At 35.8% G+C, this 72,089-nt stretch overlaps 1 long non-coding RNA gene and 7 other non-coding genes across 8 annotated transcripts; 4 read left to right on the forward strand and 4 right to left on the reverse strand.

Annotated features, from left to right (window-relative positions):
* The first annotated feature begins 14,028 nt into the window (after positions 1-14,028).
* Trnal-aag lies at positions 14,029-14,110 on the forward strand. The gene has a single exon. It is a non-coding gene; the product is annotated as a tRNA-Leu (tRNA).
* Positions 14,111-14,685: 575 nt separating this feature from the next.
* Positions 14,686-14,758, forward strand: Trnav-aac. The gene has a single exon. It is a non-coding gene; the product is annotated as a tRNA-Val (tRNA).
* A 5,400-nt stretch (positions 14,759-20,158) lies between these two features.
* Positions 20,159-20,231, forward strand: Trnav-aac. Its single transcript has one exon. It is a non-coding gene; the product is annotated as a tRNA-Val (tRNA).
* Positions 20,232-20,321: 90 nt separating this feature from the next.
* On the reverse strand, positions 20,322-20,403 carry Trnal-aag. The gene has a single exon. It is a non-coding gene; the product is annotated as a tRNA-Leu (tRNA).
* Positions 20,404-30,892: 10,489 nt separating this feature from the next.
* On the reverse strand, positions 30,893-30,965 carry Trnav-aac. The gene has a single exon. It is a non-coding gene; the product is annotated as a tRNA-Val (tRNA).
* An 8,863-nt stretch (positions 30,966-39,828) lies between these two features.
* Positions 39,829-39,901, forward strand: Trnav-aac. The gene has a single exon. It is a non-coding gene; the product is annotated as a tRNA-Val (tRNA).
* A 1,672-nt stretch (positions 39,902-41,573) lies between these two features.
* Trnap-cgg lies at positions 41,574-41,645 on the reverse strand. Its single transcript has one exon. It is a non-coding gene; the product is annotated as a tRNA-Pro (tRNA).
* A 13,399-nt stretch (positions 41,646-55,044) lies between these two features.
* LOC110678074 lies at positions 55,045-57,020 on the reverse strand. Its single transcript, XR_002501436.1, has 3 exons — positions 56,586-57,020; positions 56,245-56,513; positions 55,045-55,308 (listed from the first exon to the last, which is right to left on the reverse strand). It is a non-coding gene; the product is annotated as an uncharacterized LOC110678074 (long non-coding RNA).
* Between the last annotated feature and the right edge of the window lie 15,069 nt (positions 57,021-72,089).

Raw genomic sequence — 72,089 nt, forward strand, 5'->3', positions numbered from 1 at the left:
TTCCCCGAATGGAGTTCAAGACCTCCTGCCCAAATTCCCCAAATTCGGAACAACTGACCACGATAGGCGGCACTCTTTGCTTCCTCACTTGAATCAAAGAGCCTGGGCTAGAGGCTGCTTCGATATGATACTCGGAAAATTCATTAACCATTTTACCCCTGGAAGAAATTGTGCATATTCCGGAGAAACGTCCTTTCTTCCATTATTGTCACGTGACAGTTTTAAATCCGGCTTTTTTGGACAGAAGCTGTGAATTCAGAGTTTCATCCTTTCTTTTGTTCGTTATTGCAACCATGTTTAGTGAATAAACGGAACAAGACGGTGTCCAAGAAGGACTACCACCGCTAGCTTTCACTAACTTTTCCAACGAAAAATCGAAGGCACGGGTCCTAACGAGGATCGTAAAGGGATCAATCGTAAAAAATAGTACTGAAAAGTACTGTTTTCGTAGCACTGAGAAGCATTGTTCTGTTGTTTTAAGTTGTTTTAAAAACCAGAGAGAACTTGTGTACGCACAGCACGAAGGTACGATGCACACTGAAGTTTCAAGTTAGTGTAATACAATTTTCAAAAGCTTAGTGAGTACAACACCTTTCCATCCATTTCAAACTTTCCGACCAAATGCGTTAGGCATAAATCGAAAACAGAAGCCATTTACCAATTAGCACTAAAAATACAGAACCTCAGGTCAGCAGGCGGCGTAGCTGGCGAGATACCGTCTATGAGTGACACGTTTTTTTGCTCTACGACAGCACCTAGCGCAGCACTCTAAAAAAAGGGGTGTGACAGATGATTGATAATTTGCATAAAAATATTTTCACACCAAACATGTCGAGGTTGAGTTTGTTTACTGATTGACTTGTACCGGTGCCAACAAACCATGAAGAGAAAAACAACAAACCGAGTTATTTCGATGATGTAGCGTTGTCAAATAAATTAGTTTTGGTTTTGGTACTTATCAGTACAAAATCATTTCTGATTAGATTTCCCCCTGAAATGTGGACAGCTGAAGATTGAAACATTCGATTTCCTCCATTATTGAGACGAAAAATGCATACTCCATCTAGGCTCGCACGCGCAAAGCTGTTGACACTTACTCTAGCGTTGATGGGTTTAAAATTACACATTTCACGCCAGTTGAGAATTTCTGCACCGTATGGCATAATCTTCCGCAAATAACCCAATATTTGCCGACATTCTCAAGGGTGAGGAAACCACACAAGACGCCGCGGTTTGGTTCGGACTGGGCTCGTCGGTATTTCATTTCTATCGTTAGCCGGCAATTGAGATGCCGCTCGTGTTTCACCGATGATGACGATCATGATTGGGAATGGCATTATTCAATAAATTACTGAATACGTCCTCAAATAGGTTATTTCTGGTTTGTAATAATGAAATCTTATTTATATTAGGATGCCGGTGTCCATAGTGGATCACCTAATCAAAAAAAAAAATCATAACATGAAAACGGTAAGTCCTAAAAAAGATTGAAAGATTTCAACCTCTACTATAAGCGAAAAATATAAAAAGAGAGATAAAATTAGCATAAAATGGCTTGAGCCACTATTGGTACACGTGTTCCATCGACTAAACTAGATACGATCTATCGATAAAAAAGCGCATGTAATTTTTTGTCGAAAAATATACGTTTTATTCTATAGACAAATCTACTGGTACATTACAACCATTGGAACCGGCACCCTACATTCCACGAAGTTTTGAAATTAGTTTTACTGAACAATTTTGAAGTTAAGTTAATCAAATCATGAATTCTTCCAAATAATATTACTTAAGACATATTTATATTCTAAAAGTAAGTCATCAATTAGTTATTATTAACTTTAAAATACTTGAATTATTGTCATTATTTCTTTCGCTAGAAAATAAAACTTTTAAAAGTTGTTCTTGATATGAAGCTCACATTTCAGCTCCATTAGTTAACTAGCAGCTGTAATACAGCTCTCCAAATTTGAACATTTTGTACGAAAATCGGCCTTTGTGTACTTTATTCTGGCCAGTACAGCAAAAAGTTCCCGCACTCTGAAATGATGACACGCTCCGTCGGCGTGATTCTAGTTGGACAACGCCCAACTACAATTCTCGAAAAATTATTCAAACAGACTCAAGTCAAAAAAGTATACAAACTTACTTTATCGATTCTACGTGTTTTGCAGACGAAATTCTACACATTTTGCTCTAAACCAACTCGATTTTTCAGTTTTAGAACGTTTACTTTCCGGAATTACAAAACGACGAAAGTAAGATTTTCAACTTTCGCTACCTAACCACTACTTTCGCCGCTCCGCTGTATGGAGAGACAAAGTGACTTAACCACGAATCAAAACAAAACACTACTTGAGCCGATTTTACACTGGAACAAAAACGTCGAAAGTAACTGAATAAATCGGCTTATCATTTTGTAATAAATTTTTTGTGGGAAATAACAGGAACTCCCTAGTTTTTGAATGCGAGCTTATTGTATGCAAAATTTAAGCAATGTACACGGCGAAAAAATGTGAAAAAGATGATTCATTTTAAAACAGTTTTAGAACACAGGTTGTGATTCTTCTGAATTAATTTTCTCAAAACTGTATGGAAGTTACTTACGCCGATTTGAAAAAGTAATCGAGAATTGTACAGCCAACGTGGCTGAACAGCTGCTTGTGCGGAACGAGTACAACACATGCACTCACTTAATATTGCCGAGACGAGGTGGAAGCCCGTGGATGGATCGACCAACCGAGATGACAGAAGACGTGTCGCAAAACGTCAACAAAACGTGAATGACCTTGGGAAGATTCGCACGCTGAGTGACAGATGTTGGGCGTCAGAGCTGTCATGTAAAAATACACTTTATTTTCACTTCTCTATTCTTGTGGTGGCGGTAAACAAGATTCCACGGCGGAATAAGTAGAGCGTAACGTGCGCGCGAAATACTTGCACTTTAATTGTAGAATAATTTGCGGAACAAAATTGTCTTTTGTATTACAACGTTCTTGACCAAAATTCCCCAGTTATCCATGAAATAATCCATAATTGGGCCAAATGGATGTTTCGCAAAACAATATTTATAATAATCGCTTGTTAAAACTAATATGTTTCAATAAATTCAAAACACTACAACGATCAACAAAATGAACGTTACAATAAATTAGAATGCAGCACCTGTCATATTTGGCAAAACTTGAAGTTTTGAACTCTTATATCTCATAATAGAAAAAAGTATTATTTTAGTATTAATTTTTAAATTTTATTTTAACATCACTGTGCATTGGGCTATTCATGACAGAGTATGACAGAGTTGGCCCGTAACGCGGGTAGATCACCTTTTCGAGGTGCGTTACGGGGTAAGATCTACCATATTGTACTCTTGTTGTATCTGTTCTTGTGAATACTTATAAGTTAGGGTCGGAAGAGTATAAGAGAGTAACAAGGCACTAAGACCCACCTATTTGTCCTAGATAATGAGGAGGTCGAAGTGAAAAAATGGCTCAATCGGCATCTGAGGTTGGTTTCAACTCATGAGACAATTTCTTTCCGAGTTCAAGAGTTTATCTTTCGATATCTAGGAGGGAAACGATTCCGAATCAGTGGAGTAGCAGACCTCTTAACTTCTAAAATAAGCTATTTGTTTCAAGGAATCTAAATGTTTCATGGGATGAAACCTGTTCACAGTTTCAAAAAACGACTTTGAACCTTATAAGTAGAAGCAATAATTTGATACGCTAGAGTACCGATGCATGGTCAAAATCAGTATCATTCAACCAGCTTAGTGGCCGAACCTGATTAAGGGGCGCGCTTTTGAGAGTTCAATGGTGACAAACTGTTTTCTCCAAAAGGTATAAATAGCGGTATCTTTTTCTAAAGAGGCTCTATGCAAAATGGTATAGAATGATATTTGTATAAAAAACGACTTCTTCATTATTTCTCAATAGTAATGGAGTAGAACGACATGCACTAAACAAAGGACACGGGTATACCACAAAAGATCAAAGAAAACTGGTCGCAGTGGTTCATCCCGAACAGAAACAGAACAGATGTACGTAATACCCGTTTGTAAAATCTCTTTCTCAGTTTACTGCTTGTGTTTTTATGATCGGCTCTCGTCCTTTCTCAGTTTACCAATCCCGACAAACTTGATCAGATATTCTTAGAACGGAAGTTTTGCTTTTTTCATAATATCGGCTTACCTAGTATTCTTCTGGGAGATACCTAGAAACGCAATTTTTCATTTAAGCAAATAAATCTACTTGTCACCCCCACTTCCTCAAATAGGGGCGTGGCGCGAGAATTTCACTTTCTTTGTCATCGTCAAAAATCATCATCATCAAATTATCTCATTTGAATCGTTCCCTCCCGTGTGTCTCGCGGGCCCACAAGCGATCGAAAATTGCTAGGAGAGTGATTTTCCGAAATGTTCTTCTTACCTGATGGATACCAATATCATGCCTCGATGCCAGGAGTAAATTGTCGGCCGAGCACAAAGAAAGTTAAGCCAACTTTGAAATGAGACTCGCAGGAAAAGTTCCCCCTACTAAGGGTATGTGATATTTTGGATGATTCCGTTAAACAATGTTTCACACGAAACTCCGCGGAATACCACGGAATCTAATAAGGTAAATTTTATAACTTAAAATTACGTTCCGTTTAGCAACATTGGAAAAAAATCGGTACCGAATGGAATTTACCCATATATCGTGGACTTTTAACAAGAATTAACCTTCTAATACACTTTGGAATTTTGTGTATTTTTTTCGTAGCTCGGAAATCAAAATGATTTTATTTTTGGCTAAAGCCTCGACTCATAACACGCATATTTTTTTAAGACTTTTGAAACTTTTTTGTATTTTTGAAAATTGTTTGAAAAAATGTATTCTTATATAACCTACAAATGCCCGGGGTTCATTAAACGTGTAATATAAAAAAACGTACTTTTTATATTTTTCTACGATCAACCTATAAATAATTTCAAACTTGTTTTTCCGTTAATTGCACGAAAAATAGTAATATTTCCAGAATTATATTTAAAATTGAATACTCTTAAAAGTACCGTAAAAATTTGAATTTTTATTGCAAAAATTCAGTGACTCGAAGAGGCTTCAAGAAAAAATGAAAAAGGGTAGGATTCGAATATTTAAGAAACATTAACTTGAAGATAAAGTTAAGAAGTTGAAAGTAGTAAAATGGGAAGCATAATAGTGAATCAGATATGCTTGTACCTGTAACATAAAAGGTTAGACCTTAAGAAGGTATATTTGTATATTTAGGACCCGTGTAGTTTAAACCCGCAAACTACGAGTTTTCTCTCGGACAAGTAGCAATTGACTTAGAGACAACCAGAGCGATTTAACCTAAACATAACCTCAAGCGACCGAGTCCGCAGAGCTCTCTGGCCGACGACCCGGTTCTGCAGGACAGCAAAGCCACGTGGACGGAACCCCTAGGACGGGTAGATCCTAGTAGTTGGAACCAACGAACGCCTATTTTCAGCACCCGTGCAGCTTTTCAACGCTGACATCTCCACCGAAAGAGGTCCTCAACAGCAACACCATCCCTCCAGAGATCCCGAGCATACCGGCCAGTTAAATAGACTTAGACTTAACCTTTCGGGTGTCGTGCGAATTTTTGTAACGCGAGTAGTACTTTGTACAACACCCTTTAGTTTTCATGTTCAGCATGAATTACCTTTAATTATCTAGATTAAATATACACTCTTAAAAATAATGAAAATCACTCCGGACGTAATTCACATTATGACTGAATGACACATGATGTAAGTGATCAAATGACGTAAAAATGGGTTCTGAAAGATGTATTGAAAGAAAAATGTTATTTTACATGATAAAGGTCATGAAAACGATACCGCTATGATTGACATATGCCGAATCAGACACCATCGTGTTTAAAATGAGACACAAATTCACGTCATTCGGTTCGCTTCTTTTATGTGCATCCAAAAGACGTAAAATCGCATGATTTTTTCGGAGTGTGTAGAAAAACCAACTTAAACAAAGTTGTTCAGTAGATCAATGGCTGACATGTGGTGGTCATTCAGGTTCGGAATTCCGCCACCAGGCGACGCTAGTGTACATAAAAGTTTCGTTTTGCAACTATCTCAGAGTCCTGACAACTAAGAAAGTTGTCGTCTTCGGCAAAGTTGCTGAGCAGCTCAAGGGCCATCATTATTTTAGCCGGATAATTCAAGATTTTGCGCCCAGGCGGCGCTGGTGAGTGCGGATATCTCAAGATTCTGATCACTTAGAAAGATGCCGTCTTCGGCAAAGTTGACGTCATCTTTGTAAATGAACAGGTCCCTAAGATGTAAGCATAACAAAAGTAAAAGTTTCATGCCCACTACTGACACCTAGTGGTCGAATTCCGAATTAAATGAGGAACCATCAGATAGCACTCCATCTCCACAATGTTACTGAAGACCCCAAGTTTCGAAATTATCTGCATATTGAGATATTCCGATTTCAAATTGTGTTTTACTCGAATCGTTTAAAGTACGAGCATTATTATGCGACTTCTATGTCCATTTTTTTTAATTTAACCGTGTTATAACGGACCATACTACAAACAAAAAATGTCGAGCAACAACTGTTGTACAAAGTTACAACAGCGCGACAGCCCGAAAGTTAATTACACTACACTGCACACCTATCGACACAGCTATGTACAATTTGGGCAATATACAGATTAAATTGTGAATCAATAGAGCTTTTCATTACACCCATACCCGCGGTCTGAGTAGCCTAATAGAGAACTCGAGCCGACCTTGAGACCAGAGAGGTGCTCTAGACCACGCTACCTAAGAAAAGAGGTCCTTGACGTACCCAACCTCACAAGGCAAGCCGTTGCTTAGCCAAGTCTTTGTCCTGACAGCTCACGTGTTGCCCTTTCTAGCAGTAACACAAAGGGCCTACTACAAGTACTTCCGGAATATCCTTGAGCCGATTTCGGGACCTCGGAAAAATACATCAAGCCGATGATTGCAAACTTCATCAGGCTGCACATTTGATTATTGTATGGAAAAACGGATTTGTTTCATAGTATGTGTCCAATGCTGTATATATTTCGTTGACTTCAAATTTTGAATCATTCCGGAACGGTACATTATCCCTTTGAAAACGGTAAAATTTTCTAAGTTATTCATCTCAAAACGTTGATTTTCGAGTTATTTAGTTTAGCATTAAGAGATAAAATATAAAGGAGAGATAATGAGTATTTATGCAACTATTATATTTAGGTATTTCAACGCACTCGTGATCCTGCTATGAAATACATATGGCAGGATCTGCAAAAAGAAATCAAGAAACGTTTTGCAGATTTAAGAAACAAAAATTTCTCAATTGGACCCTGGCTCTAAGCCCTTTTGGAAATTATCGAAAATCTTGAAAAAACCTCAGAAACCAATACCGGCATTGAAAGAAGAAAACAAGTTATTACTAACTAATTGCGAAAAAGCTCAAAAACTTGCTATGCAGTTTGAAAGTGCGCACAATTTTAATTTAGGACTTACTAGTCCAATTGAAAATCAAGTTACTCAGGAGTTCGAAAATATTCTCAATCAAGAGAACGTTTTCGAAAATGCCTGGGAGACTGATTTGGAAGAAGTGAGAACTATTATTAAAAAAATCAAAAATACGAAAGCTCCTGGCGATGATGGAATTTTCTACATCCTCATCAAGAAACTTCCAGAAAGTAGCTTATCATTTTTAGATGACATATTCAACAAATAATTTCAATTAGCATATTTTCCTGACAAATGGAAAATGCTAAGGTTGTTCCAATTTTAAAACCAGGCAAAAATCCTGCAGAAGCTTCTACCTATCGTCCAATCAGTTTACTTTCCTCCATCAGTAAACTTTTTGAAAAGGTTATTCTGAACAGAATGATGGCCCACATCAACGAAAATTCAATTTTTGCCAATGAACAGTTCGGATTCCGCCATGGACATTCGACCACTCATCAACTTTTACGTGTAACAAATTTGATCCGTTCCAACAAATCTGAAGGCTACTCTACTGGTCTTGCTCTTCTAGACATAGAAAAAGCATTCGACAGTGTTTGGCATGAAGGTTTGATCGTAAAATTAAAAAACTTTAATTTTCCAACATACATTGTTAGAATAATTCAAAGTTATCTGTCAAATCGTACACTTCAGGTTAATTATCAGAACTCCAGATCTGAAAGACTTCCTGTAAGAGCTGGTGTTTCTCAAGGCAGCATTTTGGGACCAATATTATACAATATTTTCACATCTGACTTACCTGAGTTACCTCAGGGATGTCAAAAATCTTTGTTTGCGGATGACACAGGCCTCACCGCCAAAGGACGAAGCCTGCGTGTCATCTGTAGTCGATTGCAAAAAAGTTTGGATATTTTTTTCTTCATACTTGCAAAAATGGAAGATTTCTCCTAATGCTTCCAAAACGCAACTAATAATATTCTCACATAAACCAAAAGCTCTTTATTTGAAACCTTTAAGTAGACATGTTGTCACGATGAGAGGGGTTCCAATAAATTGGTCAGATGAAGTTAAGTATCTAAGGCTCATGCTAGATAAGAATTTAACTTTCAAAAATCACATTGAGGGCATTCAAGCCAAATGTAATAAATATGTAAAATGTCTCTATCCCCTTATTAATAGAAAATCAAAACTTTGTCTTAAGAACAAGCTTTTGATATTCAAACAAATTTTCAGGCCAGCCATGTTGTATGCTGTACCAATATGGACTAGCTGTTGTAGTACCAGGAAGAAAGCTCTGCAGAGAATTCAAAATAAAATTTTGAAAATGATTCTGAGGTTTCCTCCCTGGTATAGTACCAATGAGTTACATAGAATATCCAATGTTGAAACATTGGAACAAATGTCAAATAAAATAATTAATAATTTCAGGCAAAAATCGTTGCAATCTTCTATTGCCACGATTAATGCGTTATATGTTTTGGTTAAGTTAGGTTAAGTATATTCAAAACGTTTTTTTTTCTCTTATAAGCAGGTGAAATCAACTCACCTGTAAACATTCTGAACTGCTACGGCAAATGAAATGTAATATGTTGTTAACCAATGTTAATAAAATCTTAGATTTGTTTTACCAAATTATCATGATAGTGTTGTGTAATAACACAGAACACCTAGATTTAAGAAATAATATATGTAATATTTGGAATGATACTAATGAAGAAAGTTAAAAAAAAATATATATTATATTTAGGTATAGATAATCTAAAAAGTAGATTTTGGATACCACTAGCAGTCTTTTGAGAGTTAGCTACAGGGGATAGGCAAAATGATTGAGATAGGCAAAATTTTGCCCAAATTCAAATGCTTATAACTTTATGAAAAATGAATGAAATTGAATGCATCTGAAAGCAGTCGACGGCAAATTTGGTCCAGTTTTAGGAACTTCCTTGGCCATGCATATTGGCCACTAGACACCGGAGATGTTCCGGATTTTCTGAGGTCATGTCCAAATGTAATTTTTTCTGTCGCTTGTATTTTTGTGTCGTGTAAAGATAGATAGATGTTTGCAATTTTCCTAGAAACCAGAACTAATAGGAAGTTAAATGCTACCGGACGCATTAAGATTGGTTGGAAATCTTCAGAAATATGACCATTTCCGTAAAACTGGTTCCGGAAAGCATGGTCAGTCATGTTTGTATTTCCAATCATGTAAATATTATCCGGAGCTATATCCAAGCGGACACCAACCTTAAAAATGATGTTTCCTGTAGCGTATTCAGAACCATTAGATGCACAGACCACTCTATAGAACGTTCCAGGTGCCCTGGGGGAAGTGGTCAATTAGGAACATATCCGGAACCATATCAATATGGGCATCAAACTTCATTATTTTCAAAGGTTATGCTTTCCGAAGCATTTCCAGCATCACCGGCTGCCATAACCACTTTAAAGTAGGTTCCAGGTGCCCCGGGGGATGTGGCCAATTCGGAACATGTCCGTTCATCTGTTTAGAATCACATTCTACCATAAACAGTAAGATCCATGTGACTTGGAAAATGGCGAGCATTTTCAGAACCACAAGATATAATAATCACTCTATAGTATATTCCAGGGGCTCCTAGAGATGTGGCCAACTCGAAACATGACCTCATCCCCCAGGGCCCATGGAACCTACTATACAGTGGTCATATAAATAAGTTGCGCTGTAAATACTTCTATTAGCATCACCTTCAAAAATCTTGATGTTTTTACCCATATTGATGTGTTTTCGGACATGTTTTGAATTGGCCACATCCCCGGGGCACCTGGAATCTACTATAAAGTGGTCATGGCAGCCGGTGGTGCTGGAAATGCTTCGGAAAGCATAACCTTTGAAAATCATGAAGTTTGATGCCCATATTGATTTGGTTCCAGATATGTTCCTAATTGACCACTTCCCCCAGGGCACCTGGAACCTTCTATAGAGTGGTCTGTGCATCTAATGGTTCTGAATACGCTGCAGGAAACATCATTTTTAAGGTTGATGTCCACTTGGATATAGCTCCGGATAATATTTACATGATTGGAAATACAAACATGACTGACCATGCTTTCCGGAACCAGTTTTACGGAAATGGTCATATTTCTGAAGATTTCCAACCAATCTTAATGCGTCCGGTGGCATTCAACTTCCTATTAGTTCTAATTTCTAGGAAAATTGCAAACATCTATCTAACTTTACACCGCACAAAAATACGAGCGACAGAAAAAATGACATTTGGACATGACCTCAGAAAATCCGGAACATCTCCGGTGTCCAGTGGCCAATATGCATGGCCAAGGAAGTTCCTAAAACTGGACCAAATTTGCCATCGACTGCTTCCAGATGCATCCAATTTCATTCATTTTTCATAAAGTTATACGCATTTGAATTTGGGCAAAATTTTGCCTATCTCAATCATTTTGCCTATCCCCTGTACTTGCATCCATCTAGTGGATGAGAGTAACTGACACTAAAGAAAACTGGAAGTGGTATTCGTTTATTTGTTCACTTTCGTATTGCCATTAATAAGTTGCATATCGCATACCCTTACTCCTGGTCGTTACGGAGAATGAAGGGGCGGCGGTTCACGTTATGATGGACGATGTACGCTCGACTTTGTACGGATCAGGATAAGGTAACTGCAGGGTTTTCCACGAAGGCAAGGAGGAAAACTTTCAAAGTTTGAACTGTTATCTGTTGTTGAATGTTTTTTGTACCGAGAATCAAAAGTAGAGCATATTATTTCCACAACAGCCGGCTGGGTGCGTTCAATTTCAAGCTAATAGCTTCTGCGAAGGGCTTTTTGTTCTAGAAAATCGGGTGTTGTGCTTATATTTTTATGAGAGCCTCTCAACTGGAGGCTAAACTACAAGGTAAGTTTCCCCTAACAGGCAATGTATTCTCGAATTCCACACCAATCTAATTCTCATCCGCGTAGCGTTCGTTGATTGAAATTCCAATGGAGCCGACATTGGGCCAATGAATATCCACTTTTGAATTCAATTTTCAAATCCGATACATTCTTCTTTTTTTTTTCTACAGAAGCGTTCAAGCGGGAAAACAGCCATGTAAGTATGACTTGTGAAAAACACCCCGCAATCGCGACCAGAAAACAAATGGTTTATAAGCGTTTGTTTTTGTTTATCTTCTCGAAGCCCCATAAAATCACGAGCACGGCCGATCCAAACCATCATTGTCAACGGCAGGGGCGTGCAAAGCGTTTTGCAATTTAATTGAAGAAAGGGGGACAATAATCATCACCTCTTCATTTTGTCGTAGATTTGAATTCTCATATACTTTCAGTAATTCTTGAAAGAAACCGTGAAAGAATATTTGAAGCATAAATATCGGCAGTCATATTTTGACACAATTTTATTTGAAACTCAACATCACCTAAATCACCCATTCGTAATAAAATTAATGTAAAAAACACTTGACCACCAAGCACGCCACTGATCACCGGTGGAAAACAATTTTTCCTTCGTCAGAACCAGGTCAACACCCAACCAGGGCAATAACAACCCATCAGAGAGCGAAAGCCGGAGTCCACTTTCCCGCTCCTTTGTGCACCTCTGAGTCGTCGTGGTCAGAAACCTTGGATACCGTTGCTCATACATACCTCCTGTTCTACCTTCTGTATGCCGATGCGCCAAGGAAGGGGCAAAAGTTGTTGTCTGTTTTAAATTTTTCACTCGCGTTCTCTCCATCGATGCTCAAATGACGTCAATGCTTTCGGATTGATTGAAATGCTTTCCGCTTTTCGTTTTCCTTTTGCCCAAAGTCTCTCACATCTCTGAAGTTATACCTTAGGTCAGGATTTCCCAACCAGAGAGCCGAGACTATTGATAGATAATTTGATTTGAGGAAGAATTCCTGTTTGATTAGTTGCAGCTAGCACTGAACATTTTCTTAGATATTTTTCTTTATTAATAAATGCGATATGTTGTAATTTTGTTTCAGTAGGAAATTAAATTAAATCACTGTGATTAATTTATACTATTCTTTTCGAAGGGCTCAAAGAGTCCCGATTTTTTCATATTTTGAGAAATTCTCAAGCGACATCCTGGGAGATTTTTCTAGATTATTATTTTTTAATCTGTGATGGTTTTTCTGAAAATTGCCTAAAAAAATTTCTGCATGAATCGCCACAGGATCTTAATGTGATACCTGTAGGTGAATTCCGGCGAACAATTTCTTCGAAGAGAAGAAATTTTCTTCCATTTCGCACCAGCAAGAAATTTTTCTTCTCTTTGAAGAAAATATGCGCCGGAATTCGCCTACTGGAGTAATTCCCGAAAAAATCTGGATAGAGATGCTCAACAATTTCGAAATTTCCTATTCGAAACCTATATCTGGAGAAATTCTTAAGAGAGTATCCAAAAACTGTCTAAGATACATTACTTAATACAACTTAATGATCATCAATTTTAAAAACTTTTATTTTTCAGCAAAATTTTTGTAAAAGTTTGAAGAGGGCCGCTACTTTGAAAAGCTTGTGAACCACTGCCTTAGCTAGAGAAGACGCCCAAACCAAAAAAAAATCCAGATCGGGGACAGCTCTATCGATTCGGGAAAACTCTTGCATCCATTTCCCAGTTGCTGTTTTTTTTTTCCTGTCAGCTTTCTTCGATAATCCCCTAATCGAACCGTTTCCTCCACTCTTTAACGGCTTTGTTTGGCGAAGTTTTGCGCTTTTATGATTGTTTTTAATGGTCACCACCACCTGCACAAACACGCAGATGGAAAACGAACGGGGCAATGTGAGAATAGTCACGCGACTGTGCCGAAATGGATGTGCGGGGTTCGATTTTTCCCCTTTAGAGTTGTTTTCCCTTTCGGGAGCTGCCGGCAAGTGAAGATTTTATTGTTTACATCGCACCCGATCGAAGAGAGACGAATATACGAACGCACAAATATGTGAGAATTTTTATGGCTTTATTATGAGGTTGAGCAGCATTTGTTTGGGGAAAAGATTGATTCAATTATTTTATTGCACGTTGATATGGTGGAGTGAACTATTCTGTCGTTTTAGCTTTACAACTTTTGCAAAAGTTTTGTAGACCAGTAGAAGTTCATTAATATTCCTTGTCATCTTAGTTGAAGGTATATCACAACCTAGCACATGTTGTTTTCGACAATAAATTTCTTTATGTATGTTCATGAATTAAGTAGACTTGTTACAAAAGGATCGTCTTGTTGAAATTTATGCCTAAGAATTGATCCATGTAACACACTCGTAAAACTTGTACAGTACGCGTAGTTTATTATTTGATTATTATTTTTGCAAACACTTTCAAGATTTTTTTTCGATACTCACCATAGACTTGATTTTGTTTGACTTTTATGGAAATGTAACTATTTTTAACAATTTCGAGATTCAAGCACAACTGTAGGACGCCTTGGGCGTTTACGGCTTAAGGACCATTGTATGAAAACTACTTGAAATTACTCAATGAATATCCGTTCTTAATATTATTCAACTTCCAATATCCGCCTATATCCGTTCTTAATATTATTCAACTTCCAAAACTTGTAAGGTAGCGTGGCCGAGCGGTCTAAGGCGCTGGTTTAAGGCACCAGTCACTTCGGTGGCGTGGGTTCGAATCCCACCGCTGCCATCAACTGTTTTTATAGATCTTCTGTATCGACGTTGCAGCAGGTTAACTTTACTAAAGTTAGTTAACTCAGTTTAAATTTTCCCATTATAGAAAAAATATGTTTTTAAAAACTATATACCTATGACGATAGAGCAAATATTAAATTAACATCAATAAACACATACAGCTTAAGGTAGTTGTGAATAAGGATATTCTCTTTTGTAAATAAATCATAACGGTAATAAAAAATAAAAAACCCATCTTTGATTTGTAATAAATTAAAGTGAGTTTTTTACATCTTGATAGATTACAAAAGCGGTGTAATGAGGGAAAATCACTAATTTTTGACCCACAAGAATTCTGTTTCAATTTTCGAATTTTTGAACAAAGTAGGCCAAAACATGGGTTGAATATTAGTTATGGATCGAAAATTGGTACTCTCAAAACGATCTTTTCATAAAACATATGTACATTATTTCAGAAGACCATGCATAACATATTTCTCTGCTTAGTTAATTACTCTACAGGCTTTTGTTTTGCCCTACAACGATTGGATAAGCAATAAAAATGAAAAACTTATTCACTTTATTCATCTCGTTTCCGTAGTGTAGTGGTTATCACATCCGCCTAACACGCGGAAGGCCCCCGGTTCGATCCCGGGCGGAAACAGATTAATTTTTAATAAGTCCTCCGTATTATTTCGAAGAATTAGTTTATAATTGTAAACACACTGTCCAGAGGAGAAGATTTGTGCAGGGTAAAGCAATATAATGTCAACAAAAAAAACCGTTCCTTTGACTTTATTCCAATATTGGATCAATCAAATCTATGGTTAGCTCACCAATTTTGTATTGTTGAATAAACCACACAGAAAATTAAACCATTCAGGTATACGATTGAACTAATTTTGGTACAATACTGAAAATATTTTAATATAATAATATGATTGATCGACCCATAAACAAATATGATTTGCCCACACTGTTTTCATTTTTGCGTGATTAATTTCAGTGTTCAATAACACATCGATAAAGAAGATTTGTCAAAACAATCCCTGGCAGCGGTGGGATTCGAACTCACGCCACCGAAGTGACTGGTGCCTTAAACCAGCGCCTTAGACCACGCTACCTTAAAAGTTTTGGAAGTTGAATGATATTAAGAATGGATAGCGGCGTAAGCTTTCCATTGAGTAATTTCAAGTAATTTTCATACAATGGTCCTTAATCCGTTAACGCCCAAGGCATCCCACAATTGTGCTTAAATCTCGAAATTGTTATAAATAGTTACATTTCTATAAAATACATCCATTGTCAGATAGTATACACAAAGATATTTTGAACAAAAGGGACTTTTTAGTGTTATTTGCTACGGATTTGGGGCACAAATTAAGCAAGCTCGGTGAAATACGATCTACATTGAGTGCTCTATCGAATGAATCATATACTATCACCTTGGCCTGGGTTCCTTCGCATTGCTCGATTCCGGGCAATGAGAAAGTGGACTCACAAATCGCCTTCAATGATTTTTTTTCAATGGCTCGTCAACATGCATTGGTCAGCTGGCAACAAAAGTGGGATGCCGGAGAGTTGGGCAGGTGGTTACATTCCATTCTCCCGCGGGTATCGAAGAAGCCGTGGTTCAAGGGGTTGGGCCAGGATATCGAGACTTTATTAAGGTAATGTGTCGTCTTATGTCCAATCACTACTCTCTAGGCTCTCACTTCTATCGAATAGGGCTCAAAGATAGCAATCACTGCAGCTGCGGTGCAGGTTACCAGGATATCAACCACGTAGCTTGGGAATGCCCCGAATACGGTTTTGCCAGATCTGATTTTTGTGCATCCCTCAGGGCCCAAGGGAAACCAATAAAGGAAGACATTAGGGATGTGTTGGGTAAACTTGATTTTGTGTACATGAAGCTTATGTACAATTTTTTGAAACAAGCTAACATCATTGTTTAACTCCCCTTTCTTGTCGGTCCACTTGTTCACCTTGTGTCCCCTCGAAACCCGTCTTTTTGTATCGTTACAGGTTGTCATTGTCCACTCAACGTTCGACCAGCAGCAAAGCAAACACGTCACAACTTAAAGCTGCTGAATGTCAACAGAACGATCCCATTGTCCTTTCCCTTCCTTGAAATTATTGTTACCCCTAACCTCGACCAAACCGCGAGTTTTTCGGTTCCCCAAAACTAACATAGAAAATTAAGAAACCTCCATGAATTTGTAAATAAAATCAAAAGAAATCGGCTCCGTAATGCCTAATGGCGCATGAGCCAAATAAATGAATGATTAAGTAAAAAAATAGTAATAATTGTCATACTGGTCAGTGAGTCATACATCAATGGAATCTTTTTTTTTTCTGTTGATGTCATCCAATTCAACGAAAACTTGTATTTTTTTACATCAATCGGCTTATAGAAGTTCATTGAAAACTTATTGTTTGAAATAGAAAGTTTATATTATACTTAAATATGTTTTACTATAATAACGAAAAAAGTGAAACTAGTGAATTCATTCGTTTCTGTACAGACATCTTATGCAAACAAGCTTAGGTCGAAAAAAATAACATGTCATCGTTTTGAGTTTGGAAAATAAGTCAAATAATAGGATGTTTCCTATTTTGGTAAGTACAATAAATTTAGAGTGTTATCGAAAATTAAACTCTTGCTCAAATATGATATCTTAAAGCAAATTATTGTCATTGCATTTTGATTAACAGACTAACAGGTAAGAACCTTGAGATTTATTTATGCTCTCTCTTCTAGAATGAAATTTTTTTATAGAAAAAAAAAATAATGTCATCGCATCAAGTTTGGATTTACTAGCAAATAATTGAAAACAATGAAGATTTCCTCAATTTTTAAGCAAAATGTATTTTGAGTGTAATCTGAAATTTAATTTTACTTACGTTAGCCAAACTTCTATAAGCAAATAAATACAAAAAAATATACGTCATCGCTTTGAATTTCATCGCATAGACTAATAAGTTTAAAACTTGTGTTTCTTGAAGTTTTTTATGCAAAAGAAATTTTGTGTGTTATCAGAATTTGCTCTTTCTACACAAATATAATCACAGTCTTTGTACAACCAAATTACCAAATTTATTACTAAGAACGTCATTGCTTTACGACTCGATATATGGACGTACAGTCATACAAAATATGTTTTTCCATGTTTTTTTTTTTGTAAAATAAATTTAGGGTGTTATACATCAAACTATTCAAAGGTTTGAATCTCGTTTTTATTTTAAAACACGAATAAGCGCTTATGTCAACACTTTAAGTTTCGAACCATCCCTAGTTTGTTCAACAAATACAGAAAAATACAAGCATGAAACAAGCTCACCAGTTGCACGAAAGGCAATCTGGTGGCCTATAATCGAAAAAATGACTTGTTCTGAAAAGTTTTTCTTGTGCATCTTTCATAGTAAACACTTCTATTAAGATATTCCAAAAGCAAGATCGAAGTTAGAGTTTTAAAGAAAAAATAAATAATTCAGTACAAACACAAGGTATTCATTTAATAGAATATAAAGCATAATCTTAATATTGTATACAGATCTTTACACACTGTCCGAAAGCTTATTCAAAAAGCTATCTTAGAAATGTAAAATGGAATAAAAATTCTTACTTAAGGTCGGATGAATGCGAGGAGTACACTGCCCACACTATTATGGGTCACCTTGTCACGACTATTAGTCACTCATTCATTAGTTCATATGGAAATGACCCATAATAGTGGGTGACCCATCATAATATGACCACTGTACACCGAAAAAAATATATATGATTTTTTATCGAAACTTTACACATCTCCTACTTTTTTGTCCCAATTTCTCCCTGGCTAAAATTTATTTCCAAGGGTACTTTGAGATGTAAACTAATGGATCGTGAATAATTTAACAGCACAAATTAGCTCTTTTTTAATAGAGGGCTTTTTGATTTTCTCAAATATTTTTAATTCATTGAAAAAAACTGCTAAAAAGTAATTCTGCGAATAATTGAATATCGCTTTATCATTTATACCATTATTTCAATGTAAGTTCTGATATTTATAATGGTTTGCACAATGCTCACCGCATAAATGGCTTATATGCATCATTAGTAACAAAACTCATTATTTCGCCTTAGGCCCTATTCAAAAATTAGTCTCAAAAACTTGTTTTCGAAAATAAAACATCAAATTTGTATCACAAAACTCATAAATACGACATGAGATGGAAAACATATTTTTGGCCGTCAATCTGTATGGATACTGTCCATAGTGAGTTGGTAATCCATCCTCGACTGAACAGTCGCAATCTCAGCGTCAACACGCTTAAGTAGGGAGAGAAAATCACTCCGATGGCGCGCGAATGAAGTGCTAACTAAATCAAAAATGGCTCCGAGTGCACGAAATATGATTCGGAAAGCTTGGGCCATCGAAAAGCACTACCCAAGTGAACAAAGCCACCGATAAAAAACCTAATCGCTATGCATTTTGATTCAAATGCAAACAAATCTAAAGTGTCTCGTAGTTTTTTGAGTAAAACAAATTTTGAGTGTAATCAATAATTTATATTTCTACCCAATGATGTTCACTGGACTACTTCAGTCAAATTGATGCCTATGAAACTACATGACATCGCTTTGAGTTTTGTTTTATTAGCAAACAATTTTAAATGAGCGGTTCCACAGAAAATGACGACTTTTTTCCCAAATTTTGTTTTTATATTTTTTGATTTGGATGAAATTTTGCACATGCTTTCTTTATGCCCAAAAATGCCTTTTTGCATCATAGGCTCGCCATTTTGACTCTAGCCTTACTTTTGAGAAGGGCCTAAGAAAAAAATCCCTAATAATTTTCAAAAAATTACAACTTAGAAACGGTGTGTCCGATCAGTTTGGTGTCTTCCGCAATTTTTTAGGTTATTGTTGGGACTATCTGGAAAAAATATACACTGTAAAAAAATGTTGTAATTCGTATTTTTGATTTTTGATTTTTTTTATTTTTTTATATGTTAAAGTAGACCAAAAATGAAAACTTTTGCACAGTGGGTCAAGATGGAGAAATCATGGACAAAAAGTTATGTTTTTTTGAAAAAAGGTGAATTTTTGAAAATGGTCTTAATAAACTTTTTAAATATTTTTAAACTCGATTGTATGTAAGTACGCAAAATTTACAACAAAAAAGGTACACGGAAAAATCAGGCTAACTTTTACCGTTTTAAATATACAGCGATTTTAATACAAAATTATGATATAATTTTCAATTTTCGGTCATTATAATATAACTTAGAAACGGTTTGTCCGATCAGTTTGGAGTCTTCCGCAAAGTTTAAGGTTATTGTTGGGACTATCTGGAAAAAAACATACACTGTAAAAAAATATGTTGTAATTTTTTATATATCGAAAATAAAGCTTGAAAATCAATTTTCTCAAAAATCGTATTTTTGATTTTTTTTTTTTTTTTTATATGTTAAAGTAGACAAAAAATGAAGTCTTTTGCACAGTGGGTCAAGATGGAGAAATCATGGACAAAAAAGTTATGATTTTTTAAAAAAAGGTTGATTTTTCAATATGGTCTAAATAAACATTTTCTAAAACGACTTTTTCAGGAAGTTGGAAGTGCAGGTTTAAGGTAAATTTGATCATGCTGTAGCGCCACCTGGTGAGTGAATTCCGAAATATAATGTCAACTGAGAAGAAGATATCAAGTCTGTGACTAAGTTCTCCAAACATGATATCATTATATTTTGTATCGTTTTCAAGTGTTTTGCGCAAATCACTGTCCTCAATTCAGGACGCTTGGCGTTCGGCGCAAGCGATACAGCTATAATATTGCTTAAAACTCAAGAGAAGCCTAAACCATTGCTTCTTGTTCATGAAATTAGTTCAAGCACGACTATTTACTATTCCACAGTATGATTTGAATAATTCGCTAGCTTTATTTTATCCATAAATCATAAGTCAAGCACATCAGAGATCAATTTGACCTATATTATACCTTGGTGACTGACTTGATACTGAACAACCAGGCATAGATGATCAATTTAATCGCATTGTCAATTATACCTTGCGATTTATAGCGTTTCCGTGGTGTAGTGGTTATCACATCCGCCTAACACGCGGAAGGCCCCCGGTTCGATCCCGGGCGGAAACAGATTTATTAAATTTATTATGCTTTAGCTCAGCAACACCAACCCGACAATGTCGTTCAATCGATAAAGAAGGAACTATTTAAAAATATCTCTGGCAGCGGTGGGATTCGAACCCACGCCACCGAAGTGACTGGTGCCTTAAACCAGCGCCTTAGACCGCTCGGCCACGCTACCTCTGATGAAAGTTGATTTCGCGCTTTCCCAAACAAACCCTACACTGTTCACACTACGTCTATGCCACACAACCGCAGCGAGCTAGTCGTTCCCCAACCCAGCAAAGGCATCGCACGAGCAATTGAAAGCGAAAGTGACAAACTGATAACCAACCGGTCATATGTGTGTTGTGGTTAGCTCGATTGGGGCTACTCGCGCCGATGGTTGGTAATGTTATACAATTGTTCACTTTATCAAGCATCTTCCAATATAGAGTGCGGCGCACTGTTTGCCTACAAAATGAATAGGGAAAAAATCGCCAGACTGAGTGTACACAACAGAATAGTAGCAGTGTTTCCCAACTGGTGGTTGTCGGACTCGTATAGAGCGTAACGACCTCTCAGGGAGGCCAGAAAGATAGTCATTACAACACAAAGTAATAATTATTGGTGGAAACTAAACTAGGGAGTAGAAGTTATTAGTATAAAGAAGAATAATAAATTTACAAGTAACACTCGGAATTATTCTGTTAATCTAATAATTTAATACACGGAAAACAAAATGTAGCGTTTTTAATAATTATTTCGGTTAAAACAACAATATTAATAGTTTTTTTTAAATAAAAATGACTTTATAATCTATATTATGCTATATTATATTTAAGAAATATTCCTCTTAATTGTTAATTGAATTAACAAACGTCAAGGGTCAACTATATTTCATGTGACTCAAAACAATTTTTATTGCAATATCCTAAAATGGTTGGAAACCACAGGAATAGAACATTGTCGGATTGATAGCGTAGAGAAACGGGAGAAGCTAGGAAGCGAGGACGCGATCAAAAGGGATGGTTTACATGGCGTAAGCGATGCTTCTAGCACAGATCAGTGGATGTAGTAATTGATCTAATTGGAATCGTACACGTTTTTGGCGTTGGATTTCAATGTTTTAGGAATACTAGATGGTGTTTTGATGATCATATATCGAATGGGATGACAAATTCGTGACGTAAATTTGTTAACCCCCTGAAGACGGCGCTAGTTCTTGAAGCCTACCACCATCTGTGTGGCGCTAGTGCTGGAGTAAATAAATCTCGTATGAAAAAACATTATACTATTGATAATCGTTTATCCTTGTGCCTAATAAAATGTGGCTAAATTATCTAGCAATTACACTACTAATTACAAACTGGATAAGGTAATACGCACTCAACACCAGATTGATATATGTACAATATGAATGTCGCATTCGAAAACGAGTGTGTCTCGTGCCTCAAACGGTGTTTTTGGACGAGCTGTCAAATCAGCACCTTCTCCAGCACCAAATATTTGGCTTCACTTCAGTTGTTCGTGGATGACAGCCGTTTCAGTGCTGTGAAATTTGTGGGGTCTATTTGTCAGTGCTTTTTGGATAGTGAAGTATGTAGCGCTAGGGTGTCCCATAAAAAAATATCCTAGAAAATATACTTATTGAAAATAAGTTTCTTTCGAACTTTGAAACTTTCTAAACAATGTTTAGGAGGTTCCATTAGATCCATTTATGAAATATTAATAATTTTCATTAAAATCGTCATATTTTGAGCATTTTTAGCATTTGAGCGGTTTAGTCGTTGAAAATGTTTAATAATATTGTGTACAGATCTTCGGAAAAAAAAAAAAAAACGATATCAAATTGATCTCCTACTTAATGTTTAGATAAATATTCGATCTAAAATGCATGTGCGACAAACAAACAACTTTGAAGACAAACTAATAGAATGTTTTCAAAAATAGAAGAAAATATTTAAAACAAAAAGCTCGAAAATAATCATTATTTCAAAGCTGCTTTTGTTTTCCTTAAAACTTTAGATTTTTTTTTGTCTACAAAGTTGTTTATTTGTTGCACATGTATTTTAGAATGAATATTTATCTAAACACTACACGCTGTGAACTAGACTAAAAATGCATACATTGTGCCTCATGAAAAGTATACGAACGCATTATGCATCGTTTTAGCATCAATATACATACACACGGGCGTAACGATCGCAAGGTGCTTGGTTCAATTCCAGGTTGCCGCGAAAACATTTTTTGTTTTCAAATTTTGGTTCCATAAGGCGAAGCTATGAATTTCAACCAGATTTATTGTGGCGAATTTTCATAAGTGGTTCCTATGTATTTCGATAGTTCATTTGCCTGAGTGTAGTGGTCCCAGCAAACTTCGTTTTGCCATCAAGTGGGCTGTTCCAAAACGTCTTGTAAATAATACATTTCCCGATTTCCCGTTTAATCCGGAGTCTTCCTCAATTTTTTTCCTCGCAATATCACGTCGCATCCCTTGATCAGTGCAACTAACATCAATCCGTTCATCCGCTCTCAAGCCATTTCGTGACATACAAACACCACTCCATTTTTATTTCTATAGATTATTTAACTGATACCGTTCAAATGCTCATCAAAAATCATAGAAAACTTATGAAACATTACAAAAAGGGAAGGGTTAGAAAACATTTGCGTCATAATTTCCATAAAAAATTACTGGAATTCATAAGCCGATCTGTTGGAACCTCTAAGCATTTTTTTTATAAAAATGCTTCGTTCTACTAAAATGTCAGAAACAAGCATATATTTCATTCTAGGCTCACCTTCATGCCATTGATTTTAGTTTCTGGAACACCCTCATGCGGCGCACTACTCGTCGAGACAGAGAAGCCCTGCGAGAGACCGAGCGAGTCGTGCTATGTTTATCAATAAACAGTGTACTTCAATTATCAAGACCATTCGCGACCGCGCTTGTTGAAATAAACCAGCTGGGGTTGGCCGAATGGCTTGAATCAATATAATTGGCTATCATCTTTCTGCTAGAGGACCGTTGTAAAAAAAAAAACATACGAGAAGCACAAATCGACAAACACGACAAAGGCAAGGCCCGTTGTTGATCAGTTTGTTCTACAATGGAACTCCATACGGGTCACAGAGACATTATATTGTCCCAGCCCCACAGTACGAGCTCGCTTATCGCTCTTCCGTAATTATATTCTGATAAACTCGCTTCACGTAATCCAAACAAAAATACAGACAACGTGTACACATCGTTTCACTAAATTTAGCGTATCGCACAAATGTATGTTCCCTATTAGATAAACTGATTGCATAATTAAGTGATGTCAACAGTTCACAGCGAATTGAAATTGGTTCAGGATGGGCGTGTTTAATTTGGGATTTAAAAATTTGCAAAATTGATTTGAACATGATTGTTTTAACTGGAAACACGCATTGATGATTTCAATCAATGATGGCCATTAGACGTCATTGCATTCAAAGGAGAAATACTCCAGTACTGCAATGGAAAAATATAAGAAAAACAATCAATATTGAGAACAAAATATATTGTTTGTAATATTTTTTCCGGTTAAATTAACTATATTTTCAGGTTGCATTGGAGAAAACTATTGTTGATTTGACATTATATTATTCAAAATAACTATACACCTGATTCGGTTTTTACAAAGGGGAATGCGTACCGTGCAAAAAAGTTTTCAGTTCAAAATTTCAAAAACCGTTCAATAAAGGTAGCACCATTTCTCGACGTTTCATGCAAACATAAGGTTTTGGCGGAAAAATGTATGAATCTTGTTTTGCACGGCCGTGTAAAAAAACCCGAGCAAAAATAAATAAGGTGTACCTCATTGTTGCCAACAACTATAATATTGATTAAATTTACAATCGTCAATCGTCAAAATTCAATTATATTTAGTCGATTCAAAGTGAAATTAATCAAGTGCAAAATATTTTGCAATCTTTATTCAGTATTTTGACCTGCTTTATCAACATATTTGAAAGGACTCGTTGTTGCTGTATCGACTCCTACGTGAGTGCCGTTACCTACGTTATTCTTCGTCAGTTAGAAGTAAGTAGATTTTTGAAGTCTAAAGATGTGAATGTTTCGGATGTACGTAACTAGGCGCCATATGTGCTATTATGTTGTGCATCAGCAAATAATGCGAACTTATAGTAATTCGAAAAAAAAATCATCGGGAAAACATTTTCTGACAACTTTTTCCGCGGGGAAGCATGCTATTAGCAATATTCAGCCCTGGACGCCATCCACAAATTACGTAACGCTCTAGGGTGATGAGGGAAGTAGACTCAAGCGTAGCGGGTCATACAAAAACTTTATTTTTTCATACAAAAAAAACGTTACGATAGAGGATATGGACCGTGGGACAAACATTCGTAAAACTGCAGTATAATACAAGCGTGTGCTAGAACTAGGGCGAATATAACATGATCGATCCTCTCTTCAGTGAATAAGGGCAACAAGATGCAAGTTTGTTCGAACTTTTGGTGATCGCATTGGAGACTTTCTTTGAAGACATCCCAAGTAACCACTAGCCCGCTAATACACCTTTTTGGATTTATAGGCCTATTATATTATGTTCTTTTTTGGGCTTATAGGCCTATTATAGGACATATCAGTCGTATAACAGCACTATATTAGCACTCAGGGTGGTTATTTGGTTGTTTGGGATCGGTGAAGGCTTCTGTAGAGACTTACATAGTTACTTTAAATCAAAATTATATAGACACCGTAATCCGGGGCAAATTGATCAGGTCGGTACCAAATAACATTTCATTACAAGGATGCTGGATGCTTCGACATCATCACAGATATTCCAGATGTATTATGATGATTTTGAACTATTTGCTTTCTAATAAGGTCAAATTTGCATGGAAATATTCACACGTTTAAAAGGTGTAACCACTGTTGAAAATGACGATGCTGAACAATCCGCTGGTGGTCAGCCTACATGTTAACTATACGTGTTTAGAATGTTGTGTAAGCTTAAGTATGAACTACTGAGCACATTTTTGCATAGTTTCGGCTCATAAAACCGTTTATTCTCGAATAACGTGCTTATTGCAAGGGAGTTTGCCTACATTTAGGTGTATTATGATCAAATTTACGAGTTATAAGAATATTGACAACGTTTTTAATTTTGGAGACCCAAACTTAGTAGATAAGGAATTTACTTATAATATTGTAACGTGAATTATAAATTAAAATATTTCGTAATTTTCCACCACATAAAATTATTTCTGTCACATAAAATATTGTTCGGATTACATAAATTTTCAGTCACTTGGACGCAATTTAACAAGAATCATTACGCATATTTGAGTGCAAATAACATCACATTTACGTCGTTTCATTTTATACATAGAGTGGTTTGCTAAACATGAAATTTATGCAATGTATATTAGAGGTTTTTTGCAAGTGTGTAGATAATTTTTCAAGAATTGCTTCAGTGCTCTTAATGGTGTTCTTCCAATTTAATTGTCATTTGTTATGGCAAGAACATTGAATAGAACTTCCAGAAACTTTTTTGTATTTTTTTTTGTTTTCAAAAACCATCCCCTTTGATTTTTAAGCTACAGTTTTGCTCAGACATTTATTGCAAAAAAGTACTCTTTAATAAGCTGTAGAAAACCATCCATGATTCTCTCAAGATTTTCATCCAGTTGTTTCTGTTCAAAATATGTTTTAATTCAATACCTTAAGATTTTAAAAAAGAAAGATATCATTACATTCCTCATAACGAGTTTTTTTTATTATAAGAAAAATCTACTTGAGCTCTTGAACAAAATCAATAAACACCACCAATAAACCTTTTTTTTATCTGCTATATTCGCGAGTTATAATTTGATGAATAGTGCAGAAAATTGATAGCTAACACTTGAACTTGCCTAAATCGTGTGGCAGGTACGATTTCTCAAGGTAGTAGATCTTCCTTCAAATCAATAACACAAAAGGTTTTTAAAGTTCGGTAATCCAGGATAATATTGATCTTTTTTTATATTTCTTTCAAATTTCATTAAAAATGATGCCATTGTTTTAAGGTTTATGTTTTTAAAACAAGTACCGTGCACCCCCGCTAATTTGAACGGTACCTCATGCAAACCATCAGGGTTCATTTTTAATTTGAACTTCTAGTCACCCTGGAACCATGTTTCTGATTACCTATTTCGCTGTTTTATTTTGATTATGCATTTCGTTTGGCGACGTTCCATTTTACTTTACTCCGTTCCATGCGCTAAATGACGTTTGAACCATTTTTAATCTGAACGATGTGCAAATTAGTGGATTTTCTCGAAACTATGTATTGTGTTGCGTCTTCAGAAAGTTTTATGCTTACCGTCGGACGGGGCTACTTTTGATTCCAGGGGCTACTTTGGACACTCACCTTTTGTATTTATTAGTAGCGTAAATATTAATCTGAGCAATTTTGTGTCTTCAGCACTTTTATTAACCAATATATGCTCTACCACTAGGCATGATTTTTTCTTGGAACAACATCAACAATAACAGGATAAACAAGAAAACATTTCAAAAAAGCCCGAACAAAAATTCACAAGGTATAAAACATTGGCTATACAAACATTGTTTGAATTTTACCCATGTCATGGAAACTTATTGGGAGCATCATAAAACTATCGAATCGTCATGTTTCATGAAAATCATGTGATTTGTTTTGCTTAAAATTGTTGTTTTATTAAAATAATTGATCAAAGGTCTTATTTTTGCGACCATTATTTTATTATAATGTTTTGGTTTGTGTATTTTAAAACATAAAAAAAAAATAAAATAAATGTTTGTAAGAGTGAATAGACATAAAACACATATATTTCAATACGAACCAATGCCAAATTCACAACATAATCTCTAAAAAACTATTTTTTGTCATATTTTACATGAGTTTGTAGTACAGAACAGTTGCATCCTTCAAATGCCTAAATTAAACTACTCTTAATCCAGCTCTAAACTGCTAAGAAGCTAAAAGCATATTACAAATCAAACTTACTTCTTTACGATCTTGTTAATCTTTACTTCATTGATTGCGTTTTTAATGAAAATTACTTACTGGTATTTAATTAGTTACCGATATTAATGTGATCCTTCAACATATCGTTCATATAACAGTAAGAATAGAAAAAAATCACACATTTATCATCGCAGTACCTAGTAGTTACGTCGTTCATTTATGTCAACTTGAAAATCGAGCATTCGTAACTGATAGTTCCATTTAAGAGGATGTTGAAAATTTAAGTTTGATACTGCAAACTGAGAATAGTGAATGGCATGTTTCGTTGAAATTTGTTATATATGTGTAATTGATTCTAGCTTTGCCATTTCCTACATTAAGTTTATCAATGAAAAACGTTCCATAACATCACAGTGGACGACAATCTATTGAATCAGTTTGAAAGTTATAAGGAAAAATCATTTTATTAGCAAACTGTGAAAATGTCCAAAGTAGCCCCTTTTTTGTATTGAAGGACACTTTTTTTCACTATTCAAGCATTTTTGTTATTTCTTGATGGATTTGCCTCATATTTTGCACATTTGTTACGTACATACACAACTTAAATATAGGCAAAAATTATCAACATCTATCCATAATTCTAAGAGTTACAATTCCTCAAAGTTAAAGAATGTGAAAATAATGTCAAAAGAAGCCCCGTTTGACGGTATTTAAACAAATGTTTTTTTTTTTTTTTGATATTGCTTCACTAACTAATTCAATGATGTTTGAAGCCGAATATGCAAGCCAAACTTTTTTTGAAATCATTTCTTACGTTCAGTATCATGAGGACGTATCTGCAGTGATGGATCTTTGTTGATTTTCTCCCCTTAAAATTTACTGGACCAAGCGAAAAAAAGTTCAAAAATTGTTTTTCCCGTTTTTTAAATTTTGTCACCCCTTTTGATTTAAACTCAAATATTTTTTATTTTATGTAAAAACTATACGCCATTGTGACGTCCATCTTTAGATTCCGAAATATTGAACCTCAATAGATCTACTTTTCGTTTGAATTTGCTTGATTGCGTTGTTTTTCTCCGAATGTCGTAACTCTGAATGTCGTACCTCGAAATCAAAACCAGTGTGATAAACTTGAAAGAACAATAAGTAATAACAAGAAGAAGATATTTGGTCATTTCCAACCATTTTGCCAAAAATGCCGAGATCGTTGGAACTCGAAAGAACCGCCAACCAAATAAAGAAGGGTGAATATCAGGTGACCCATTCTAGAAAAAGGGATATACGGGGGATTTGCATTCGGATTGACGTTTGCGGAAACGATGTTCGGTGAATTGCCACTTGACTAAAAGTAGCACAACCAATCGTATTAAAAATTCTTATAATTGCTTATTTATTAACATTTGGACTTGGAGACGAGCCAGCCTCCGGCTGAAAGTCTAGATAATAACATTTGGACACTTGGACAACCGACGGTCGAACGTTAAAGGTAGAGTTATATAGTTGTAGCCAAATTTAGCCAGTTCAGCCAAGACAAGCTGCAAAGATAATTTGAAAGAACAGCTTGTTTTTAAAAGAAGGGTGTATCATCTATGAAATGCAATTATATGAAGATAGTGCATATTTACATGAACATGAATATTGAAGTATGAAGATATCGAAGAGGAGCGATGCTTATGTATTTTGAAGGAAGAACCTCCTCTGTTCATTATCGTTGGTGGTCATTTTAAATATTTTATAGTAAACATACTGACCTGAATGACCGTAAAACGGTTAAAAGGACGTTAATGGAAAAAAAACGAGAAATGAAGAAATAATTTTCCGGTAAATGGTTCTTTCGCGGTAATGGTTTTCCGGGTAATGTCGGAGAACACACGAGTTATGCAAATGATATAAGCAAATTAAACCAATGTTTATTGAAAATGGCATCACCGAAACCAATTCCGTTGTCAACATTCAGCAAAATGAACGAATGATGATTGTAGAATTCCCCTAGGAAATTGCCCACACTTCGGCGTATTTCGCAGTTAGAGGTGTTTATAATTTTCAAATAGCTCAAAAAGTAAAAACTTGTAAGAATTTGTCTTTTATATTCGGTTTCCGTGGCCATGATTTTAGTAAGTAGGGACATTCAATACTACCGATCATAGTTTACCTGGTTGATCAAACAATATGATCCCATATCAGCCTAATAAAAAAAATCGCGTATAAGATGTTTTTGAACATGCTTAAAACTGTCATAAATCAATATACAGCATGAGGTCACGAGCATACTTGTTTTAAAAATAAAATCTAATGAAAAGTTCAATAAATTTAAACAAAACTGATCAATGCGACCCGGATTACGGTACTCGTTTTTTTGTAATTTTGCTTTCAGTAAAACAATATTCTTCTTATATTGCGGAATTTATGTGAAGCATGAATCTGTTTTAAGGTTATTTTTAATCAGGCAAATCTCGCGGTCAATGTCATACAGGTGTATCTGCAGTGATCGATTTTCTCTTCATCGACTTTCCCTTTGGATTGGTATGAAATTCAATTGGAAAGGACGAGGAGTACTGTCTACGCAATCAAAAAATCTGTAACTACCAGAAAATAAAGTCGATGAAGATAAGATATCCACTGCAGTTACGTCCTTATAACATTGAACGCAAGAAATCGTTAATTGGAAAAGTTGAAAAATCAACGCATAAACTAACTTAATTCAAACAAAACTGTTAGTTTTCATAAGCCCAAAAATAATCGACGAAGAAACCTCATTCATGCATTGATATTGTTTCAACGGAGAATGTTCATTTGAACCTTTCACGAGAAGTTTTGACTCTTTTTAATTTAAAACTTCGGCACCATTCGACTATTATTGGCAATTAAAATAAAAAAAAAACACCAAATTCACAGTATTTTTCTATCCGAACACACCAAAATGTAAACATTCAGATGAGTATTTGTTCTGTCACATTCCCGCTGACGAGATATCTGAGAATGAATAAACAATTTCTGCAGAGATGTCATCAGTTCAAATGAACACGCTTCAAAACACAGCTGATTTGAAGTTGCTGAAAAGATTAAATCTGCCTGTAAGTCTTATGGAAAAGCTGCCAAAGAAAATGAGACTGTCGCTAATAGTTGTAAAAACACTGTAAGAACGTTTACAGAAAGCTTTTATCAAGTCTCTCGGTGTGAATCGATAAAGGATTGAGCAGCGCACAAATGTAAACAGACAAACACCAAATGTTTCTGTTTATCTCCGATAAAATTTCCAAAGAAGCGCAGCATCTACTTAGACTGCCTAGAATACGTGAATTCCCCGATTGAAATGAATATTTGATATGCAATCCAACATCTGAAAATTAAAATTATAATAGTGCTATAATAGCACTTATCGTAAACGTTCATAGTTATCAATCCTCTTTGAGTATTCTAGTGTAAATAATCGTTGCTAAATAATCACTGAGCACAGAGCGCTCCACACCGGCGATATAGTGCAATTGCAGGGCAAATAAATCGATTTATAGTTCTAGATTAGCACTTTATCCCAGATTTGGCTAAATATAGGGTTCCGCATGCTTCTTGGTTGTATGGGTATAAACGTCTGTTCTTTTTAGAGCGAAAGCAAATAAAATAAACAATGTTTTAGAATAAAGGAAAATGATACAGTTAAGAGTAAGGAAAACAGTACGTTTCAAACAATTGATACATAAAATATTTACTTGTTTCCGCCCGGGATCGAACCGGGGGCCTTCCGCGTGTTAGGCGGATGTGATAACCACTACACCACGGAAACCGATGATGGTAATACAGAGTGAAAAGGATAAAAAATAAACTACCGTATCAATCGTCGCACATTGTATCGAAATGTATAACATTCCTCACCTGTTACACATCGATTCGAAACCGACCACTCCGTCGAATTAGTAATGCAGACAGCTGAATAAATTTTGTTATTTACTCAGCGCTATAAATTTGTTACTCGACCTTAAAACTCGAACACAAGCGCACCTTTACGCTTTTACGTATTTATCAGGGCTTCATCAAATTCGAGTTGATTTATGTGGCGAAAACGAAAACAGACATTTTATGACTGCTTTAAAACACGAGCGCCAAGCTGTCTTGGCACCATTTACACGGCTTGTAACAAGATCATGATGATGAAGCTCGGTAAAATTGCTTGATGTAGTGCTCCCCCGGGGGGAAAAGATCTGTGGAAGGATGCAGTTGATACCGAAAGGAAGGAAAAACTAACGAATCACGACTCTTGCTCTCTGCACACCAGAACCCCTGCAAACGCGCAGCAAAGTCTTCATCCTGAAGTGGTTTAGGGTAGGTGTACCAATTATGGATGCAATATGTCAACAGTATGGATAAAAATCAGATTTAAGCCGTGTTTCTGTATGTTGGACTTGTTGATGTTGATCACTAATTTGCAGCCTTATGAAACAGTTTAAGCATTTATTGGACTTAAAACTTCTAAAAATTGATTTTAAAATTCGTTTTCTTTGTACCAGTTATGACAAAAGCCACAAAAGTGTACCATGTATAGACTATCGAGTGAATCTCTTTTTATTCCAACTATTGCCATAATTGGTACATCTACCCTAGTGCACTCAGTTTGCTAACTGTTAGCTAGTTAGTCGAAGCGGGAATTAGTCGAGGGAAATAAAACTTGATTAGGCGCCTTCATCGTTCCGGCAGCGCTTTCTGCTACAGAAATCTAACCGAAAAGCGTCCCAAGTAGCGCAAGAAGAAGACGACCTCGAAAGCTTATGTAAATTTAATCAGATTTAGAGAAACCACGCTAAAGTATCGGATTTGAATATTTTATAGCACCACTACCACCGGCTTTATCAGGCAGGCAACGCAGGACTCCTCTCTGTATATTACAGGAAGGCCCATCAGCCGCACTATTGCTTTTGCAGTTGCTTATGTTTTGCCCCATCCCGAGCTACCCTCTGGAGTTGGAAAAGCGTGTAATCTGGCATTCGATGGGGCTTCCAGTCCTGTCCCGGTGGGGAAGTGTTGCGTTCAGTTCCGAAAGCCACCGTCCGCAGCGCAGTCAATGCGATGGCCTTGGGCGTAGTTAGGATTTCGGTCAGGGTGGAAGAAGGGGTGGTGGGTGAACTAAATTAAAGTTAGAGTGAACATTCGTTATTTGCAATGCTTATCATCAATGCAAGTTAATAGAAGCAAATAATTGTCAATTCATTGTAATCCACAACTGTCAAATAAACTTTGATGCAACTTAATGTAACTTTGCATATGCATTGTAATTAAAAAAATTAAAATACTTTAAGAATTGTACATGGAAGCAACGCAACATTTGAGTGCTAAAACTATACAACTTTGACATTTTTGAATAAATGTCATGTTTCTTTCATTTTCCAGTAATATACATTTTTTTATTATAAGGTTGAATTTGAATGTGTGGTATGTTTCTTTTATTTACGCCAAAGGATACAGGTGTCCATTGCAAGGGTCTGGCTTCACTATACCAACCAACACGATATTGCCGTAGCCAGCATTAGAAGGCTCAAGCCAAAGGCCCAAGCTGACAGCCAGACTCAATGCCCAGTGTTGCACAGTTTTGATGCTGGCTACGACATTCGGTATTCGGCGAGATGCTGCTGGTCCCTTTCTTGTCACAACATACTGATGCGATGCATGTCTGCGTCACTGACGTTGATTTGAAGATACAGACTTTTATTGTACGGAAGTTCAGCAGAATTATGTAGAGGTTGTTTGAACAACAGGACCCACCATGAGGAGGTCGTTGAGCAACACACCGTTTGATGATTTTGCTGACGTATTGAACACCACCCGTAATTTGGTCGTGGTACTATGTTCCTTTAAGACTCCGTGGTGGGGCAAGTAGATGATGTGTTCTGGTGGACTTGCTGGTTCTGCTTTGGATACACACTCCCAAAAAATCATGTGATTTTACGTCCTTTGGATGCACATAAAAGAAGCCAACCAAATGACGAAAATTTGTGTTGAACTTCAAATTCGTTAGTGTCTGATTCTGCGAATGTCGATCACAGTGCGATTGTTTTCGTGTCCGTTATCATGTAAAATTACATTTTTTGTTCAATACATATTCAAGAATACGTTTTTGTGTCGTTCCATCACTTACATCATGCGTCATTCAGTCATAACGAGAATTACGTCCACAGTAGTTTTCATTATTTTTAAGAGTGTATGTATCCAGCCTCGATGAACTCGCTGATGTAGTCGTGATACAGTTCGCTTAGCCTTGGATTTCTGGTCAGCTTACGTAACACTGCATTGAATTGATATACTTAACCCTCTAATACCCAGCCCCGCCTTTAGACGGTGTACATTTTGGAATTTTGTGTATTTTTTCGTACTTCGGAAAACAAAATAATTTTATTTTTGGCTTAAACCTTGACTCATGACACGCATATAAGAAAAGTTTTTTATGGCTTTTGAAACTTTTTTGTATTTTTGAAAATTGCTTGAAAATTTATATTCTTATATAACCTACAAATGCATGGGGTTAATTTACGTGTAATACAAAATATTTTTCTACTATCAACCTATCACAGAAGAACAGCTTGGTGGTATTAAAAAAAAATCAAACCTGTTTTTCCGTTATTTACACGGAAAATTGAAATATTTCCAGAAAAATATTAAAAATTTAATATTTTTAAAAATATCGTAAAAACTTGAATTTCTATTATTGTCAAAAATCAGTAACTAGAAGAGGCGTCAAGAAAAAATGAAAAAGAATAGGGATGTTCAAAAATAAAAATTATAAAAATCAGAAACCAAAATTCATAGATTTGCGAATAAAAATCAATCATTGCCCAAAACGTGTTTAGAACAATTTTAGATAACTAAAAATGATGACCCTCGGGTCCTTACTTGACAACGTATTTTCCCGATGAATCCCGAACGGTGGTTTATGTGAAGTGTTCTTCGCAGAGACGTTCTTCTTCGGTGAGGTGCTTTGTTGGTTGTTGATCTTCCAACTACCAGAATCGCGTCTCCAAATTGTTCAATTTATTTGACTCTTCTTGGTGTAACGCAGTGCTGCTGGTTGCATTTCTTACATATGATGGACGTATAAGAGTTCCTTCCATGTCCCACTCGGAGGCAGTTAAGGCACAAGCCGTGTTGATACGCCATCTGTAGCATCTCCGATGGTCAGCTGATGCATCTGTGGTGGAACTTCCACCGTGGAAGTCTCGTTTGCCCAGAGTTGACGTGTTTCTGGGTCCAACTTGGCTAGCAGTAGATGGATGAGTCAACAGCCTTCCTCTTTTCCAGACACTTTGAGAACTTGTCATCGGCGTCACTGTACGCTCATCGGAGATTGCGGATCGATGCAACATTGGTAGTAGGTATGTCGAGAGAAAGCTGAATCTTGTGACTCACGATTTGATCCTTCCTGTCGAAACGTTTCCTCAATGCCTCTTACGGCCCTTGGTAAGGTCGGTCTTCAACATTGACATGACGAAGCAACGCTGCTGCTGCATCTGAGGTAAACGTTTTGAGGTACAGTAGTCGTGCATCAGATAATCGTGGATTGTTGTGGATCGAGCTGGTGAACAGATTGTAGGATGACGTTAAGGTGAAGATGAATCGAAGCCAAACTTCAAATTTTCAAAAGCACGGATCTGGAGAACCGAACACCTGTTTGAGCTGAAAACTTAATCGATTTGTCATCACCAGCTAGTTATCAATCGATTAAGTTTTCAGCCTGAACGGATGTTCGGTTCTCCAGATTCGTGCTCTTGAAAAATTGAGGTTTGGCTTCGATTCATCTTCACCTTAATTCGTAATCTCGCGAGAACTTTGGGAGGATCCCTTTCAGAAGGTTCAACTTGGGTAGGCCGACCGTTATAGCGTTTGGTTTAGGTGTTTGACTCACAGTACAGGTCCAGGCAGCGACGATCGGGTGTTCTCGGTGTTGGACCACTTACTGAATCTGTGTGATCATGGCTTTTATCGAATTACGCTCTTTGTCTGCCTTATTCCCGCTCCTAACGATGTCCTTCAGCAAGCACTCCATGTCAGCACATAGGTCATCACTTTATGCCGTAGCGGGATCCATATCACTCTCTCGGGACCGAATACCGGCGAGACGGCCCATCAAGGTGGTACATTTTCTCATTAGGCTATCCATCACTACTTTACTTTCACTCACTAGCCTGTCTACAGCGCAACTGATCTGACCTATGGCAACCGAGTGATATTTATACTCAACTGCACAATAATCGTGAGGAATTTTCCATTTGCACAATACTTTTTTGTTGCCCTACCTATTATTAGCGGAACGAAAATTTTAACAGAACCTGAACCTTCGACAATTCTAGCGTACTGTCAATTCAAGCAAACAAATACAAGAGTTCTGGTATGTTATAGTGGCAAAAAGGTGAATATTAATTTATAGTTTCAATTGTTTTTCTTGGCTGTGTTACTTTTCCCCGAATGTCGTTTCCTCGAACGACAGTTCCCCGAATATCCCATTTCTCCGAATAGCCCATTTCCCCGAAAAGTTTATGACACTGATAGTTGTCACAACTTCGTACATTTCAGAGTGGTGAATAAACCGGTCATCTGATATGCACCCTTCTTTATTTCATTGGCGGTTCTTTCGAGTTTCACCGTCCTGGAAATCTTTGCCAGTAAGCGTTCACTCGAGAATCACCAAATACCTCCTTCTCTCAACTGCTAATTGTTATTTCTAGTTCATCACCCTTTTACTGGAGACTATTCCTGCACCTTTTTTAACTGCATCATTTTTTCGAGGATTCAAAACAATAAACAAAAATTATAGCATATTCTTATACCTAGATTTCATTTCATTTTCATTTTTCTGTGATAAACCATATATTTCCTCAATCTTCGATAGCTATTGAAAAATTGGTGTGAAAACTGTTGATGTAAAAGGTGCAGATGGCAGTGTTGCGGTGGATCTTCTTCGTGAACAATGATCGACGCATCTTCGCGATCCAACATTCGCCAAAATTCATTTTTCATTTTTGCGTCACGAAGAGCATCGCAAAAAGCGAACGGATGCAACGCCGAAGAAGCAAAATGAACACACCGATAAGTGGTTCGCGAAGCCTTTCCACTCGTAGGATTCATTTATCCACGCGCTGTTCATTCTGGTGATTCATTGCAAGGTTGCTTCTTCTCGTAAAGTCAAGCAAACACTCCACGCTAAGCCAGCTCCACGCAGCGCATGTATTAAAACTGCACAGAATGAGGCAACCAATGCAGAACTGGCTGACTGAGTGAAAATTTTGTGTAGGTCGCACTCATTCTGTGAGTTGTCGACGTATTGGCCTTCGGCTGTGCGGGGATCGATGGAAACGGAACTGTCAATGATCTCCCGCGCGGCAGCAAACAGTTGGGGAGTTCTCTGAGATGTTTTCTAGCGAAAAGCCGGAAGATGAAAAGAAGATGAAGATGAAAAAATCTCTGAAAAACTTTAAAATTGGAAGTGAATTCCGCATTCCAATCGTTCCTCCTCTGTGCTCATTTCACTCATTCAGTTTTGTTTACCACCGTTTGCACAAAACTGTGTACAGCCCCTATGCACAGAATCTGTGCTGCACGAAAAAAAGGCCAACTTTGTGCGCTCGGCACTCATTTTTGAGCGGTGCAAGTTTAGCGTGATTGTTGCGAGCCCGTATGAAGATGATCGAAATGAATATTTTCCTGCTCTTCGCGAAGAACAGGCAGCGTGGATCGTACCGTTCACATTACCGAGTGATGGAAAATCACCCGATGATAGCGTCGGGAGAAACAGCGATCCAAAAATGAAACACGAACGAATGAAGCGCCCGAACGGTTGTTTGTGATTATTCGCAGATTCTGTTTTGATGCCTACGAAAATTAATCGTGCCTCGCGTTTCCGATCGTTGTTCAGCAACATTGGCAGATGGGATGAATGTTGACAACAAACGCAGTTAAACATAAAGAGGTATAGCAAAAATTCAATTTTCTAATTTGGTTGAATTTGAATTTGTGTTATGTTTCTTTTTTTAAGCTTTATTGTTAGAAATCAGCCTATTAAGTCGTAGACCTGGAATCAAATCCCTTTTGAAAGGAATTTTCAAGTACATGCTTTTGAATTAGCTTCAAAATATATTTTTTATATTTATATATATTTCTTATATTAATTTAATATATATTAACTTATATTTCTTGTATTAATAGCTTGATCATTTATCTGAATTTAATCCCAGTTACAAAATTTCATTTAAAACTTGAAGGAGCATAAGAAAGCATCTTGTTAAAATTTCTTCAAGGGATTATTTAGGATCTCCAGAAGAGATATCTGAAAGAGTATACCGAAATGCAAGTGCTCCATTGATTTTATGAAACTTATCGTTATCATTATCGTTGCCATATTTGATCGTATTCAAAAAAAAACTTGAAAATAAGTCTTCATGAATTTGTCATTTTCTAACCAATTTTGAAACTTTTAGTATCACACTCTTTCAAATTATACTTATGAAAAGTTTTTGGTACTGCAAACTAATCTAAAATCAAAATAGTTTTCTCCAGATTTTTCCTTTTTATACTAAAAAAAAAAACATCTATATTTTACCATAACTTCATGAATACTCAACCGATTAAAGCTTATTTAGTTGTATTCAAACTGTGAATATAAAACAACGAATGAAAATAGTTTTGACTTGCTCATTTTACAAAAAAAGCCCAAAACATGAATTTCTAACGATAAGTAAAAAAAAATCAAAATGTTGCAAGTTAAACGTTAAAACTTATGCTGAAACTGGTTTTCATCATTTGTTAAAAGTTTGAAAATGTATTTGAGGAAATTTTTATAAATTAATCAAAAATTATAACAAGATGCTTTATACACTTCAGATTGAAGGCTGTTTTGCTACTGACAAAAAAAAGAAAACGTCTATCTCGAGAAGAAATGTAACATCGCCCCTTTGATGTAGGCAATTTCGATACCCATTTAGTTAAATTTTTACTTTTTTGAAGCGAAACAGCACACTTAGCTAAATAGTAAACATGTAATGTCTCGTTTAAAACGCTTTATCTAGGAAAAGTACTCAAAATGTATCTATATTTTCCCTTAGAATTTTTTTAAAGATTTTCATTGCTAGGAAACCAATTGGCATTTCATCAGAATTATACCAAAGACATTCACTCGTAAATCCTCACAAGAATTCCTGAAAATCCTTATTTTGTTTTCTCTACAATTTCATATTTTTTTTTACTTATAGGTAGACATCACGAAATTCTTCTCGAGATTTAATTAGAAGCTTTTTCGATAAATTCACCAGGAAGTTTCTATTGATTGTCTGAATACTTCATTAAGGTGAAACAGTTGGGAATCAACTTCTAAGATTGCACTAAAACTTCAAGGGCACAAATCTTGCGAAGAAAGCATCCAACAGCAGTGCCCTTTTTATTTTGGCTTTGTGCACAAGCAGAAAGCTTAAAATAAGAAGGTCAGAAACGTTTGCCATTTATTTCTCCAGTTTTGTGCTTTTGAAAACGTGAGTAGGGGCACAAGTCGGCCATTGTGCCGGCCATCTTTGGATTCCGAGATGTTTCTCCTTAAAGGAATCCATTATTGATACCTTGATTTGTTCTTGATGTTTTTCAAATTTCTTCATAGATTGCGTATAATGTTCCTCCAAAAATTGCATTGACTATTTATCACTAATGTTTCACGCTAAAATGTTTTCAAGAAATCTCAAACAAAACGTCACCACAGAAGAAAATAACTTGAAGGAAATCCTCTAGAAAATTTCTACAAGAAAATATGGAGAAAACCGGCACATCTGTTCGCACCAACAATCTTCACAAAACTCAAAAAGTATTGTTGTGGCGAACAGATGTGCCGGTTTGAATCCAGTGTTTAGTTTTTAAATTGTTCGGCCGCCGTTGGAATCGGCCAAAAGCAAATTCATAATTATCGGATACTACAAAGAGTTCTCAATGAAAATTATTGAAAGATTTTTGACAGAAGCCTGGAGTTTTGGAGGACACCAAGAATTATCGATACTCCCTCCCCTCCTTCCCCACTCTGGCTACGTCCATGGCGGCGGCACCGTATCTAGTTGGAACAGTATTAAATTTAAAACTCAAGCGCCCTGACACGTGCTCGGGTTCAGGAATTATAAATATGTGTCGTTCCGAGCCGAACCCTCCCCCTTTAGCAAGTTCTCGGTTGTTATTGTTGGTGTTGCTAGCATCCCCCTTTTCGCGCGTTTGCTGTCAAAAACAAACCGACAACTATCGCGCGAGGAAGACTTACACTTTGTTGTTAGATTTTACATACCTAACGACACCGACCCGTTGGAGTATTTATTTCCTAACACGAGGTAATATCTACATAGTTAGAGCTGCTAGCTTGCCATCAGAACAACAGTCCCATATCATCGACAGAGGGAGATTAACAAACAACTCAGGTCACCGTCTACTCGGTAGGAATAGAACGAAACTGATGATGAGGTTGGCGATATGTGCTGTGCAAACAAGTATGATGCAATATCGTGCTGAAATTGAGTCACTTTGTGCTTGCGTTTTTTTACTTTTTGTTATAAGTATTTCCTTCATTATTATTATCATTCTATGCGAAATCATAGATTAAAGGTTAAAATTGTGAATTCTCTCAATCCATAGTACACCACGGTGTTTCCGTGGTGTAGTGGTTATCACATCCGCCTAACACGCGGAAGGCCCCCGGTTCGATCCCGGGCGGAAACAATAATATTTTGAGAATATTCGATGATATGCTAAATTCAAAGTCATTTATATTCAAAACAATGAAAATCTACACTGTAGTAACAATAGGGCCTAACTAACATGAGCAGGTTAGGATGAGCGATTTCTCTTCATCGAATCCTTTGTTTCGCTAATAACTTCGCTAAATTCTCGCATACTCTGAGATAACGCCCTAAAAGCCATTGGTAGCCACGAGTGTAGCTCGTTGTTTCTGAGCAAAAGAAAGAATAAGCATCCAAACCAACAACATCACGGGCAGGTAGATAATGATCCTTACTTTCCCATAGCGTTGTTAAATAACATGAAAATCCATTCAAATGCTAAGAAACAACGAGCTACTACACACATGGTTACCAATGGCTTTTAGGGCGAGATCAGAAGTTATGCGAGAATTGTAATAATTCTTATCAACGTGGCAAGATATAGTGATTCTTCATCTTACATCACGAAATAAATTACGAAACGAGAATCAGTTTTCAGCAATAACGCAAAGATGAAGAGAAGTCGATGTATGCGGATAAGCCCTTATGAAAAAACAATACTGAAATATTTCTACCGCATTTCATCCCTAGAAGAATGCATGCTGACGTCACGAAAAATTCTCCTTTTCTGTCCCTCTTTCGTCACGCTCATTTGACAGTCCTTCTCTTTGACATTCACTGCTGGAATTGTTCACATTTTTTATATGGACTTTCGAGGTTATGTCCAGTGTTGATAGACTCACACTCAAATCTCAATCAATACGCACCCGTGAGAGCAAACTCATTAGAGATCTGCTTCGCAAATCTCACGCTTGAGATTTTGTCGCAAAATCACTCAATCAACTCAAACCGTAAAAAAAGATTCAGTCACAAAACCCGTCAATAACTCGTGGAACCCGAATGTTGTTGTTTACGTTAGAAAGGATTACTATAATTCTACCAAACTAACAAGAAATTATTACCGTGTGTGAGTAGACTGTGGAAATACGAGACAATGAGTCAAAAAGGAGTGTCAACTCAACCATGATTTTTTGACTGTTGAGTTGCGTGATTGACAACTCACACATGAAAAATCTCAAGCGTAAGTTATGCGAAATTGAGTTTTTCACAACACTGATTATGTCAAATGTTTAACGATGTATTATCAAAATACACACGATTCTGTTTATGCACGGATTTTTTTACACGGCCGTGCAAAAAAAAGTTTCCATACATTTTTTTTTTATCAAAACCTTATTTTTGCATTAAGCGTCGAGAAATGCTGTTACTTTTTTTGCACGGTTTTTGAAATTTTGAACTGAAAACTTGTTTTACATGGTACGCATCTCCCGTGCAAAAACAGAATCGGGTGTATAAGGATAGGAGTGGTATGATTATCATCATCACACACAAAAACGATTATCATACGACTCACGCTCAAGTAACCTTGTCGGAAAATTTGCTATGAGGAGCATAGTAGTGTTACGTCTGTTTGTTCTGTTGCAATGTTACACGGATTAATACTGTGGAACACCACCAAATCATAATTACTTTCAATCAATTAATTCTAGTATACCGAGTTACATCGAACTACCAGCTTTTAGGTTTTCCTCCTATGATTCTAAGTTTTTTTTATTGCTTTGATGTCTCTGCTTGGTTCTGCATACCCATTATATCTGCAAAAAGTAATCCTCGGGCTCGTCCGGGAATTGAACCCGGGACCTCTCGCACCCGAAGCGAGAATCATACCCCTAGACCAACGAGCCGGTCATATCCGCACGAAATCACTCCAGTGAAGAAAATAACAGCTTTTGTCAGCGACAAACGAACGTTAAATATCATGACACCGCATCAATTTTTCGCTGGCTGTTGTAAACACCCGAATAAATTTGCCTTCCACAACCATCGCATCTCGTCTTACAAGCAGTCTTACGCGATTATTCCTCCGACTATCGTCATATGGCACGCTGTTTGGTGATTTGGTAGATTGGTGGTTGGGTGCTGAACGTGTGAAACAAAACGAAGCAAATTACTCTCGTCTGCTATGGATGTGCTAAAGAGCCTTCCCCTATTCGCCACTCTAACCTATAATCCATCGTTTCGCATCGTGTCGAAAACGTTCCGATTTTCTTAAGCTCATCCTTCGGTCGTTCCTTTGGTCCTTCCTTGCCCGATGAATTATGATGGCACGGAGGATGTAACAGCTCATGGGAGTGAGGGTGGGCAAAGCCTTACTTTCGGTTTTTTTTTTATTCCATGCCATGAGACATGGCGGCAGCTACGATCATTTCGACTAATGAAAATGAAAGCCCAAATCACGACTCGGCGGAGAGCAGTTGGTTTGTCATCTTTTTCTTTCGAATGCTCGTCGTCGTTGTCTCGTCTTCGTCGTTAGGGCTCGTTGAATAATTATGTAAACATTTAGTTGGGGGGTGTACCCAAAAATTGTATATATACCATACACCATATATATTCCAGGGAGAGAGTGGGGCTTTGGCAAAATGTTAGAAAGGATTTTTTAATGCACTTTGGAAATTGTTAGCCATGACTGCAATTATTATTATTATCCTTATTAAGAAGATTTACAGCCCTATGGCTGGTTAATCTCCGTATGACTAACATTATAATTCACGGTGTCTTCCGCAAAACAATTTTATTACATACAACAGCAAACAAAACCACATAGCAAATATACCCATTCTATCCGTTGGTTTGAGATATTTTCTTCAACAATTTTTTTTATTATGCTTAGAAAAAAGTTGTTAATGAGTTTGTAACTTCCATTATAGTAATAACATGTTCAGTACAATTATGCCAATTGCTATACTGCAATTTATATAGCAAACAAATCTAAATCGTCCTTTAGACATCTCTGAATCGTCACCAAAACTGCAGAAAATATAGAAAATCGTGAAAATTGTTAAGAAGATATGGGAGATTTGGTTTTTGAACATACATCATGAATAATTCTCGCGAAACATTACTAAAGGACCTATGTACAGATGAGAGATTCTCTCCTCTCTCGTTCTCTTTCCATTATAACAGTTGAATACTAAAGATTTTGGGAAGTTTTTCACTATATATCGAAAGTCAATTTCCTTGACTAGCGTTTCATACAAAAAACGCAATAGAAGAGGTTAATGTGACTGAGTTATTAATGAAAGAGAAAGTAAACAAAGAGAGCCTCTCAATGTTAGATAGGTCCTTTAGTAATGTTCCGCGAGAATTTATTATTATTTTTTATAATGATCATTATCCAAAGCTCAGATCGTGTCTATAAATAGTTTGTGCAATTCAAATTTGGGCATTTGGGTTTGCTATCTTCCACCATTACTTTTCATATTGAAATATGAAAAGTAATGGTGGAAACATGTAAAATAAATGAAAATAAAAGCTATTTGTCCGACTCAAAATATATCCTACAGGGCAGACCGTATCGGAAAATCTCCTTTCATTTGGCATTTTAAAGTTATGTAAAACCATCTCGACAAAGGAAAATTCCATTCATGAAAAGGAACACTAACAGGTTGAAACGACGTTTCCAATTTCCTCCAGACTGATAAGATCCCAAAGATCAAATCTGTGACGAGCCTTATATTTCGAAGCCTATTGAAAAAAGTTATGTGAAAACTACCCAAGTGTACACTAGCCCTCAAAATCCCCTTATAGGGCTATTATACGGCTAATATAGGGCATGTCAGCTGCATAATAGCACTGTATTAGAACGAAGGGCGCATCAAAGAGCTATGTGGTTACTTGGGTATTGTTGCAAAAGCTACGGATGGGCTGAATTTTGCCAAAAACTAAACACTGAAAATGTATGTAAAACGGGATTGATTTCTGTTTCTATAATACTGTACCTAAACGAAAATGAATATGCCTCAAAACATACATACATACAAAACACATACAAACATTTATATAAACCGATAATTCATTATTAACATACTGATACAATGTTATATAAGGACTGTTCATTAAAGAAAGTGGACACCTGATTGTTAACATTTTGGTGTGAAAATTCCAAGGAAAAAATTCAAATTTTGTTTCAGTGTGTACTCAAGTATTTATTTTGACAGCAGAAGAAAGTTGACATCAAACAGTTGTAAATTCCAAGCGATAGGTCGGTTTAACATGGCGACACGCAGATTTATTCTGCACAAATGGTGTTCAGAAAAGCTGTCGTTCCGAGGTTTGACTTAAATCGCGAAGTGTCCAAATTCCAATTTTTCAACACTGTTTCGAAAACAGATGCTTATGACGACGTGCAATACATCCGAACAGAAAAATTTGGGAAAAAAGTTTTTTTATGGCAAGCAATTTGCTCCTGCGGTATGAAAAGTATCACATTTTTCACAACGGGTTCAATCAACGGCGAAAATTACAGAACTGAATGCATTTAAAAACGTCTTCTGCCCATCTACCGAAATTATAACAAGCCTCCATTGTTTTGGCCAGGCCTGGCATCGACTCACTATGCTTCAGCTACTTTAGAGATGATCAAGAAGGAAAAAGTCGAATTTGTTAAAACATGGCAGATTCTACCGAATTGCCCATAACTATGCCCCATTTTGAAATATTGGGCAATAATCAAACAACATCTTAAGAAGGATGGAAGATAAGCAAGTTCCATGATTTTTTTCAAGAAAATGTGGTAAGCCACACAAAGAAAAGTTACGAAGAAAGTTGTGCAGAATTCGATGGGAGGCATCAAGAGAAAAGTCAGAGCATTATCCAGGAACGCTCAATAAATGTTCAAACTTATGTGAATTTGGTCGAGATTACTTTGATTTCCATGTATTTCAAGAGAACTCATGAATTTGTTCGAAAATAAACAGTTTGCTTTAAAAAATACGTGTCCACTTTCTTTAATGAACAGTCCTTATGGGACTTGCCTTCTAAAAAAATATTCTTGTCCCCACAGTAAATTTGATCCACTTTACTAGCAAATAAAAGAAGATAGTCTTAATAAGCTTATGGTGAAATTCCAGACTAACTTATTTTTTGATTTAAAGTGGGGTTAGAAAGACTCCACGATTAAACTAATGAGATAATCAATACTCAACATAAGTTGGTCCAGAGCTGGTAGCTGGTCACTTTTTATAGACTTCAAGCGCAAGTCTCGTTTTAAATAGAACGTTATTAAAGTCTATTTTTCCACCAACAATGCACTCTACCCACTCTATGTGAAATAATTCTAGTGCAAAACTCTAGTAGCTCCAGAGATATCTTCATAACACAGGTTCTCAAGAGCTTCCCCATAGATTACTCGAGAAACAGCTTCAGAAATTAATTTAGTACTTTCTCCAACAGTTCCTTCCGAAACATGTTTGGAAACGCTTCCAGAGATTCCTCCACAAATACTGCTAGAGACTAATCTACGAATTCTTCCAAAAATTAATCTAGAAATTCCTCCAGCGATTTCTCAAGGCTTGTTGAGAAAAAATATCCAGAATTTGGTGCAGGAAATTCTTTAGCATTCCAATGCTATACTCCATTATTTCCACAGGAATCATTCTAAACATTTTCTCAGGTATTCCTTCTGTGTTTCCCAGTTATTCTTCCACTAGTTTCTCCAGCTCGTATTCTTGCAGATTTTCCCATGTTTCCTACAGAAATTTTTTCAAGAATATTAACAAAGGTTTTACATATTTTTTCAAAGAAATTTGTTTAGGGATTTTCGAAGAACCCCAAAAAGAATTCCTCCAAGACTTTGTATATCGGAGTTTTCGATTACTCTTGCATTCCTTCAAGAACTTATTAACAGGTTCTGCCGTGAATCCCTTCAAAAACTTCTAAAGCGATTATTCCAGGAATAACTAAATATATTAGTCTGGGGATTACTCATGAAGTACTCTCAGACATTTCTCTACGGAATAATCCAGCATTCCATGCAGAAACTACTCCTGTGCAGTTCTACCAATCATTGATTCTTTAGATGTTCGTTTGAGGTTTCACATCAGAAATTATTTTTATTGTTCCCTTGATCATCCCTACACTAATTTCTTCAAGGATTTCCTATCATGATTCTCAAAGAATTTCATCAGAGAATCATGTAGGATGTTTTCTAAGAGTTCGACTAGTCCCTTTCAATACTTTTCAAAGCAATTTCCAGAATTCTTCGAAAGGATTTTTTGGTTGATTATTGTAGGAAATCCTAAAGAATTTCTTAACCAGTTTTATTTAAAATTACTCTAAAATTTGCTTTAAAAGTACTTTACTTTGCTTTATATGGCCCTACACCCTTCAGGACATGAACTGCGCCACAATGCCACACTTCCAAAATCCCGCTCCACCTGGTACCGGCAGATGAACACCAGTTTTGTGGGATTGTTGTCCAGCATTCTCACAACGTGTCTCGCCTATCGTACCCTTACAGCTTTGGCGACTTTCTGGATACTGGGTTAACCGTGGAGTTGCGCAAGCTTGTGGTTCATTCTTCTTTTCCATACGCCGTTCTAACTTACTCCGCCAAAGATCGTTAAAAAACTCCTATCGCTTGGAGGTCCTTTTCGAGCATCGTCTACGTCTTATGCCCGTAGAGAATTACCGATCTTATCAGACTACAAGGTCTTGTGGAGTCCGTAGTAAGCACGGCTTCCGGCAATGAAACATCTTCGAATTTCTCTTCTGCACTTGTTATTCGACGTTACCAATGATCCGAAGTAGACAAATTCATCCACCATCTCGAACTCATCTCCGTCGATCATCACAACGTCTGCCAATGTGAGCTCTATCACACTAAGTTCCTCCAGCCAGCAGATATTTCGTCTTCGACGTATTTACCTTCAATCCAAACCATTACGCTTCACGTTTCAGCCTGGTATATTGCTCAGTAACTAGCTGGAACGTTCTCCCAACAATGTCCAGAGGGCTCCAGGAGCTGTTCTGTATCCCAGATACAATCGGTGAAGACAAGTAGCCAACTTGCCCGGGCCCATTTTAGTAAGTTCTGCTCCAATACCATTCTTTCCAGCTGCTATGTTACTTTTGACCTGTTTGATAGCATCCTTAACCTCACCTATTGTGGGGGTTGGAACGTCTTCTTCATCCGCCGTACTGATGAAGCCATTACTCCTGCAGTCGTTGTATTCTGCCTTTGCGCCATTCAGGTGTTCATCGTAGTGATGCTTCCACCTTTCAATCATCTCATGTTCATCCGTCAAAATACTTCCATCCTCAACCCAGCATATTTCGACTCGCGGCATAAAGTCTTTGTGGGATGCATTTTTTGCATTCTTGTAGAACTTACGCGTTTCTAGAGAACAATACAGCTGTTCCATATATTCGCAATCCAACTCTTCCAGGCGGCGCCTTTCATCCCGGAACAAATGAGTTTGCTGTCTTCCACATTTTGACGGGTATTTTGCTGCAGCATTCTTCTCATCCAAGACCATCAACTCCTCGTCTAACCCAGTGGTACCTTCCGATGCGTTGATAATGGCTACTTTAACACTACTCCAGCAGCCCTCAAGAGGTGCTTCGGTGAGCTCTCCCTCATCCGGCAACGCTGGTTCAAGTAATCAATTTGCGACTTCGGGTAGCTTGAGTCATTCCAGATTGTACCGTGGTGGGCGTTGGTACCGAATGTTATTCACTTTACCCATCACAAGGTAGTGGTTCGAATCGATGTTTGCGCCACGACAGGTTCTGATGTCGATAATGTCCGGAATGTGTCTTCCATCAATCAAAACGTGGTCGATTTGCGATTCATTCTGTTGGGGTGATCTCCATATATACCAAAACTGGAGACTGCGGAAATAGGTACTACGTTTGGCCATGTTCTTGGAGGCGGTGAAATTAATCAGTTCAAGGCCGTATTTGTTCGTAAGCTGGTGAGCGCTGAGCTTCCCTATAATCGGTCTAAATTTCTCCGATAACGATTTTAACGTCATGGCATGCACAGCTGTCGTATTAATGTTCTAACTGCTTGTAGAAAGCGTCCTTATAGTCATAATCGCTTGTCAGGTTGTGCTCGTTGAATATGCTGATATTGAAGAAACGGCCTTAATTTGCACATTGGCCACCACCCAATCACGCGTCTCTGCATTTCACCCATCACTATATAAGTTTGTCCAACTCGTGTCTGCAGCTCTGATAGATAGTATAACAATCTCTATACGTACATACCGTCGATTTTTTTTCCAGAAAAACCTCCCTCAGCGCTACGATGTTGAACTTGCGGAACCTCGGTTAGTCGAAAAGAATGCGGGTACTGCCCAAGAAATTGAGATACAGTTCCATTATCAAAGTTTCCAATCGTCAGACCGTTTTCGATGCATGGGTGTATTCCGATTGTTCCGGTACGAATTTACATTGTATGCCCAGGTAACAATTTGAAGCTGCTCAAGCGCTTTCATAACTAAGTCAAATCAGCCTTTGTTTGAACAAAAGCTGTTCATAGCCTCCTCACACTTTTATTCAGCTTTTAAACATCTAATTCTGGCGATTTTATTCAGCCTTAAGCTGAATTGAAGCTATATGGAAGGCTGAATAAAGGTCTAGCATGCTCTTATTCAAGTTTATTTCAACAACGATAGTTCTATTTTTAGAACAGATGGCAACCTTCAAAAGCTTAACAATCGCTTATTCATCCATTATTCAACAGTAAATCAAAAAAAGTTAAAATATATACAGGTGCATGTATTAAGATTTTGTCAATGCCGCTAACCATTTGAAACACATAGTAGAGATGTGAGCTGGAATTTAAAGACGAAGATTATTAATAATGATCAATTGAGAATTGAACTCAGATTCACTGATTTATAGCCACTTACCTTGACAACTGCTCCACATGAGACTGTGTGGACATCATTCAGAACAAGAGTATAACTTGCCGACATGTCTGAATAATGGCTATGTAAAAGGTTGCATTGAGGCTGGAGAAGCGATATCAGTGCATCGCAACATTTCAATTAGCTGTCAAAAGTGTGTTGCAATTTTTGTTCTAAAATAGAATCCTCGATAATCTTTAATCTGTTTGATTGTTGTCAACTTATTTGATGGTGGTTATTTTGAAAAATTTTTCTGCCGCTTCGTTCAGGTAATGAAAAATATCTCCGTGATAGAGTGTAGTATTTCATGTTGTTGTTACCCAAGCTCATAGATGCCCTAAGTAACCATGGAACATTATATAATTGCATATATAATGCAGCTGCATTGCCGTAAGCCTACCATTAATGTAGTTTAAAAGTGGAAAAGGGCACTTTTACAGTTAAATTAATGCAAAAAGGACGATAAAGCAACGAAGCAACTTATAAAGTAATATTAATGCAGCAGTACAATTTATAAAGTGATGTTAGTGCATTGATACATTTGTAATGTAGGGTTAATGCTTTATTGCTTGACAGCTCTTGAAATTTGTTGAATAAAAGCAATGTTGCATCAATGGTGTTGAAATGCAGTAGAATACGTGCAATGTTATAATGCTTGTAGTTACTTGGGGCCGAATCCAGGTGTTTTTATCGAGAAAAGAAATGCCTGTGTGCGTTTGAAGTATGTCCGCTTCGTGATGGGGAGATTTGTTATTCAAAAAGTTAAAAAAGCGGTTTTCAAATAAGCAGGACGTACATACGTGAACGACCCAAACTTTGGTTGGTGTATTTTTGTTCCCGTTTGATATGACAATTTTTCCGACAGTGGATTTTAATTTGATTTAAGCTTTAAATAACCTTTAATCAGTGTCATCAATGCTTGCTGAACAATAGTAAAAACTGTAGATGGGAAAAAGCTTGTTCAGCTTGATATTCAGCTTGGAGTGTACTGCTGTGAATAAGAGTGTTTAATAAGAAAATTTAGTAAAATCGATGGAAAAATCAGTAAATGAATTTCTAGAAGACTAAGGTCTTCTTGAGAAGATTTTGAGAAAATCGTTGTTATTTAATTTACTATGTAATAATCTCTGGGTTATCCTCGGATTTTTGTTCTGTATGGTATTCAGTTGGAGCTGCCTGATTGCTTTACTTGTCACTGCTGAACCCTCGGTCTGGGTTTTGCCAATTTTCACCTCTACCAGGACTAATACTCAGACGTACTAGGCAATAGAGCTCGCATGAACACTGTGTTTTTATTAGTGTATTGTGACGTGTTAGTTTTTGAAAAATACGCATTCTCCCTTGCTTCTCAGAAAAGGAAGCATTGTGAAAATCAGCAACTTCATTATAATTTATTTGAATTGTGATGTCATTACTATACTGTCTAGTTGAAATAATTTAAAATAATTTGGAATTTAAGTGTCCTATTTAGTCATGTTATTGTGATTTCTGTTGTCTTTTACGTAAGCCTTAAATGTTGATTATCGTCAAGTCTTAACAAAATTAGGTTGCTTAGTCTTACTTTTAGTTCATTTCATTATTCTGATTGTTGAAAGTATTTATTGGTCATTGCGTTCATCTTTAACGTCCTCGCTGGGACAGAGCCTACTTCTCAGCTTAGCGTTCTTATGAGCACTTCCACAGTTATTAACTGAGAGCTTTGTTTGCCATTTTAGCATTCGTATATCGTGTGGCAGGTACGACTATACTCTATGCCCAGGGAAGTCAAGGAAATTTCCATTACGAAAAGATCCTGGACCGACCGGGAATCGAACCCAGACACCTTCAGCATGGCTTTGCTTTGTAGCCGCGGACCCTAACCACTCGGCTAAGGAAGGCCCCATTGCGTTCATATGTCCTTGAAGAAATGAGGCACTTTTCTTGTATGTTCAACAATTTTTCGAAAACAGTATGTGTACCCTAATGATCAATCTCAGCGTCTTACTTTCCATGATCATTAATATAGTTATCTTAGGTTTTAACAAATATTACCGTCTCCTACAAGGTTCACTTTTCGGTGGCAAATGCAATGCTTCACAACGCCTACTTTCTACTTATAAATTTTGCAAAAATGAATTGATTGTTCATACCATTGTTACAAAAGAGGTATCCCATATTATGGCAACATATTAAAAACAGGCATTACAATCTCATCTGATCAAAGAGATCATCTCTGTATGGTTCAGCGATTTTATCCCTAATCCAAGAGCGCATTGAAATGATTTCATCTTTCCATCTTGATTATCTTGACAGTTTTTGGTGATATGATTACATTTCCATTTCAAAATGGGTAATTCAGTAACGTAATTTGAAGTTAGTAATTCTGAACTTATAATCTTTTTCAGTAATTTGGTGTTCAGTAACGTTTTTGAGGTTAATAACTGATAACTTTCTTGGAAATTTTAACGTTTTGATTCCGGGAAAGGCTATTGTTTAGAACGTGCTGTTTACTGACTGAAAAGCTATGAGCGTTTCGACGAATTTGAAGGTCGTGAAAGGTTAAAAAGAACTGTTATGGGTTTGGTTAATTGCAGTGGACTGTTGAACTTTTCAGAGATTTAAGAGATGATAACAATTGAAAGTTTTGTTTAACTAACCTATTACAGGCACTAGACCGTCATCCATCAGAAGACACTTGAAACACCCAAAAAGACCAGCGGAGAGTTTTGCATTACAGAAGCGAACGTTCCACACTCACATGCACCTAAATTATTGACACGCTAAAATCGATTTTTCACTAAATTCATGCATTAGACAAGGTGAAGTTGTAAAGTAGATCCAGTATGCTAAATAGTACACAACGTCCGAAATAAATGGAGAGAAATAGATTTATAAAAATTGTGTTCCAATAGTTTTATTTATTTGTTTTCAATTATACTAATTATTAATCAGTAGCAATTTGCCGGAACCTTCTTCTTTTGTATAGCTTATTTGATTGAAAGCGGGTTCCAGCTAATATCAACTTGGGATTTATCACAAAAACCATATTGTCGTTTGAAACATTCCGGCGACTATCGTCCTCTAGCGATTGATTTCTATGTTTGGGGAAAAAGCGGTATTTAGGATCCTCAATAGGTATGTATGTAATATGCGGTTGGACTCGCTGGTTAGTTTAGTTCAAAATTTAGTATGTACCGTGCAGTAAATGAATATCGAATCCACATCAGTGAATTGCTGCAGAATCTAAAAGTTGATTCAAATGAAAATTAGGTTTGTTCCAAATGTGTTAGTTCACTTACTTTCGTTGAGTGTGCGTATTGTTTTACACTTCTTCCAAACGCTGCAGCGCTTTCACTGTATAAGCCACGTGGATTGCTGAGTGGAAAAGATTTTATCGAGCATCAAAAGAGCCATAGATTTCCACAATAACGATGATCAATGAGCCCTAGATGATATCTTTGTATTTGACCTTATCTTGCTCAGATGATCGAAAGATGAGATAAAATGCAATGCCTGATTAAAAAACATATTATAGGGGAATTCGAAGTAAAACCGACACCCTAAGCTTATTGATAAAAATTTGTGTACTTTCGCTTGTTAAATGAACTTAAAATTGTTGTAGAATCACATATTGGTTATTAATCTATCAATCCTTTCGATCGCTGGATGATATATTAAGGTTATTTAGTGATTTAAATCGAATTGATATTTCATCATTTTTAGGTAAGACAATTGAAAGTGGGGGTAAGATCGACACCCTGTTGGGGTAAAACCGACACATCCACTTTGAGTAAAATTTATACGTTGTGAACATCACCATCACATTGCATATATAAAAGAATGCTTTAAACATGACTTTTGACATTTATGATCTCTTCCTTCAAAGGATTATTAACATACAACGTAAATTATTGAGGAGAGGCCAACGATGCACTAAATATATGTGAAAATTTCAAGTGTCCCATGCTAAAATTATAAAGTTGGAGTGAATACACATGGATATTATTAATTTGTGTTCATGGAATGTTTATGAAGATGAAGTTCTAGCGAATGATTGGTTGAGAAAATAAATACTGTTTTATTTTAACAAAACATAAAAGTGTAATTATTTTTAGATAATAAAAACTGCCGAACCTCATGGTTTGTAAATAAACAATAAGATTAATTTATGTGAAAATATTTAAAATACTATTAATTCTGCAATTTTAAATGAGAACAATTCAAGCTTCATCAAATAAGTTAAAACGTGATAACATAGAAATTTTTTCTTTAATACTTAATGATAGCTTGTGGCAAGTCAAACAGTGACATATTTTACATGTTTACAAGTTTGCCATCCGTGAAGTCCACTGGAATTTGAAAATAAAGACTCACATAAACTACAGAGATAGTCTTCCGATAAGAAAGATTCCCTGAAGTTAGAGTATGAAGCAAAGAAAGGTGTCGATTTTACCCCAAATGAAAGTGTCGATCTTACCCCGAGTGGTTATTTATTTTTCAATGGCGTTTTCAGCTGTCGAAAAACCAAAAATTAATTTCATCTTCATGTTGTATCAACGTAATAATAGTAAATAAAAAATAACAGCAAAATATTACAACTGCTGTGGCTTCTATGTTATCCAATATGATTTTGTTGTTTATTTTGGCAGTTTATTGGTAGTGTCAGTTGCAATGTCAATCGAAACACAACATTTCACAAGTTAAGATAGAGCGTGATGGAAACTGCATGAAAATCTGCTCAAAACATGAAAAATCCAAGGGTGTCGAACTTACCCACAGTGTCGGTTTTATCCTGATTTCCCCTAATAGATTGTCGCCACTTATTTCTACTCAGTGAATCTGCTAGACATTTTCATCAGAGTAATATTCCCTACGTCGTATATGATAACGATGTTTCTAGGTCGCCAATAGTATTAATGTCCACTCCGAAAAGATTCATTATTTGAAATGAGCATCAATGCTATCAACGACGAAGAATGTCCATTGGATCACATCCGAGAGATTATTGCGTCTATGGCATATAACTTATGACGCGGCATTAAGCAAAAATGCCAAAATGTGGTACCACCACTGCAGGTTAAGCCTTTGGTTTCCATCTAATGGGCTAAGAGATTGTGCCCTCCCAACTCGGCAAGGCGAAAAAAAAGTCTTGCTTGGATTCTTAAGGGAATAAGAACACCAAATGAACTAATGATGAAATCTTTGCAATAATATATATAAGATACTTTTTGCAAATACTTGAGTCAATTTCTGTAAAATTCCGGGATAAAATCATGAAAAACTACAGCAATACAAACGACAAGGGTCATCGTAACTTCATAAGTAATTCTCATAAAAGCATATGGAAATATCCTTTGTCTGGTCAAATTTCACAGTGGCAAAAAAATAACATTTTCGCGTGTCTCAAAGATATAATTATATGTCTCCTGTAAATTTAGGTTTGCTGGACCCGTTGCCATTCGCAGAAGTGTCAGAACGTCACAATTTTGTACTACAGATTAGCAGGGAGAAAATAATGGTTTTATTGACGTTTTACATAAACCTAAACTATGATTATATAATTTGTTTGGTATTTCAATGCAAAATTTCCTGATCTAATATTGATTTAAGCGAATTTTTAAATTCGTTGTATTGCCAAATACTATACTTTTCTAAGTAATAAAAAAATACGTTTTCAGTTACGATAAAAACTTCATCGTTTCATAGTCGTTAGCACCTAAACGCATAATGTACATAAATCAGCACACATGCTGATAAACTTGCATGCAATTTGACTGAAATCGATAAGTAATGCATTTATAACACTCAATTTCTCAAAAACCAGACATGCTATGACATTTTTGAATACGGCAATAAATTTGTTGATCTTAAATCAAGCAAATAGAGATTTTGTGGTGCTTGAGACAAATATTTATTCTGCTGTTTTATCAGATTTGTTTGTTTGCTTGTCTGATCTCATTTTCAGAACACTTCTATTTTTAAAACACTTAGTCGCTACCAGCCCTGTCGAATAAGTTATATGAAATTAAGTTGGAAAAAAGTGAAAAAAAAATGAAAAAGTTAGATCATAGTATGCAGAAGGGAGGGTATAATAAATTCTTACTTTTTCTTACAATAGGGACAGGGAGGTCCTAAATCTGTAAAAAATGAGCCTACATAGTTTTTGAACGATCCCTAGTTGAGCCACCAAATTAGATGCTCTGTACCATGAATCAAAGAGAACTCTAAAAAAGGACAAATTCACGCAGCTTGGCTACCATCGACCGACAGCATGAATTCACGAAGTGGGACGGTGGCAGAAGCATAAGCACGTGTCACAAACGCAAAAGCGATACAAAAAAAAAAAAAAAGTGCCGAGGGTATGATGGTTAGGGGGAAAAGAAATTCGGATGAGAAATTTTTCATCAAACGGTACATTCTCAAGTTTTCTTCTTTTTTTCTTCATTCGCCTCCCTCAATTGGGACGCGGAAAATGAACGCATAAATTGTATTTTTATTTATTTTTAAAATATCGTTTCGTCGAACGCAGTCATATTTTATTTGGTTAATTCTGCTCGTGACAACGCGAGAGATGGATGATATGCAGCTTGCCAAGAGTGGTTGTCGTCGTTTTCGTCGGTGCCGCACGCGCCTATATTAGCCTCAGGCTGCAAATCGCAAAGTGGTGGCTTTGGCTCTGCAAAAAAAAAAGGAAGAAACAAAACGTCCCTACGTAAGATGTTGAATAATGTATTTAAAGTGCTTTGAGGCTTGTTCTGCGGTGCCCCACTCGGAACATCGAAATTGATTTGAATAATTTAAGAAGTCGTGAAATAAAGGTAATTTTGCATTTTTTTTTTTGCTTCCTCAAGAAATAAGCTGCAAGAGTTAGAGAGTACACACTGTGTACTCCATATAAATTATTTCTTCTTCGGTACGTCCGCAACTGCTAGGTGATGGCGGAAATTTCCCTTTATTTTTGTAAAGCATTAGGCAGACTTGATATACGAGACATGAAAATCACGCGTTTCTGGTAGCATAGCACAGACTGACTGTATTCGTCAATAGTTGCTACTCCGTGATTGATCGGAACTGGTAAGAATTGCACTTCGATCCAAATATATAAGCGATGGGACTTTCCGCTCATTTTAGGAGGGCACATTTTGGCACATCTCATATTATGGATCAATAACGGCGCCGGCCAAATCCTTACAGGCAGTTGAGATGGGAAAGGACTGTTAGGGCGTAATGATTGGTGCTTCATGAAACCGAGAATACCTCTGCATCTCCATAATCACCACGGGAAGGGTGTGTTTTGATGAGTGATGTGTGAAAACAAAAATTTAGAACACAATTCAATCTTTTTAATTAATTTTGAAATTTTCAGGACTATTTCACTAACTTACATCATAGTTAGTGAAATAGTCCTGGCAATTTTTTTAAAAGAATCCGTATAAGGTATCTCTAAGAAAACAAAACCCTGTAGCATGTCGACATTCATGATATCAAACTATTCAAAAGCTATTTTCTTGATGTTAGAAAAAGAACAAGAAGAAGTGCCAATTGTATTATCTAATTTGTAATTGTATCAGATATCAGTTACGAAATATGGGAAAATATCAACATAGTTTACCTGCTTGTAATCAACACCATCTACGAAAAAAATACGCTGGAATACAGTAGTGTTTCATCTGAAAAATAATTTATCTTTCTATCTATCGATGCACATATTACATAACATTCATTCCCGTTCTCCTATTATTTGCATTCGTTCTCAACACAATATCGAGTATTTCGATCCATCATATTTAACGTCATTCGATCGAATTCCTCCAACAAAATCATAACTGACTGCATACCAAGCCAAAATGGAATTGATTTCCACCATTCATCAAAATGTTCCTAAAGAAAAATAAAAAAATTCAACCATTATTGTGCACGAAACCAATGTTAATTATTCAATCCGATTTAAACCTGTCATTCCAGTTTTCAATTTGCCATTCGTTATTGCGTCAACATCTCCTCCTGTGCATATATACCAGCCTTTTTTTGTCCGGAGGTAAGGATAAAACTCCCACCAACTACGCCAGCGCGCTGGAACAGAGAGAATCCATCGTTCTTCGTCAGACGCTTGCTGATGGCAGAAGGAAAATTTCCTCATAGAGCATCCCGAACGATGGCAGAAGCAGCACATGAGTTGGGAAACATTCTTCGAGAAGGAACTAAACCAGGGGAAGACGGGGTAATATGCGCACCCTAAGGAAAAACTAAATTTGAAGTGGGTGTTTCATCGAAAACTTCATTACAGGAAAGTCACTTAAAAATCTCAAAACTACTTAAAAAAAAGTCACTGGATTGAGACAATTATATCTCAGAAATATAATTTAAAAATATATAATCATGGTCAACTATTAAAAAAAGGTAAATAACGCACCTGTCTATTCTAAGCGAGGTGTTTTCTGGAAAATTCCAGTTATTTACCAAATTCTACACAGTACTATGTCTCACTTATATTAGAAATTTTGCTGCATATTTTGAATTTCACCTATGATTTCTGAGCAACCATTAAGTATGGTACATTTACACCTAGTCCCCCTACTCAGGGACAATGTGGGCTCGTCTCGACGACACGAGTCCATCGATGTCGAAGTCGCTCAGCTGTTTTTCCACTTTGCTCACGTTTTTTCTTCACTTTTGCTTTCGGTTTTCCGCTTCCGCTTGCACCTCTCCCCAACAGAGCCACATCCTCGCTGCACTCAGTAAACTCTCACCGAGGTCGTCGTCGTCTTCGTTGGTCGAGTGCCAGCGCAGTGTCAGCTGTTTTTCGGATGCTAAATAAAGAGAATTTTTCAATGGTGAGAGGGGAGGCTAATGATGGGGAGAGGATATTCATAGGTGCATGCTGTCTCTTTTGCTCTTATGAATGGGAATCGTGGAAAACCGATGGAAAGTGAATTCGGAAAATAGGGTGAACGGACTGTGCCGGTATGCGAATTTTCTCGAGTCAGAGAGGATGGTACCAATACATAGGCAGTTTGTCTATACGAGGGATGCCGGGTAAGATTGTGTGCAATGGCAGTATGGATTGTGCGCAGTATGCAAAACATCGCCTTGAATGAAAACATCGCATTTAAGTGGCCTTTGTGGGATTCGTTGAGAAAATAAAAATTGGCAGTGTAGCCAGAACGATTGAAAAGGCATTTAGATGACATTTTAAGAAATGTTTAATAAGAATCTATCAAATAAGATCTTAAACTTTAGGACAAAATAGAAGCAGCAATTCTGATACAACTTTTAACAAATCCATCCAATCACATCAAAATCCTCAATCATGTTTTTATGAAATCTACCATAAGTTCTGTAATGTGAAAATGAATGTAAACGGCACATGCAAAAGTACCAATTACTATACGGCCCATAACTGCATATTTGTAACATTCGACAAAAGTAGGCATTTGGTAAATGGAATACCAAGTTTGCATTTTATGCCAGTATAGGAGGAAATAAAAATTTCTAAAAATTACCAAGAGCTCAAAAGTGCTTATTTGAGGCTGAAATTTTGACCGACTCATATCACACACAGGGTGAATATTTAGAAAATAATTCTGATGGAAATTATAATCTCAATGGGACTGTTATGCGGTTACAATTTCCAATGTGACAAAACAACTTGGTATTTTTTTCGAATTTTCTAGAACAATTTCACGGATTTCAGTAAGTTGATCGAAAGTATTTATCATTTGATGACCCTTCCCGGTATTAACTCGAAAATGTCAAAAATGTCGAATGTGCCAAATATGCAGTTATGGGCAGTATAGAGATCTAAAAATTTCAACGATTGTTCGTCACTGTTCATTAGCGTTAAAAATAAGTCACACATTAGCATCAGATATGCATTTAGGTATTATAATAGAACTACAAATGCAGCGATACCACTTAGAACACCTATTATTGCATCATTACGCTTTTAATTTTGATGCATATGCACTATGGCTCTATTCGCATATATAGTATCTTTCAATGTTATACAGTGTTTTGACAGATATACCACGTGCTTAGTGGTTGAATGCAGTGTCAAGAAGGAGCAAAACATAACACACTGTGGTAAGAAGCACCAGTTTTGACCAGCCTAAGACACCAAAATACCACTATTTACTTAATTAAGGGTTGCTGAATCCATTGCCGTTATCATAAGTATCATAGCACGTCTAGTTTTTGTATGTTGAATTTATCGATTTCATCAAACTTGTAAGCAATTTTGCCGGCTTGTATGGCAATTTATCAGCTGAATTTGCCAAAGAATTAAAACTTAATGTGAATAACAATAACAAAGTTCATAATACTATTATGGCAATACATTACATTTTTTGTTCAGTGAAATAAAATAAGTAAAGCTATTTTACGGGTGACTTCCATGATAAGACGATTCCGTAAGGCATTATCTTCTTAAGTCCGCAAGCGACAGCTGCTGATTTCGTGGTAAAGAAGGCTGTTTCAGCGATACTCGGTTTTTGAATTTTCGCCCTTTTTTCACAAATCGCGAATCGAGAAGGCTGTTTTGTATCATATTTTGAATTTTCACAATATTTCGACTTCTTGTTGAAAATTTATGTTCTCCCATCAACGCATTGCAAAAATTGGCATTATATCAATTTAACATAACATTTCTATGGAAATGTTATAAGCAACCACTTAATTGCGCATTTGCATTGTATTATCAATCGCACTGGATGACATTTGAGTTCATTTTGTGCGAATAATCGATACATAGTCCATAATTGGTACAATTTTAAGGTGTACCAATTATGTTAACAGTATGGATTCAAATCAGATTATAGCGGCGCTTCTAAAACTTACGCTTGATTTTAATTGGTGCTTGATATTAATTACTAGTTTGAAACCTTGCGAATCATACTATATGAACAGTTTAAGTAATAAATTGATTTAACATTTCTAAATATTGTTTTTTAAAATCTTTGTCTTCGTACCAATTACGGCAATAGTTCTCCTGCCATTCGCCATAAAAGTGTATTAATTATGTGCTATCGATTATTTGCACGAAATGAACTCGAATGCCATCCAGTGCAATCGATAATACAACGCTAATACGAAATGGAATGAATAGAAGTGAAATAGATTTTAAATAATTATATCGCAATGGATTCGTGTGTTGTGAAAAACTCATTTTTTTATGGGTGAGTTGTCAATCACGCAACTCAGCAGTCAAAACATCATGGATGAGTTGTCTCACTTTTTTGACTCATTGTCTCGTATTTCCACAGTTTACTCACACACGGCAATGCAAGGTGCACTTTGTGAAAAAGGACCACGTGATTATTGAGCTGAAATCGAATTCATGTTAACTTCTGCGTCCATGAGTCCTCTCATGGCTTAAGCGTAACGCGCCCTAACTATAGATCAGGGAGTCGTGAATTCGATTCTCTCTGAGAAGACGTGTAAGTTTTTCGCAAATCTTCACATCAATTTGTCCACTTAATTCAATTGCAAAGTACATGTAATGTTTAGCTTTCCGGTGGTTGTTAAACTTCCACTCGACTGGTTAGCCGTAAACTACGATTCATAATTAAAAACAAGTAATAATTTCTTGTTAGTCTGGTAAAATTATAGTAATCTTTTCTAACGTAAATCAATCCTAGTAATTGGGTACAAAACATGAAGATAATGCCTTACCAAACCGGAAGTCACCCGTAAAATCGCTTTTTTTTATTTTACTGAACAAAATATGTAAACAAACCGTTTCCAAAGTACCGCCATAATTAGGCTCTCATACACTAGACTGGCCCACCTTAGTATGGAGAAAAATAAAGTTGTATAATTCCACGGGGCACCCTTCAGGATTATTCTTTGGGATTAGAGGAAGACTTCCTGAAAGTTTCAGCTCATTTGGTAGTTCCATGAGCTGGCGCAATTGAATTGAAGTTAATATGGGATTTTCAGCTCCAACATATAGGAAACAGCACATCATCTCCTGTTTGAGTCAGGAAAATTGTTGATCGCGTTCAATTGAACCCAGAATGTCAAAAACACTACTTGATACTATAGCAAACAATATTGTAGAAGGTTGTATGATGATTAAAATTGATAAAGTTGGTGTTTTAACTATCTGAAGTAGATTTGCAATATTGCTTAGTATTCCTTAAACTTAGCTGGGTGGTAGCCACTAAGCGCATCACAGCCACCTATGACGCTGGGCGAGCTGCGGCACAAGGTGCATGCACATATGTGATTGTACGGGAGTGCTGATCTAAGCCTAACTTTCAACAACTGAAAGCTTAATGAAAATGAGCTTAAATCCAGATACAACCTTCGGCAACTATGTTCATTAGCGTATCAACTAGTGAATTTGTCATTCTGGGCTCAATTGAACGCGATTAACTAGTGTACGAGACGAAACAGTGACATAGGGTCAACTTTCAATATATTTGAGACGAATATTCCATACAAACTTTGAATTGAATGCGCCAGCTGGGGGAGCAACCAAATGAGTTGAAATTTTGAGAGAGCTTTTTTCTTACCCTAAGGCACATATCTAGGGGGTGCCCCGTTGAATTTTATAACTTTTTTGTTTAAGGGCCAGTCTACTCATACACTCTTTGGACCAGTTATCACCATTTTTTTTGTTGGGGGATTGAAACTACTGCGTCCATCATTTAGAACTATTGTAGTATGTCACAGTTTACTGTACATGTCACGCTAGCCGAACACCATTGATTAGACGATCAGCTGCTTACCATGACACGTTCCCAATTAGGTATGATATGGTTTATGGTTTACCATAGTTTATATAACACGATTTCCAGCTTAATGGGTAGTATCCTGCAGTAATTAAACTCAAAACTACACTCTGCGATAATTGGACATCTGTTTCTGAACGGAATGCGATCAGTTTGCTTCGATCTTTTGTGGTATACCCGTGCCCTTTGTTTAGTGCCTGAGAGAGACTCGCGAAGGGGAAAAATATCAACGTCATATGCAGCCCAGATTCCGCTGTCACGAAACGTCAAATGCAGCCCGTCGTTTTTATGGCTAAAAAAGTGAAAAGTATTGTATTCGAAAAAACCGTTATTAATAATCTCAGTCAGCGCACCGCTTTTGCTCCAGTTTTCCCAAAGATGCTGATAAACCTAAACACAAGGCTGATTATTTATAATGTCGGCTAGGTTTGCTGGCATGAAATTTCACTCAAAAGCATATGTATGCTTCGGTGTGATGCAAACACAAAAATATTTTGCTGAGATGTCCATGTGAAAGTTTGAACGGCTTGCGCATGATTGATGTAAATACAGAGTAGAATAAGAAAAAAACTCAGCAATCACAGAAAAAGAAGACCGTCTTCGCGAGTCTCGTCTCAGTTTAGTTCATGTCGTTTTACTCCACTACTATTAAGAAATGATGAAGTAGGGTAGGTGTACCAGTTATTGACATAGTGGTTCTCTATTTCGCCATACGTGATTACTTTAATGTCATCAAATTTTGAATTTGTTTGTGTGTTGTAGAAGTTAGATTTAAGATATATCTTGATGTTAAAACATTAAAAAGATTTAAAATGTGAAAGTTTTCAACATTTCGCATATGGCCAAACCACTATGGCCATAAATGGTACACTTTCCCTAGTCGTTTTTTATACAATTATCATTCATTACCATTCTACATAGAGTCTCTTTAGACAAAGATTTAGGTATTTATACCTTTCGGAGAAAACAGTTTGTCACCATTAAACCCATAAAAGCGCGCCCTTTGGTCAGATTCGGCCACTAAGCTGGTAGAATGATACTGATTTTGATCATGCATCGGTACTCTAGCGTATCAAATTATTGCTGCTACTTATAAGTTTAAAAATTGTTTTTTGGAACTGTGAACAGGTTGCATCGCATTAGACATTTAGATTCCTTGTAACAACAAGCTTATTTTGGGATGAGAATATAAAAATGAAGCATTTATTTTGTCGCAGTCTCGTTTCAAGATCGTTCAAAAATATGTACATCTCAATGAGTTCTCAATTTGCCCTCCATGATAGCAGAAATAGTTTTCAATTTGCTGTAACTGATAGCAAAAATAGTTTTCAACTTAATTTCATGGGAACAGTTTTTTGCTCTCTGTTTTGATATTTTAACCGTTGAAACGACCAAAATGACAGCAAACTGAGTTATCAAAATTCGCGAAATCACATAATCTAAATTAGTTTTCAATATGATCTCAAGCTTTGCTCGGGTGGCTTGTTACTCTCTAATACTCTTCCGACCGTAACTTATGAGTATTAACAAGAACATGTAAGTATTAACAAGAATGTAAAACGTTTTCACACTATTAAGATTGGGCAAATTGTTCTTTCGACAAAATGTCGGTTAGACAAAATGTCATATGCTTTTTATTGAAATTAAACGGTGTCGACCAGATGTCCATTCGATGAAATATTCGTTCCAACAAACGTACTTTTGACTGAACGTCATTCGATTAACCCTTTCTTTTCCACAGCTTTGTTCGACAATTTAACTATCAAAAAGGCGTTTCTAAAAAATAGTACTGGAACAAAAGTTGTTGCAAATAAGCTAAATTATTCAAAATCACAATAAAAAAAATTGATTGTTTTGCGATAGTCAGTTGATTGTTTTTCAATGGTTTGACCCTTAGGTGACATATTTCAATGTTTGATTAGACAAATGAGCGCATAAATTTATTCCAAACATTATTGAGCTAATCGTAACAATTCGGTTTAGATAGTGTTTGTCGAAAATCGATAAATCACCTTTGCTGATGTCTTTCGATCAAATTTCATTGATTCCTGTTTGATAGTTCAATTGGCTTGTTGTTTAACATATTCTGATTTTACGTTAAAAACTGAGCCAGTATCCAAAGTTTCATAATTTTTAGTGCCCTGGAACTATTTTTAAAACACGTTTGAATTTAATATGGAAAACGCGTTTGAATCACCCCTCGGCAAAATTTAATTCGGGACGAGCTGTCATTGTGTAAAATGAAATGTCATTCAGTCAACGGAATGAAATCTGGTTTAAATCATTTACTATATCAAAATTAAGATATTAAAGCGCAATAAAACCGTGTTACACTTAGAAAAATGTGCTCTTTCGATCAAGTTACAATAACCTGTGAATTTCTCATCACTAAACAACCCAATTGTGGTCAATTTATGTACCATACCTAATTCATGTTAAGGTGAAACATCTCGGAATCCAAATATGGCCGGCACAATGGCCGACTTGTGCCCCTCCTCACGTTTTCAAAGGTACTTAAGGCCCAAGTCAGTGGAGGATCTGGAATCAACCGACAATTTGAAATTTATTGAATGAACATCTTTACCGAAATGAACTAATCACTACCACATGCGCAAGGGAATATTTCTCTACCGGAAAAAGTATTGTTATCCTCCACATGAGAAAATGCGATAATATTATGAATGTTTATCCACAATATTTAAAAATCTACCAGTACCACTTAGCTTTAAAAATAATAAACTTTTCGTTATTTATAATCCCTCTATATAGCAATCCAAGTCACCATGCATGATATGGTTTATCATATAGAGAATGCAAATATAGGATAATGCCACTTCATAATTGCATTACAAGGATTCAAATATCCTGTCAAAAATATTCAGTAAATAATTCTATTGCAAATTGCCAACGAATACAAAATTGATGCACGACCACCACAGTTCAATACCAACTTCCAGAGACAGAGAGATCTCGCTGTCTTCCGGGTATGAACTCCCACTATTAGCAATATTATCACAAGGGAATAGATGTCAACAATATATAAAATTATGTTTGCTAAAACCTGATAAGGAAGTGTTGTTATGTTCCATGGTTATTTGAAAATGATGAGTAAACTACCTATCTAACTGATGCTTTTCTGAAATACATTTGACTGCTCCAATTGCAATATTGAAATTATATGAAAATTCGCATGCCCACCCTAGCCGTTGAAGAAATGAACCGTTACTCTTTGAACGTGGCAAAGGATGGTATTACCATGGATGGTGGGTGCGCTCGTAAGACATGCAGTTGTTTGCCCCAAGATTATTTGGTTTTCTAATATGAAAGCATACATTTGTTTATATACCAATGAATTGCTGAGAAAATTTGCAATCTATTGGTGCTAATTATAAGGCTGAAAAATAAAATTCATAGCATACTTTTTCAATTTCCATTTCATGCGCAAATGATTTCCGCTGCAACAGCAGTGGGCCGTGGGAAGAAGGAATACGAAAAACCGACCAACAAGCGATAAATGAAATGTGTTCATCTAACTGTGAGTCATTTTGCTAATGATGTAGGATGGGTGATCTGTTGATATTGATATTGGTATCACGTGTTGATTACTTCGAGCCTCGAATTCTTGGATCAATTTTAATTTTATCTGCAAATTGTTCTGAACAAATCTTCTTAATTTTGTTGAATAAAATATATTGGGGGATTAGAGTTTTCTAAATTAGTAAATAATACGTCATAAGTCATTTTTAATTTCAGAGCGGTCGGTTCTCAGCTTGCTCCTGGCGATCAACATGCTCGTGCTGTATGTATCAAGCGAGCGTGCTTGTGCGGAATGTACTAAGTATACGATGCAACTGATCTTGAATTAAATATTTCATATTACAATTGGCATTGGAAATTCCAAGTAAATATTTGTATCTCATGGCTTTCTAAGTGGGATGCCCGACATTCATTGAAAATATTCTAATTGTTTGTGGCTGAGAACTTTGGACAGACAATTTGAATGTGATTATTGGGAATTTGTTGAATATTTTCCAATTACTGGTAGACACTGAAATAGGCTGCAATATGAAAAGATGATTGCTTAAAAAGTCTTTGATAAAGTGTACAATATTTTGAAATACATCGAGTTGAAAACAAACAAAGCTATGACAAGAACACTATTTGTATGACATGTAGGTTTATTAAAATAAATCCTAATAATATTTGAGATTTTTATGGAATAATTTGAATATTTCCGAATACCTGATGACAAATGAGCATTCCAGACAAATATTTGAATGAGATGAGGAGCTTTACCAACATTTTGAGTAATACATTACATTCAAATGAAATAAGGGTTTCTAAAAAAACGGTTCAATACATAAACGAAATGAGTATTTTCTAGTAAACTCTCGAATATATGAATGCTCTCTCGAAACATTCGCATTTTTTCAGCAACTTAGAAATACTTGTGTTTTGTGGAATTCTTTAAATTATTCTGAATATTTGATGGCGATTGAGAATTTCTGACTTATATTTGAATGAGATTAGAATATTAGAAAATTTCTTAAAAAATAGAGTATCTCGTCAGTGATATTTGCATAAAAGGAATGTTTTAGAAGAAATTCTGAAGTATGCATGATTGAGATAAGTATTTTTTTAATGCAATTTTAAATAAGACGTCTCAATATTATATGAATATAATTAAATAAATTATTTAAACAATATATGCTCCTTTTTTAAGAATTACCGCTGAATGTTTGACTGAGATGAGAATATTTTCAATGACTCCGGAATAATTCAGTTATTTATGAAAATTTTGAATATTTCTGAATATTCGATGTTATTTGAGAACTTCTGGCAAATATTTTAATGCGATGTGGATTTTGAAAAAAATCAAATATTAAAGAACAAATTTTTGATGATTACTAGATTGAAAAACACTCCGTTGCCAAGAAAGTAATACACAAACTGACGTCATTTTGCGCTCCTAATTTGTTATGAATTCCAAAACTGTGGTCTAGTAACCTTCGATATTGGTCATATCGACATACGGAGAGAAAATTGAGAACGAAAAATCAACAGAAACACATCGAGATATGGAGATATCGAGATAAGGAGGATATCGAGATATGGAGAGTGAAAATGTATGCAGACTGAAGGGACTTATGAAATCATCGACATAGGGAGAGATATCGAGATGTAGAACATCGAGATGTGGAGAGTCGACTGTAAAAAATTTCTGACAAATATTTTAATGAGATGAGGATTTTTACGAAAATTCTGAGAATTATAAGAATGCAATAAGTATCTCGTAAACAACATTCGAATAAGACTGAATTTCTAAAATAAATACGGTATCTTGCATGAATGATACGAGTGTTTTCTAAATAACTCTCGACTATTTGAATGATCTCTGGAATCTTCCGCATATTTTCGAATATCTGCGAATTTCAAAGATTCTGACAACTTTTTCAATAAGATAAGAATATAAGAAAATTTCTGAATTATAGGAGATAAACATCTCGAAACTAATATTTGCATATAAAGAAGTGTTTCAAAAGAAATTCTGACGAGAATGGGATAGATATTTTCTCAATATAATTTCAAATGATATGAGTGTCAGAAAATTTCTTAATAATATATGAATAAGATGAGTATCTCATGAATGACAATTGAGTTATATGCTTTTTACAGGAATTCCGCTAAATGTATGACTAAGATGAGTAATTTTTTAATTACTCCGGAATACTCGAATAATTTATGAAATATTTTGAACAGTCACGAATTATCGATGCCATCATGCCAATCGAGAATTTCTGACAAATATTTTAATGAGAAGAGGATTCCAAAATATTTCTGAAAAATATATAAATGTGATGGGAATCTGTAAATGATATTAAAATTATAGAAAGGTTTCTTGAAGAAATTCTGAGAAATGTGTAAATGCGCTGAGTATTTTTTCAGTAACTTCTAAATTCTTGAGTGTTTTGTGGAATTCTTCAAATTATTCTGAATACTTGATGGTGATTGAGAATTTCTGGCATATATTTGAATAGAATATTAGACAATTTCTGAAAAAAAATTGGAGTATCTCGTCAGCGATATTTGCATAAAAGGAGTGTTTTAAAAGAAATTTTTGAAGAAAGCATGAATGAGATAAGTAGAGTATTTTTATAAATCAATTCTAAATAAGACGAGGATACTAGAAAATATCCATATAATATATGAATAACATGAACATCTTGTGAATGATATTCAAACAATATAAATGTTAAATAACTTCCGCTGAATGTGTGACTGAAATGAGAATCTTTAAATTGACTCCGCAATATTTTAGTAATTTATGAAAACTTTGAATATTTCCGAATACTCCATGCCTATTTAGTACTTCTGTTAAATATTTTAATAAGATGAGGATTCCAGATAATTTCAGAAAAAAATATATGAGTGAAATTTCTCGTGAATGTTATTTATATACGAGAAGGGTTTCTTGATGTAATTCCGATGAATGTATGAATGAGATGAGTATTTTTAATTGACTGTAATATTTAATTGAAATGTAATGGAATTTGTTGAAAAATCCGACTGCTATCAAATTGAGAATTTCTAACAAGCATTTGAATAAGATGAGGATTCCAAAATATATCTGAATAACATATAAATGAAATGCGTGTCTTGTTATTTGAATTACATAATGGTTTAGTAAAGAAATTCCGAAAAATACATGAATGAGATGAGAATTTTATCAATGACTCTGGAAAACTTGGGTGTTTTATGAAATTCTTTCAAGTGTTCCGAATACTTGATGCCAATTGAGAAATTCTGACATATGTTTGAATGATATAAGGATATTATAAAACTTCTATTTTATGCATAAAAGAAGTGTTTGATAAGAAGTTTTGAAGAATGCATTCATAAGATAAGTATTTTTGTTTCATTTAATTTAAAAATAATTCTAGAAAATGTATTGATATTATATGAATACAATTAATATCTCGTGAAAGATATTCAAACAAAATAAGAAGACGTGTAACTTTTTCGTAGATCTTCACATCAATTTGTCCATCTAATCCAATTGCAAATTATATGTAATGTTTAGCTTTTCGGTAGTTATTAAACTTCCACTCGGCTGGTTAGCCGTAAACCACGATTCATAATTAAAAACAAGTAGCATATAAGTACTTTTTTCAGAATCTCCGCTAAATACGACTGAGACGAGAATCTTTTTAATGACTCCAGAATATTTCAGTAATTTATGAAAACTTTGAATATTTCTAAATTTTTGATGTCAATTGAGAACTTCTGGCAAATATTTTAATGAGATGAGGATTCTAGAAAATTTTAGAATACAAGATATATAAATGAGATCAGTTTTTCGTGAATGATACTTATATACGATAAGGGTTTCTGAATGAAATTTTGAATTGACTTAAATATGTAAAATGTTCTGGAATTCTTAAAAAAAAAATTCCAGATGGCTATTGAAAATTTGTGACATTTGAATATTATTGAGAAATGTAAGAATAAGATGAGTATTTCGTAATTGCATTTGATTGAGATAGAATTTCTGAATTAAATACAAAAGAAAATATTCTAAATAACTCTTGAATATTTCAATGCTCTCTGGAATCTTTCGCATATTTTTGAATATTTTCTGAATAAGACTAAGCTATTAGATAATTTCTGAAAAATAGGAGATAAGCATTTCGTAAGTAATATTTGCATACGGGAAGTGTTTTTAAAGAAATTCTGAAGAATGTATGAATTAGATAAATATTTTTTTAGTTTAAATAAAATTGAACCGAGGATACTAGAAAGTCTCTTTTTAATATATGTATATGATAAAAATCTCGTTAATGACATTTGAACAATATAAGTGGTTTTTTAAAGAATTTTCGCTAAAATATATGACTGGGATGAGAATCTTTAAAATGACTCCGGAATTTTTGAGTAATTTATTAAATGCTTTGAATATTTCCGAATACTCGATGCTAATTGAGTGCTTCTGACAAATATTTAATAAGATGAGGATTCAAGAAAATTTTAGAAAGAAAAAAAAATAAATGAGATGAGCATCTCGTGAATGATATTCATATACTATTAGTATATCTGGTTGAAATACTAATGAATGTATGAATGATTCAAGTATTTTTAAATTACTTCAATATAAGAATCATTATGGAATTCTTTGAAAAATCGGAATTATCGATAGCAATTGAAAATTTCTGACAACTATTTGAATGAGATAAGGATTCCAAAATATTTCTAATATATAAAAAATTTTGGTGTGGGTAATGTCTATTACATTACCGCGGGGTTGACGTAGAACTACGATGATTAATGATTTGATTTGTCATGTGTATGAATTTGTAAGTGTACTAGTTTTGTGTTGTTATTGATCGGATGAAGTTTTCAGAAGTCAGAAATGATTGAGTCATAAATTATTCATGACAATTGAAGTTTTGTATGAAGCCGTGAAATTGATTTAAGATTATTAGAAGTTATAAATAAAGTCGGAAATATTTCTCTTTTAACTCTTTTCCACAAATTTGATGGCTCTGAAAAGAACCGATGGCTTTGTTAGCTTCGATGTTGTTACGGATAAATAACACTGCTCGGACCAGCAAAACTCAGGGGGCTTCTGGTATTTGCTCCTAATGGTGCTTCTTGACCACCAATGATGATTTCATCACGAGTCGAAATTTTGAAGCGCGGGTCAACAGCTCCTCGGCCGATGAAATTATCGGCGGCGATGACGATGGCTGGGTGAACGCAAACAAGCGGTGAACCACAAAGCGAGAATGACTCGCCCGACCGTGTTCACAGTTCGACCGCAAATTCATCTGTGGACTGCTTCCTCTTCTTCTTCTAGGCGGCGACAGCGGTGATGGCTTTAGCTTCGTACGGCATCTTCTCTTGCTCGCTCGACAGTTTGATTTTAGCGAAGCAAGACAAACGGGGGCGTCCTTCGCTATCGATGTCTGTGCCTGAGAAGCACGCCCGGTCAGAGCAAGCCGATCTGTCGCCTGCTGAGATGCGAGCCAATCGGAGAGTGAAAAGCAAATGACGTCAAATTTTTTCTAGCCACCCCTATTTATAGATTTGCTTGAAATCAACGTTCTATTTTAAAACAGTTATTAAACTATTTAGACAGGTATGTGGGATTCAGTAAGTAAACGACATGAAGCTTTGATGTCTTATCTTTCGATTGAGGTGCTAATCAAGAAATTTCGTTAAGCCAGCGAAAAGTTATAAACGTTTAAAATATTTCATGCCAGCGTAACGCTCTTGGTTTTGAAATTCCAATTTCACTCCTGTATAGAGAAGAGAGACGTACTTCTACGTCAAAAATGAGACAGAGACGAGCCTACCAACGACTGAAAGTCTCTTTAATAAAGATAGATAATGAAAGTCGAAATGAGGTTTCCACCTTATAAATTTCATTTGAATTATATAATGATGTTGTAGGGGACGGACCTGGTGTAGCGGTTAGAACACTCGCCTCTCACGCCGAGGACCTGGGATCGAATCCCATCCCCGAGATAGTCACTTATGACATAAAAGTTATAGTGACGACTTCCTTCGGAAGGGAAGTAAAGCCGTTGGTCCCGAGATGAACTAGCCCAGGGCTAAAAATCTCGTTAATAAAGAAAACAAAAAATTATATAATGATTTCTCATAGAAATTCTGAAAATTGTATGAATTATTAGTGTTTTTTCATTGACTTCGGGATACTTGAGTGTTAAGTGCAATTCATTGAATTATTCTATATACTTGATGGCAATTGAGAAATTCATGTTTTGAATAAGATTAGGATTCTAGAAAATATCTGAAAAAATGGAGATAAGTGTGAGTGATATTTGCATAAAATAAGTGATTTAAAACAAATTCTGCAGAATGCATGAATATGACAACTTTTACCTTAATTTGATTTCAAATAATACGGGGACACTTCAAAACATTTTAATAATATATTAATAAGATGAGTGAATGACATTTAAATAACATAAATACTTTTTTAAAGTAATTCCGCTGAACGTATAACTGAGATTAGTAATGATTCCGCAATATTTAAGTAAATTATTAATTACTGTAAATATTTCCAAATATGCCTGACGCCAATTGAGAACTTCTGAAAAATATTTGAATGAGATGAGGATGAAAGAAACTTTGAGAAAATTATTATTAAGATAAGTATCTCGTGAATGTTATTTGAAGAGTTTCCAAAAGAGAATATGACAAATGTATGGATGCGATTATTTTTTTAAGACTATGCAATGCTTAAAATGTTATGGAACTTTTTGAAAAATCTAAATTCTCGATGGCAATTGCGAATTTATAACAAATTTTGAATGAGATGAGGATTCCAAATAATATTTCAATGAAATGTGTATTTTGTTAATGACATTTGAGTGATATAATTGTTTCTAAACGAAATTCTAAAGAATGTATGAATGAGATGCAATATGTTTCAACGACTCCGAAATACTTGAGTATTTCATGGATTTTTTTTCAAATTTCGTACAATTTTTAGCAAATGAGACATTAGAACATATATTTGTATGAATAAGTATTGTCTTAATTCAATGTTATATAAGACGAGAAAGGATTTTTACGAAATTCTGAGAAATATAAGAATGCGATAAGCATCTCGTAAACAACATTCGACTAAGACAGAATTTTTAAAATGAATACGGTATCATGCATGAATGATACGAGTGTTTTCTAAATAACTCTCAAA

This window comes from Aedes aegypti, chromosome 3 (genome assembly GCF_002204515.2).
Source record: "Aedes aegypti strain LVP_AGWG chromosome 3, AaegL5.0 Primary Assembly, whole genome shotgun sequence".
NCBI lineage: Eukaryota > Metazoa > Arthropoda > Insecta > Diptera > Culicidae > Aedes > Aedes aegypti.